At 47.3% G+C, this 70,831-nt stretch overlaps 3 protein-coding genes across 5 annotated transcripts in view; 2 read left to right on the forward strand and 1 right to left on the reverse strand.

Moving 5' to 3' along the window:
- Positions 1-28,905: 28,905 nt before the first annotated feature.
- On the reverse strand, positions 28,906-46,394 carry LOC120229313 (C-C chemokine receptor type 3-like). Of its 2 annotated transcripts, XM_039228240.1 has the most exons (3): positions 46,316-46,394; positions 41,527-41,567; positions 28,906-30,397 (listed from the first exon to the last, which is right to left on the reverse strand). In XM_039228240.1, the coding sequence occupies exons 2-3, from the start codon at positions 41,561-41,563 to the stop codon at positions 29,307-29,309; spliced, it is 1,128 nt and encodes a 375-aa protein (XP_039084171.1). In that variant the 5' UTR covers positions 41,564-41,567; positions 46,316-46,394; the 3' UTR covers positions 28,906-29,306. The 2 variants fall into 2 exon arrangements, with proteins under 2 accessions (XP_039084171.1, XP_039084172.1); XM_039228241.1 differs by lacking the exon at positions 41,527-41,567 and having other exon boundaries at positions 46,316-46,353.
- A 19,590-nt stretch (positions 46,395-65,984) lies between these two features.
- Positions 65,985-70,831, forward strand: part of LOC120229363 (C-C chemokine receptor type 1-like) — a 5,886-nt gene continuing 1,039 nt past the window's right edge. Inside the window, exons 1-3 of one of the 2 annotated variants that reach the window (XM_039228319.1) lie at positions 66,013-66,073; positions 68,605-68,710; positions 69,583-70,831. The exon at positions 69,583-70,831 is cut by the window's right edge and continues 1,039 nt beyond it. In XM_039228319.1, the coding sequence (XP_039084250.1) occupies positions 69,629-70,711 (1,083 nt within the window). In that variant the 5' untranslated portion in view covers positions 66,013-66,073; positions 68,605-68,710; positions 69,583-69,628 and the 3' untranslated portion in view covers positions 70,712-70,831. Of the gene's footprint in view, positions 66,074-68,604; positions 68,711-69,582 lie in introns of both variants that reach the window. The other variant, XM_039228320.1, reaches the window with a different exon arrangement.
- The window catches only part of XCR1 (X-C motif chemokine receptor 1), a 99,720-nt gene continuing 94,920 nt past the window's right edge, over positions 66,032-70,831 (forward strand). The window contains exon 1 of the mRNA XM_039228321.1: positions 66,032-66,073. The gene's annotated coding sequence lies outside the window, so the exon portion shown is untranslated. The remainder of the gene's footprint in view (positions 66,074-70,831) is intronic.

Genomic DNA, 70,831 nt, shown 5'->3' on the forward strand with positions numbered 1-70,831 from the left:
GATGGTTCTTGATTTTTGGCTCAGGTCATGAACTCACAGTTCATGAATTCAAGCCCCACATCGGGCTCTGTGCTGACAGCGCAGAGCAGCTTGGAATTCCTTCTCTCTCCCTCTGTCTCTCTGCCCCTCCTGCATTCTCTCTCTCTCTCTCAAATAAATAAACTCAAAAAAAATTTAAAAATCTTTATGTAAATTAAAGATGTCTTTAGAAACTAAAAAAAAAATGTTTCTAAGTGTACTAGGAGTTAAAACTAAAAGCAGAACAAAAATCACCAAGTAATGAGTTGCATGAAAATGAAAGCATAGATCTGTAATCCATGCAGTCTCTAATTCTGAAATCCAAAAGATTCTGAAAACCAAAACTTTAGTGCATAACTCACTCGGTGGCAAAATCTGACCTGAGGCTCTTCCCACTTCTAGCAGGACAATAAGGAGCAGAGGGGTGGGGAAGAAAAAGCACAATTAAGCAATATTAACAACCACCACAAAATATATAACTACATAGAACAAAGGAAAACCACCATAAGATGATAACCTTCAGTGACTTTATGCCAATACATTCAGAAATTTGGACAAAATGGGGGCGCCTGGGTGGCTCAGTCGGTTAAGCGTCCAACTTTGGCTCAGGTCATGATCTCACAGTTCACGGGTTCGAGTCCCGCATCGGGCTCTGTGCTGACTGTCAGCTCAGAGCCTGGAGCCTTTTTCAGATTCTGTATTTCCCTCTCTCTCTGACTCTCCTCTGCTCACGCTGTCTCTTTCTCTCAGAAATAAATAAAACATTTAAAAAATTAAAAAAAAGAAATTTGGACAAAACGGATAATTTGATAGAAAAATCATGCATTGCCAGAATTAACTCTTGATAAATATACCAACAGAATAAACTTTTTAACAAATTGAATTATTGGGGTGCCCGGGTGGCTCAGTTGATTAAGCATCCAACTTCAGCCCAGGTCATGATCCCGTAGTTTGTGGGTTCAAGCTCCGTGTCAGGCTCTGTCCTGACAGCTCAGAGCCTGGAGCCTGCTTCAGATTCTGTGTCTCCCTCTCTCTCTGCCCCTCCCCTACTTGCGCTCTGTCTCTCTGTCTCTCAAAAATAAATAAACATTAAAAATTTTTAAAAAAGAAATCGAATTATTAAATACCCTGTCTATCCCAGTGGATTTCCAGACAGATATAAATGGTCAATAAACACGCAACTATGCTGAATTTCCATCATAATCAACTTCATTTCCAACATAACCAAAATATAAACTGAAACAGTATTGGGCTAATATTTCCCACCCATCTGATTAGTAAAAATTACAAATCTTTCTAAAAAAATATTTTTTAGTTTATTTATTTTTTGAAGAGAGAAAGAGCGCAAGCGAGCAGGGAAGGGGGCAGAGAGAGGTAGAGAGAGAACGAACCCCAAGCAGGCTCTGCACCGTCAGTGCAGAGGCCCGGTGTGGGGGTCAAACCCACAAACTGGGAGATCATGACCTGAGCCGAAGTCACATGCCTAACTGACTGAGCCTCTCAGGCGCCCCAACAAGATGAAATTTTTAAAAATCATAATAATAGTCAGGAGAGTTTTGACTCCAGCCCCACAAGTCGAAAACATGCTGCTGTATAGTTGGTACCTCTTTCTCAGAGCAGATCTGGTCACTCACAATGTTCTATCACTGTCCCGGCAGCAAGATAGTGAGTCTAAATGGTTGGCTGTATCTCCTGAGTGAAGGACTTTATAAAGAAAATACAAGAATTATTTGAAGAGAACCAAGTCATTTTTTTTTAAAAAATAAATGGGTTGCCAAGTAGTTACATTGAACATACATACATCAAATTCCGGCAGTGTTCAGGGCACAACCTGTGCAACTGTCCTTGCCCACCCCTTTTACCATCTTCTGCCAAAGTCCAGAGCTGAGAGCAACCAAAGACGTCTTTGTTTTGGTTCAGTCTGCTTCCTCTTTCATCCTTGTCATTGTTTGTTTGTCTGTTCACCTCTTTCTACCCCCACACAGGCCACACTGAGCCACCCTAATTCAGGCTGGACTTGCTATCTCCTTTTATTGAGCCTCACACATTAATTGCCAACAATATTTTTCTTTCTGCAGTTTCACAAAGGTCGCCTTTAAAGCAGATCGTGTTCACATATCTCTCTCTGCAGTGTTTTAGCTGTTGTCCTCTGTTGGATATTTTACAGGTCCATTTAAAATCTAAAACCTTGGGGGCTGTGGTTTTCTTTGGCTGTGGCTCTGCAAAATACCTTCTTCTCTCCTTTCTCTCCTCTTCTCCTTCCCTTTCTTATAAAAGCCTTCTGAATATTCTAATCTTGAGGTCGCTGTGGGCTTAGGCTTGCCCTGTTGGTCTTGTGCACGAGTAGTTCATTATAATGGTGGGATCTGAGACTTGCTAGTAAATGTCAGTTGACGATTCTGGCCGGGGATTCCACACAATGACACTGGAGACTAAACCCTTAGGCTAACTCCGCTGGCTGGCGTTGCAGGGCTGGCTCGTTCTGATCTACCTTTTCAGTGACTTCTCTCTTTGACCGAGAAAAGTTCCACCTTTCACCACGACAGGTGGAAGCCTGGAGGCCTGAGCTTCGGTCCTGCCTCTGTCCATGAATGCGAGCCACGGGCCGTGGCATGTGACCACTGGGGAGCTAGGTTTCCCCGAAAGTGCGGAGGGAAGATGAGGCTCCATCCCAGCCCTGCTGATGGGAAGGCAAGATTGGGAAGTTGCCTCTTGTTTGCACACTGCCTTAAAGCGAGAAACGTAAAGGGGGAGCCAACCCCCTGTGTGCTTTTTCTTCTGGTTTCTCTTCTGCCTATTTCATTATGACTCTACAGAAGTGAGGTGAAAGGCAGACAAGGCTGGAGGAACAATTCGCCTCTCTCATCAATGGGGTTTTTTTTGCACCTTTTCTGAGCCCGCACTGACTGTGGTTCTCTGACTTGCCCTCGTTGTAAAGCACAGCCTGACAGGCCCACTGGAGAGTTTCCGGTTCCGTAGGTCTGGGCTGGGCGTCGCTGGGGGGAGGCCCAGGCTGGGTTTCTAACAGCATGTGGCCGGTACCCCTGCTCTGTAGGACTGGGCTCAAAGCCTGTAATGCCTCAATTTCCTTCCCTCACCTTGACCTCTTCCCCATGCACCTGCCTGGCATTCCTAGCACGGGAGACCCCTCTGGCCCACACTTGCTTCCATCCACTTGGGTGGGGGGTGAGGAGTGGGGAAGTGCCCTGTGCTCAGATCAAGTGCCTTAGTTTGCCTCTCGTGGGGCCAGTGAGCCGCTTCCAGGGTGACCTGGAGCCGGGGCTAAGAGCTGAGCCTCTTTCAGCCTGGCCTCTTTGTGTGGTAGAAACCCTCAGCCCGCAGAAGCAGACACAAAGGACGCCCCTTTGCAGCTACAGGGGGAGTGGGGCAGAGGCTCCTGTTGCCCTAGGCTCCCGCCTTGGTCACCCATTTTATTTTAAGTTTATTATTTATTTTGACAGAGACAGTGTGAGAGGGGAAGGAGCAGAGACAGAAGGAGAGATAGAATCCCAAGCTCGATGTGGGGCTCAAACCCACGAACCGTGAGGTCATGACCTGAGTGGAAATCAAGAGTCAGGTGCCCAACCGGCTGGGCCACCCATGCACCCCTTTGAGGTCCTGTTTTACCTCTGTTCTTGGATTCCGTGAAGACACCCCCCCACACCATATCCTTAAAATCTATTCCTCTGTTGGCTCAAACCAGCAGTTTTCAAGTTTTGAGCGCACCTCAGCTTCCCCGGAGAGCTGATTTGAATATACTATGGGGTGCTGCCTCTAAAATTTCTGATTCAGTAGGTCTGGGGTGGGACCCCGAGAATCTGCATCTCTAAACAAGCCCCCAGTTAACAGGGTGCTGCTGGTGTGGGAACCTAACTTTGAGAACCACTGGCTTCAATGGCCACATCCTCAGTATTTCTGCTTGTGTGTTCATTAGTGAGGCTAATGCTGTTCCAGGCATCTATGCACTGCATGTTATACCCACTCAATCCCCACCTGAACCTCTTGGGAAAAGGGGACACTTTAGGGCTATTTTACAGATGACAGTCTCCGTTGTGAGAAGTAAGTAACCCTCCCTCCCTCCCCCCGCCATGTCCCTGTCTCAGAGGCCACAGAGCTGGGAGGCGAGCCCCCACCATCTGACTCAGAAGTTCGAGTTCAGTTTAACTGGTGCTCAATTTCACTTCCCCCTCTGGCCAAACTGGGTCGGTTGCCACCTCCGGGCATGGCCCTGTATGGAGTGCTGTTCTGCCCTGTCATTCTCCGAGGCCATTTCCGAGGCTCCCTCTGCCGTGAAGCTCCTCCAGATTTCCTAACCTCTGTCCCCGCACAGTCCCAACTGTCGACAACACCTTCCTCAGAGCATCCGTTGGACCTTATGTTTGTCGTACGGTGTTGTGTGTGATCTTCCCCCCTGCTTGGTTTCGCAGCCCCGTTTGCACCAGCCTGAGCCCACCGGCTCCTTGAAAGGGCAGAGGGGGTGGTGACACTTCTTGGTGTTTGTATCCCCTGACCCCCTGCACTCCCAGCACCGGCTCCAGGGCTCAGGAACATACCCTGCTTTCAGCAGAGAGACCTGTTAGGTCGAACTGGAAAAGGAAAGAAGCTGTTTGTTCTTAGTGCAGGCTGTGCACCCCCAGGGCTAACCCGGGGGTGGGGGGCAGGAAGGGCAGGAAGCAGGACTGCGAGGGTCTCCCAGCAAACCTCAGCGACTCCGGAACAGTCCTGGAGGGCCAGGGCGGTGGCCGAGCTGTGTCCTGAGAAGGGGGCACGACTCCTTACAGCCAAGGAGACGCGCTGAGAAGTCCGAGGGCCGGCGCGGTACCGCTGCTCTCGTACGTGTGAACCTCTATGCTCACAGACAACACATTCCATTATCTAGAAACGCATGGCCTGGAGCTGTGAGTCACGGATTATGGGCCCCAGACTTGTGTTGCTGATGTCCTGTGACGCGTTTTTTTTTGTTTGGAAAAAGATTTACAGGGCTTTGCAGATCGCAGAGGGTAGTGCAGACCACGGCGGGGGGGTGGGGGGGTGGCGAGGGGGGTGCTCCCAGGCTCCCCACACTTGCTAGAGGCCCTCGGACAGTTTGGCTCTCAGTCCAGCAGCCAAGAAAAATGAGCGAAATGCATCCTCACAAAATCAGGCGAGGTCGTACTGGATTCAAGGGGAGCAAGGTCCCTACGGGTCTTCTTTGCCAAGACGCGGGCGCGGCGAAGCACGTTTTGAAGTACGTTACACAAGAGCGTCTTTCACAAAATGTGGCGAAGCGGGTTTGGGAAGGCCGGTCTATCAGACATCCTCCTCGGAGAGTCCCACATCAGCAGACCGCAGGCTCCGTAAATCTCACAGCAAACACGCTGGCCTCCAGAGCTTCTGGGGCACGGGGGGGGGGGGGGGGGGGGGGGGGTCCCTTGATTTTCCTCCTGTCCCTATTTTCCCGCAGCACCTGCTAACTAGTATGTCGTGGGGCCCGCCATCATCGCCACCAGGGCAATACCATCAACGTCCTCAGACATCTATGGAGTAGACACGGCCATTCTAGTGTGAAACACCTCTCCGTGTAGGTCGGCGGTGACACGCGGACGCAGAATTCTGGGCGCACGACTCGAGACCCGGAGTTCCGAGTCGGGGAGGTGGGGATGGAGAGCAGCACTGGCCTCACACCTGCCTCGTTAAATGTGTGCAGACGCGTCTCCCCGTTCTGGACCCAGAGGACGGTCCCCTGCTAAGGGATCAGGGCCGTTCTTAGTGTATGGGCTGTCCCCCTCTTTCTGAATTACGTGAGCTGAAATTTGTCTTTTAAGAGTTTTCTAAAAGCAAAAGTAACAGCCTGGGACACCTTTGAAGAGAGGAAGTATATGACTTACAGCCACACTCACAAATTTCCCCAACAGGAAGGTCATGGGAGCAGGAGAAAGAGAGGCCAGGTGCGGCGGGGTTGCTCTTGCGGAAACCCTGGGCGCGCTTCTGGAATGCAGCCGGCCAGCACAGCATGGCAGTCTGAGCCTTGACCTTGGCAGCCCAAGCCAGTTTCTGTGGCAGGGGGAGGGGGGGCTGCTCTCAGAGTTGTCCCCACTTTCCAGCTCATTGTCTTGCCAAGCTTGGACCTTGACTCTCCTTCCATCCCCAGAGTGTGAGGATGGGGTAGACGTCATGGGGCCCTCAGGTAGGGAGGAAGCTGGACAGGTGCCTCCTGGGGGCTCGAAGGCATGTCTCGTCCAAGGAATGAACGGAAGATCTAAAAGACAATAGTGCCCTCGGGTATGAAGTTCCCGGGGCTCCTGATCCAAACTCGATGTCCAGGCTGCACACCAAACCTCTCTGAATCTGAATTTTAAGCGGAAGATTATGGGAAGCTATCTTTTAATAAGTCTTGGGTGATTTCTTGTGATGGGGCAGGGCGGGGGGCTTGGTACCTTGTTCCTAATCTCTGCTGTGAAGAGGTCTCCCCATTATTGCTTCACAGGAGCCGTTTCCTGGTTTCAGACATCTCAGAGAAGTTTTCAGGGTGTGCGTGTGGGGAAGGGAGGAGGGCAGGCCGGAAGGAACTGTCTCTCCCTGCTCCCCCCCCAGGGTTCAAATGTGTGAAACGTTCAAATGGGCCTTGAGCTGCCTCCACTCTCTCATCCCAGAACTACTCAGTTTCTTTGACCTCCAGATCCAAGGTTGGCCTCCGCAGTGTGTCCACTGAGCTTTCTGTGAGACCTCAACCCTAGGCACTCTCTGCCTTAGTGCCCATCAGTGTTCTCCAACCTCAGAGCGCCTGCCTGCCGTCTGGGGATCTTGCTAAAATGCAGATTCTGATTCAGTGGGTCTGGGGTGGGACTTGATAGTCAACCTTTCTGATTAGCTCCCTAACGATGTGGATGGTGCTGGTCCCCAACCATCAGCACTGTTGTTTATTGCTTTCTGATGGATTCATGTGGGGGATTTCACTCTTCCGTTTCCCCGGTGCATCCCATAATGCTCAGCTCAGCACCACGCCCGTGCACCCTGCTTGCCAATGTTTGGTGGGCACCAGGCGAGCTCTCAGAAAACCGTAAAACCAGCTCAGTTGATCTTCAGGGTTTCATGGCCTGGAGCCAGGAGCATGGGCACTTAGAAGAAAGCATATTTGCCCCAGGCTGCCTCCATTTCAATTCTTGTGTCTAAATCCCCTCACCCTGCTTGGTCTTCGCCTTTCTGTCTTATCTTGCATAGAAGGATTGAAACTACCAACCTTCGGTTTTAAGTGTTAAAGTAATTTCCTTCTTGCCGGTTTTGAATTATCTCTGTGACTCATCTCCCTTTCTGCTCTTTGAAAGTCTACCTCTCCCTGTCACCTGTCAATCCCCACGCCCACTCATTCCCATGATGTGTCACCTGGCTTTATCAGTCTTCCCAAGAGACACCCCCCGACCTTCGTTCGTCATGGCACCCTCCTCTCTAAGGCACAGAGGCTGTTAGTGCATCCCTCCCCTCCCCCCTGCTCCCCCTCCTCCGTTCACCCTCTCTGTTGTTTCCACATCTGGCCTCTGTGGTCCCTCTTATCACTTGCTGGGCTTTCTGCAGAAGACCCACACAGCCTCCGGAGGGAAAGGGACAAATTCACGGATGACACAGGCTTCCCTCATGGGCTGGGACCAGGATGCACCTTAGAAACGCACAGATTCTTACTCTTTCATTGCCATTCACTTCACCCCATGCCACCAGGCAAAGTCCAGGTTGTGCCAATGGGCATCTGTGGATCAACCCATAATGGCAGGAAGTGGGGACTGGCCTGGAGCAGGGGCCTGGGAAGTAGCTGGGCTCCTGAACTGCGCCTGAAGGGATGTCATGTGGGGCATCCCACACAGTGGCCACGAGAATGTCCCGACCCAGGTTCCTGATTCCACCCTAGTGGCCAGTGGCTAAAGTTACAGACACCACCTAAATGTTAATCCCAAATCCAGATGATGTGTGCGTTGGGGGAGTTTCAAGAAGGCTGAGGACCTCCAGGACAAGGTGGGGGTGGGGGGTGGGGTGTCCTCCACGGCTCTGCAGGATTGCAGGGCCCAGGTGAACTGGAATTCTCAGGGGGTGTTATCAAGTCAGAACCAGAAAACACTGCTCCGGAGACCTAAAGGCTGGGCTCCAGAATTTCTTTTTTTCCTCTGCAGTGAAGACAGCCTGGTACAAGATAGGAGACTGGCATTTGAGCGCATCTCATTTCAGGCAGTGCGGGTGGGCTTTAAAGGAGGTACATATGCTTTCCCCTTTATGTTGTTATTTTGGGTATTATTTATTTACTATGTATCATTATATTACATTCACAGTTTTTAAAATGTGTTGAAAGCAGAGTTGTAATCTGAGTGATGATCTAGCCCAGTTTGCTTTGCTAGAAGCCACCATTTGGGTTAGGGCGGTGGGGAGGACCTGCTAGCTGTGGTATAAAGACTCATTCCTTATCTCATCAAGGTGTGACTTTCAACACACCGGGTTGTTTATCTTTCTCTTGAAAATTTTTTAGAACACTCTGCATTGTAGACTTCAATACTTTATTGGCCATATCAGTGCACACATAATTTTTTTCCAAACAATTATTTTTACATTGAGTTTTCTATGGCCTCTTTCATTCGACAAAAATTTGGAAGATTTATATAATCAAATAGGTTTATCTTTCTCTTAAAGCTTCTGAATTCCTGGGCCACGATGGCCAGCATAAGGAAAAGCTATCGATTTTTGTGTGTTCCGGAAGGGTTTTTTTGTCTCTCTTGGGAATATGGGAGTATCCCATTTCTGGGAATTTGGACATGCAAAGTGCCATCCGTGCTTTTTCTTGTTGTGCTCACTGTATTTGTTAGGCTCGCTAAGATAATACTAAATTATTTTATTTATTTATTAAAATGGTTTTCATTTTATTTATGAAATAAACGAAGCGATGCTCAGCATTACTCATCATCGGGGAAATATGAATCAATCTGACCTCACGTTGGTCAGAATGGCTAAAATTAACAACTCAGGCAATGACAGATGCTGGCGAGAATGCAGAGAAAGGGGAACCCTCTTGCACTGTTGGTGGGAATGCAAACTGGTGCAGCTGCTATGGAAAACAGTGTGGAGGTTCCTCAAAAAAATTAACAATAGACCTACCCTACGACCCAGCCATAGCACTACTAGGAATTTATCCAAAGGATACAGGAGTGCTGACTCATAGGGGCACGTGTACCCCCCACCATGTTTATAGCAGCACTTTCAACAAGAGCCAGATTATGGTAAGTTTTTATTTGTATATTCATTTAAGTAATCTCCATACCCAGTGTGGGGGCTTGAGCTCATGACCCTGAGAGCAAGAGCTACGCACACCTCCACTTGAGCCAGGCAGGTGCCCCTGGTTTTTGTTCTTTAATTTGTCAATCGAATGCATTAAGAAAAGAGGGCTCCTCATTTGGGCCACCTTTTCATGTTTACATAATATCACTTGACCGTAGGATATTTTTCTTTTGATGCATTGCTGAATTTTATTCAGTTTTGGACGTTTAGGAACTTCTAAGTGACACTCATATATAGTTGATTCTATCTATATCACAGGTGGACTTCACAAAATTAATTAGGAAGTTTTCCATCTTTTTCTATGAACTGCAAAAATTGAAGTATCATAAAAAAATCTATTCTTTAAAGGTTAGGCAGAACTTAGCTGTGCAAACATCAAGTTCTTTTTTTCTTTTTTAAGTAGATATTACTTTACCTTTCTAATTTCTATTATTAATTGATCTGTTCATATTTCCCTCTTCTTGGCTGAATTTTGATCACTTAAAACTTTCTAGGTTTATAATTTAAAACCTTTCCTACGTCCTCAAAGTTTTCAAATGAGTTGCCTTGGTGCTGCATGTAGAATTCACCTGTAACTGTGCAATCCCTTCCACATTTGAGAGTATGCCTCCTTTCTTACCCCTAATGAACAGGCAGTTCCCACAAGGGCAAATCCAAATGGCTAAAAAATACACAAACATGCACAGACACACACATGACATTAAAAGGGAAATACCACTTAATGCCCATCAGACTAACCACTTTGGGAAGGGTGGGGGTGCGTGGATAAGCAGCTGGTGAAGGGGAAGCAGACACAAGGGATTGCTGCTTACACAGTCTGTGGAAAAGTAAATTGTTCTCATGGTTTCAGAGAACAATGAGGCAGGGTCTTTTGAATTGGGAGCATATTTCCTGTGTTGTCTCCCACCCCAATCCCACTCCTGGGAATTGATGCCATAGAAATAAAAGTTCCAGTGACTAGTGTGTAAGGATGTTGAAGTAGGGGTGAAATGCCTGAAGGGGCACCTGGGTGGCTCAGTTGGTTAAAGTGTCTGACTCTTGATTCCAGCTCAGGTCATGATCTCATGGTTCGTTGAATTTGAGCCCCACACTGGGTTCTGTGCTGACAGTGTGGAGCCTGCTTGGGATTCTCTCTCCCTTTCTCTCTGCTCCTTCCCTAATTGTGCTCTCTATCTCTTTCTTTCTCAAAATGAATAAAAAAAAAAAAAAAGGCTGGAAAGTGATTAATTCTAAATACTAGAAAGGCTTAATAAATGATGGTCCACACCCTAGAATTACTAGGATGCCATTAAAAAGAGGGAACTGAAACCAAACCAGCTGAATTAAGAAAATTCAGGTATCGTTGGACAAGGAAGCCAATTGCAAGGAACTAGGCGTTATGTGTTGTAAACAATGACAAAAGCCAAACAAAAACAAAGCAACGAACCCTGTGCATGGATGTGGCACATGGGGATGGAGAACGTAGTCATCTGTGAGACCTGGGGACTATAGGTGGGAAGACCGGGGATGGAGAGAAAACTATATGAAAAAGAAAAACATACCCTCACCCATGCATGTATACTATGACCATAAATGTAAAATTACATGCGCAAATGTGTACATTTGCATAAAGAAACCAGAAGAAAGACAGAAGGAGCTAAATCGAATGGAGGGATGCTGGTAATTTGCAATAAAGTGCAAAATTAGCAAGTTGACGAGAAATGAGTGTTATCCGATGATATATCCGTGATAGCAGGCAAAGGAAACTCTGTGTGCAGATGTGCTCATGTTTCTTTTTGTGTGAGGAAGGGAAGGGCAGAAGGAGAGATGTCCACCTTGCTTTTACCTGTCTTTGTATATTAAGATTTCCCTCACTACAACACGTGTGTATTATTTTTGTAATCTGAAAACCAGCCAAAAATGGAAAAGAAAAGCACAAAAAAAAGAGAAAGAAACACTAATATGTAATCATTATTAGCCTTTTAAAAGATATGCTTCTGATCCTTACTCTATAAAAGGCTTTCAGATACTAATTTTTTAAATATTTATTTACTCTGAGAGAGAGAGAATCCCAAGCAGGCGCTGCCTGTCAGTGCAGAGCCCAAGGCAGGGCTCAGATCATGATGTGAACCGAAATCAAAAGTTGGATGTTTAACCACTTAACTGACTGAGCCACCCAGGCATCCCTCAGATACTTACCGATAGGAGTAGATAGTCCCTCTTGTGATGTTAGCAGCAACAGATTATCGTTGCCTGCATGTACCGATTCATTACAGATCACAGAGTGGAGATACTATCATTCTATTATTGCTTCTTTATTTATTAGGTGGACTACTTCTATAAAAAGAAATGTCCTCTCATCTACTAAGTAGAAATTTTAAGGACTCTGCTGGTTAGATAATCTTGCTGCAGCAGAAGTCAGTATTTACACACACACACACACACACACACACACACACACACACACACACATCATTCAACACTTGTTCCTCAGAACATATACATCCTGAAATCGCTCCTGTCTGAGCACCATGTTTGTTTCTTATCCCACAATAATTCTTCACACTCTCTCTGAATCCAATGTCTCCAGTCCAACCTGGTGTCCCCTGCTACCAGATCAATCTTCCTAAAATAACCCATGTCTCGTGTCCACATCAGTTACGTTTCTTCAGAAAACTACCGAAACTGACCCTTCCCTTCCCAAAGGATTTGTTGGAAGGGCTCATGGGAAGTGTACGGAATGGGCGTATGAGCTGGGCGGCCTCCACAGCAGGAGTTCATGGACATGCCTTGAGATAACTCGGTTCTACTCACCATCAGCCCCAGAATGGTTTCATTCACATGTTCAAAATTATTTTGTTTGAAATTTTCCAAATGTGGTCATGCAGCGTGGGTCAGCATCACAGCCAGGAGGGGAGTGGGTGGCACAGCCATGGTCACTGTGGGAATTTCCGTGAGTTCACCGACACCCTTCTGGGAGTTTCCAAGGGTCCACCCATAGGCCACATGCAAACACACACCTGACTTTTCTTCCTGATTATCCAAAGGTGACCTTGGATGTAATCAGTCAACTGCAAAAGCACTCAGCCCCTCCATGGAGATGACGGGGAACAGCACAAAGGTGTTACCCACTGCTGCTCTTGGAAACATGTTCTTGAGCTCACTGTCCGTGCTCTCCCAGAGATGTTCACTTCTATTGGGTTTTAATTGTGAGCCTGTTGATAATCTGCAGCCTGGGAACCAAATGTTAGATTTAACCATAACCAACCTATCTGATACACAATACAATGAGAAGTAAAGAGGGAAAAGAAGTATAGGCAGAAACAAGACTTAATTTTGCAAATGGTATTTAAGACCCTCCTCCATGACTGTTTCATGTTCCCCTTTCCTTTGACCACCATTTCCATGGGTGGAGTCCTTTGGAGTGGCCCAATCTGTCATTCCTCAGCTATCTGAGACATCTGTAGACCTGTCTGTATATGACTTTTGGGAGTATAATATTACAAGATGCATAAAATATTCCTCCAGATTTCATATATATTATTTTCCAGAATACATACCTTCGGCAGGGAGGGGCATTTCTCTTATTGTGCAAGGAAATGACAACAAGGTCAGGTGGCATTCTCGGTTTCCAATGAGGGGAACTTTTTTGGGTCACTTGAGCACTAACACCCTGAGCCATCATACCTGGAGGTATGGGGACAGGAAGTCCCATTTATGAGTGGATCATTAGGTAAAAACATGAGCTGTGTCACTATCTCCTGCCTGTTTCTACCTGTCACCATCTTGCGGTTCCTGGGCCTGGTCTGGCTCTGGTTCAGAAGCTAGATCATCTCAGTCTTTGAGATGTTGTCTCAGCTGCTACTTTAGCTGAATGTTTACAGAAGTTTTTTTTTTTTTTTTTTTTAATCTGATTTTTCAGGCACAGTAAGAAAAAGAAAAGCATTCTGCCAATGCATCTTTAGGCTTCTTTTAAGACTTCCCGATACATTTAGGGCACCTGGGTGGCTCAGTTGGATAAGCATCCGACTTGGGTTTGGGCCATGATCTCATGGTTTGTGAGTTTGAGCCCCACATTGTGCTCTGTGCTGACAGAGCACCTGGAGCCTGCTTCGGATTCTGTGTCTCCCTCTCTCTCTGTCTCTTTCCTGCTCATGCTCTCTTTTTCTAAAAAATAAATAAACATTAAAAAAGAAAGACTTCCCGATACAACTATAGTTCTTGAAATAACCACACAGATGTTGCTCTCCTTTTTTCTATTTTAACTCCTTATGAGTCACAAGAAACAAAACATCACACAGAGATTTTGACAAGCCCCCGGTATGGATATAGTGTATTCGAGAATTCAGTGCCATTCAAAAATGTTGACGTAATATGGAACAGGTAAAGAGCATGGTTAAAAGAATCTAATTTTGGCCTGACCTTTGACCTTAGTCACTAGAAGGGCAAAATCTAAATGCCTTCATCAGTGTCATTTGAGGATTTCTGAACTTATGGTCACTCAGTAGTCATGTGATCATGCCAGCCCCCTTCGGAGAAATGCACGCAACGGAAACCCACAAATTCATTGTAAATAATCGGATATTCGCTTCCAATGTAAGGAAGCATTTTAGGGTCACTGAAAGTGAAAACACTCCTTACCTGCTTCATGTGCTGAAGTCCTATCAACCAATTGAACTATAAATGAATGTCGACTGGGGCACCTGGGTGGCTCAGTCAGTTGAGCATCCGATTTTGGCTCAGATCATGATCTCACAGCTTGTGAGTTCAAGCCCCATGTCGGGCTCTGTGCTGACAGCTCAGAGCCTGGAGCCTGCTTCAGATTCTCTGTCTCCCTCTCTCTCTGCCCCTCCTCCACTCATGCTCTGTCTCTCTCTCTCTCTGAAAAGTAAATAAATATTTTAAAAATTATAAATGTACGTGTGCTCCTATGCATCAGCATTCCTATATCCCTTGGGTAAATTCCTAGCAGTGCTATTGCTGGGTCATAGGGAGTTCTATTATTAATTTTTTGAGGAACCTCCACAGTGTTTTCCAGAGGGGCTGCACCAGTTTACATTCCCACCAACAGTGTAGGAGGGTGCCCGTTTCTCCACATCCTCGCCAGCATCTCGAGTTCTCTGATTTGCTCATTTTAGCCACTCTGACTGGTGTGAGGTGGCATCTCAGTGTGGTTTTGATTTGTATTTCCCTGATGAGGAGGGATGCTGAGCATCATTTCATGTGTCTGTTGGCCATCTGGATGTCCTCTTTGGAGAAGTGTCTGTTCATATCTTCTGCCCATTTCTTCACTGGGTTGTTTGTTTTTCGGGTGTGGAGTTTGGGGAGTTCCTTATAGATTTTGGATATTAACCCTTTATCTGATATGTCACTTGCAACTATCTTTTCCCATTCCGTCGGTTGCCTATTAGTTTTATGGAGTATTTCCTTTGCCGTGCAGAAGCTTTTAATCTTGATGAGGAGCACACGTACCCCAGTGTTCATAGCAGCACTCTCAACAATAGCCAAAACATGGAAAGAGCCTGGGTGCCCATCAACGGACGAATGGATCAAGAAGATGTGGTTTATCTATACGATGGAATACTACATGGCAATGAGAAACAATGAAATCTGGCCATGTGTAGCAACATGGATGGACCTTGAGGGTGTTATGCTGAGCGAAATAAGTCAGGCAGAGAAGGACAAATACCATATGTTTGCACGTAAAGGAGGATTAGGAGGAACTTAATGGAGGACTGGGGGGGAGAAGAAGAGGGGAAATAGTGGGGGAGGGGGAGAGGGTAAACCATGAGAGATTCTTGAATGCTGAGAACAAACTGAGGACTGATGGGTGTGGGGGGGAGGGGGGAGATGTGCATGGAGGAGGGCACTTGTGGGGATGAGCACTGGGTGTTATATGGAAACCAACGTGACAATAAACTATTTGTAAAAAAAAAAAAAAAAAAAGAAATAAAACTCCAATCTAAAAAATAAATTATAAATGTATGTTCACTATTACAAGAGAAAAATGTGGGAAATCTAAAGATAATACCAGTCGCCAACTTTAGGTGGGAAAAGTAAGATGTTTCAAATAGTTAAACAGATAGCACAAATAAAAAGAAGTTAAAACAAGTAATAAGAGAGAGTGCATGCTATCTGGATAATATGAGAAGCACACTGTGTCAGCGCTGGGCAGAGAGATGTTTTTAAGCATAGAAATAACATTAAAAGGCAGACGAGAAAGAAGGGAGATCATGGAGATTCAGTGGGATAACACAGAATTCCATTATGCTTTTACTTCACTTGCTTGCCAAGAGATCTGTCTTGTATACAGATCACAAAAAGTGAATCTAAAGGGAAAAAATGTGTATTTAATGGAAAACCTTTCTTGGTGCCAAGGTTGTGTAACTGTCATTGAAAACAGAAAACATGTGGTAGGGCTCTGAGTGATTTAGGGACCACAGACAAGCAAAGTTCTGTTCACACCTTTCAGAAAGTACCTACAACAGCATAATGCAGCAGAATTGCTGGCCATAAGCAGAAAGGTAGACGGCCACTCGGATTATTCAGTTCTTAGCAGGAGGTAAATGGTACGGCATCTCTAACACAGGGGAGCCGCTTTGGTACACGTTTATTCCAAATGCTCAAACAAACGCCATAAACTCCATGATGTGTTAAGAAGACTGATTGACCAGAAGAAAGTGCAATCATACACTTTATAGATAAGGATACTGGCAGAGTAAAACTTGTTAACAACCGACAGCTGCTTATAGAAAAATAGCTTATTTACTGGAAGCCAACGAAAAATTCATCTTGAAGGCACAAGTATTTAGGACTCAATTTGCTTATAAGGTCCTGCTATCCCTTTGGCTCTAGAGCTGCATGCACAATGAGAGCTGAGATATGGATGGAATCTGAGACTGATCTTTATAAAACATTGAATGCCAGCCACATTGCTTTGTGGCATTTTATTAGACTCATGGGTTAAGTACAGAGTTTTCTCAAGTGCTTGTAGGGTACCCCAAGTGCATAGGAAAATGTTATAAATGTAAAGATGAAAGTGAAGGTGATAATCATAATGCTGTGTCTTTGCCTGGATTCCCCGGAAGGCAGAGCCCGTGGCCCAGGCTTTCATGCTGGAATGTCAGCAGGGTATGTGACCTTGGGTTGTAGAAGCGAGGGATGGTGTGGAGTGATTTGTACAAAGGTGCCCTTGTGACCAATACCACTCGGCTAGAAGCTGAGATATTTCTTAGGACTGGGGAAGAGAGGCAGACACTTTTCTCCACCAGCTCCTCTCTCTCCCTGGTCAAAGCTCTACTCCCTTAGACCTTGAGCCTCATGCACTTCCGGCTGGCCTTGTGGGCGCCTTGTGTGATGGACGCATCTTGGGACAGGTGGTAAGAGGCACTGCCCTGGACTGGACCACGTGCCACCAGGCCATAGCTGTTGTGAGACAGCCCGGAGCCCCTAGCAGAAAAAAACTTAGAAGATTGGATTTGACCCTTCAGGGGGTTTTCAGCTTCTGAGAAGACTGTTCTGAAGTCTTCTTCAAATTGAGTGACGAAATTGCTTTATCATCAGCGATGGTATTGTTAATTCCAGGAGTTGAGGAAGAGGCAAACCTTGGTTGATGACCACGGGAGATAAAGAAGGGAAAGCTTAGTAATTTGGTGATGATAACACGTCCACAAGCCCTCCCTCAGATTGGCAAGCAGAGAACCTCACTCCTCCACCAACCTCAGTTGGAAGCCTTAAGTGTGTAGTGTTTTACAGCTGCCACGTTAGTGACCACAGGAGCCACTGAATGCTGATGGGGCAGAGGAGTGATCGATTATCTCTGCGCCATGATGTCAAATGTTAAGATTTAGAGCACTCACTCTGAAGAATACAACTGCAGGTATAATTACACATTTCAGTTTGTTATTAAATCCCAGCATTTTTTTCCCCCAGGGCTGTAATTGGGCCAGTGATTGAGTCCTAGTTAACCCTGGACTGTTCATCATTTCCCTAAAATGTGTAATTGGGGGGCACCTGGGTGGTTCAGTCAGTTAAGTGCCAAACTTTGGCTCAGGTCATGATTTCACAGTTCGTGGGTTTGAGCCCTGTGTCAGGCTCTGAGCTGTCAGCACAGAGGCTGCTTCCAATTTTGTGTCTCCCTCTCTCTCTGCCCCTCCTCGCTTCGAGCTGTGTCTCAAAAAAATAAATTAACGTTAAAAATAAAATAAAATAAAATAAAATGTGTAATTGGTCGGTCTCTATTTTCATATTATTCTGATAATCTCTTCGTATTTTAGTGACCGTATCAGGCACTGTGTGCTCTGTGTTTGGGCTGCCAAGAAGCCCATGGTCAAGTTTGTGTTCACCTCTTTAAACGGTCATGGCCTTGGAGTGTGCAATCAGAAATTCTGTCACGGTTTACTCTCACCTTTATATTTTTATTTTCTTTTTGCTCTTCTTTCCTCATCTGAGAACAGCAGATGTTTTCAAGATATACTTCGTGGAAGTTATGACAGCCATAGTTAAGAAATCCCTCTCTGGACCCCTGCACACCTGTCCGAGGCAGCCACCACCATTCCTACTAGCCATTTCTCCTGGTGCTTCTCTACTGGTTGTATCATAGTGTATTGATTTTAGACATTTTTGATGGATTTCCTGTTCTTGTAGGTGAAGGTTTCGCTCCCTCACACTTCCTTCCCTTCCCTACATCTTCTCAGTGGTGTTATTGGTGTTATTTTCCAGTTTCTAGTTGAGTCGATGCTTTGCGTTCACGTTATTATGACAACAGTAGCATTGTTCACTGTGGAACCACTGTGTTGTGTTCCTGGAATTGATAGCAAACTCTTCCCCATGCCCTCCCCTATCTGTTTAGGGTTTTTAAAATATCTATCACCAATTTTCCAAAATGCTCCAACCTGACCTGTCAATAGTTGCCTAGAAATAATTTTTCAAAAGGCTCAGACCCCACAAATTCTACCTTCTTTCTCAAGACTGGTCTGGACTGACCGCTCTGGGGGGAGGGGGCCCTGAACTTCCCTTTGCTGCTCCTCACCCCGTTTTCAGGATCCTGGGAACCCCTCTTCCTTCCTTACTCCCCCACTTCGTGGAAGTACAAATGTCGTCTTTTCTTGAGAAGGGTTGGAGGCAAATGTTAAAGTTCTTACATGTCTAAAATTATCCATACTCTCCCTGCACACATGGTCCAGACTTTGTCTCCAAATATATTTCCAGGTTGTGTCTTTCATCAGTCAGTGTTGTTGAGGGTCTGATGCCAGGTTCATTTTGGTTCCTTTTTACTGCCCATTTTTTTCTCCTTAAGAACTCTCAATAGACGTGTCTATCCCTGCTGTTCTAGAAGTTTGCTAAGAGTGTGTTTTGGAGAGAGTCTGTGTCCATTTACTGAGCTGAGCACCTGGTGCCCCTTCATGTGTGAGAGTGGTGTGCTTCTGTTTTGAGAAGTTCTGGATCACTACTGCTGCTACTACGTGATGCTATCCTTTCCGACATTTTTTTTCCCCTAGTCTATTCCAAACTCCTTTGGTCAAATTTTGGATGCTATCCTACACACCACCCCCTTTCTTTCCTATGACCAGACTCTGATTTTTCTCTTTTCTCTCCCATTGCACAGTGATTAAGCATGTGGTTTCTAAAGCCGGGTCCTGGTTTTGATGATTACTATTGTCTGTTGACAATTCGTTTTTCTACTCAGCGTCATCTTTCAAGCCTTTTGTTAACTTTTCTTATATAGTTTCTGATATCATATTTTTAATTTGCAAGAATATTTTCCAATTGCCACCTATGTGCCCACCTATTTGTTCCCCTCTCTCTCTCTCTCCCCCTTTTCTCTTCGCTGCAGAGATCCACGCCCTTCTTCTGTTTTTCTGAGAATCTATATGTGGTTTTTTGTTTTTGCTTTTAGTTTTTTTATGCCCTCATCTCTCTCTCCTCTGAGTTCCTTTTCTCCTAGATGTTATTCTAGCTGTTGCCACAACCTTCCACAGAGATATGTGTCCTCAAATGTCTGGCAATCCTTGACATTCCATTTATATTTAATAGAACACACCACAGCTGATTGGAAGCCCTGAGTGGGTGGGGCTTGTCCCCATGATGGTCTTTGCCATAGGTGATAGGCTGCTGGTCTTTATGCTGAGGGACCCCTTGAACATCCCTCACTCCTTGAAAATACCTATAGATGTTTTTCTTCTTCCTTCCTTCTTCTCTTCCTTCCTTCCTTCCTTCCTTCCTTCTTTCCTTCCTTCCTTCCCTTTCTTTCTTTTTCTTTCTTTCTTTCTTTCTTTCTTTCTTTCTTTCTTTCTTTCTTTCTTTCTTTCTTTCTTTCTTTCTTTCTTTCTTTCTTTCTTTCTTTCTTTCTTTCTTTCTTTCTTTCTTTCTTTCTTTCTTTCTTTCTTTCTTTCTTTCTTTCTTTCCTTCTTCCTAAATCCAAGTTGGTTAACATATAGTGTAATAATTATTTCAGGAGTAAAATTTAGTGATTCATCACTTACATATAACACCTGGTAGTAATCCCAACAAGTGCCCTCTTTAATGCCCTTCACTCCCTTAGCCCCTCTCCCCACCCAACACCCCGCCAGCAACCCGCAGTTTGTTCTCTGTATTTAAGAGTCTTGTGGTTCGCCTGCCTCTCTGTTTTTATCTTATTTGTGCTTCCCTTCCTCTATGTTCATCTGTTTTGTTTCTTAAATTGCACATATGGGTGAAATCATGATGTTTATCTTTGACTGACTTATTTCACTTGGCATAAAATAGTCCAGTTCCATCCACATTGTTGCTGAACATGTTTTTCTCTGGGGTCACCTGTTTCTGTAGAAAAGAATCCTTCGATCTCCTGCCTGGAGGACTATTGCCTGACTGCAGAGCGTTTGAAGGTGGGGCTGAGGAAGGGCACTGACACTCTCACTATTCGGCGCAAGGTCCGTTTGGGAAAGCCTGGGCTGAGTGGCAGTTATCGTGAAGCTTCTCCTAAAAGGTGTGTGGTTTCAAGAGGCCTTGGTTTTATGGAATGACTCACTTCTGAGACTTTGGGGAGAGGCCATATTCTCTCCTAAAGCAACTCAAGATTGGTCTGGTTGGGTTTTTTGTTGTTGTTTTTGTTTTGTTTTGTTTACCAGACCTGAAAATTTCCTGAGTAAGACATGATTTACTTTCTGGAGTTCACATAATGAATGAACATAAAGGTTTCTAGATGTCAGATCACTCCTTGAGTTCCGATTACCATCCTTCTTCAAAAGGCTTTTATATTGGCCACACCTACGTTTTTCTGACAAGTAACAATGCACGCTTAGTGAGCCCTCTGCCTCATCAGGGTCAAAGGTCATATTTCAATTACAGCCCCTCCCACTACCATCCCAGATGCATTCCTTCTCTCATCTTATAATCCTTGCTCCGGAGAGAGAGTGAAGAAGATTGGCCAGAACCCAGATGGCCGAGGTAATATGGAGTTCCAGCCTCCCTGTAGGTTATTCTGATGCATCCCTGACCTTCCACAGTCATCTAACGTAGACCAGCATTAGGTCCACGTCTGTCTTACGCTCAGAGAATCTTTGCCATTGAGTTCAATATTTCTGACGAGCGTACATATGCGCAAATTCAGCCTAAGCCAGGATTCTGTTCTGCCTACTTGTATCAAGCACTGTCAAAATCCAAACCTAGATTTTTGATAATTACACAGTTAAATCAAGCCATTTCTAGAATTTCCTCTGGAATTTTCCTCCCTCCTCTGATTCTGCATTTTATCTTCTGGCCCACGTGAAATTAAAATCCTACTGACTAGGTGCACAGCTGTGAGAAGTGGGCCGTGAGGCGAACTGTTAACTTTATCACGTTAAGGAAAAACGGCTCCCAGCGGAGAGAGAGGTGCAGGAGGCTGTGTGCCAGAAGGCGATGGAAGACCAGGGCTCCCGGGTCCTCTGCATCATACCAGATATTCCTATTCCCACAAGTCTTCAGTTTGTCCCAATTCATGCTCTAATATTCACACATGCTTTTGGGCAAGTGTGTGCATTCAACCCATAATATAATTAAGACACCTGCCGATTTAGGCTCTGGTCTCCAATAGTCTTGGTAGCTGAAAGTAACGAAGAATTTTGTTTTGTTTTGTTTCCCAGCATGGTCACAGAAAGTTCTAAGTCTTACTCTAACCTGAAGATGAAAATTTCAGTATTTGTTTTTTTCTATTCCCCTCTCCCCCTGCCTTGATTCAAGTAGCTTGGTGCCTTCAGAAGCATCAGTCTTACCCTCTGGTTCTGCCAGGCTTCATCCTCTTTAGACGGGTGAATAACAGCATCTTCCTGCCCCCCACCGTCCACGGCTGGCCAGGCTCTGTCATCAGGGGACGACTGATTGCTTCATTGCCGGATCACCTGGGCTGCCACCTTCCCACTCCAGAACAGAAGGTGTGCCTCACCTCCGTGGAAGTCCGAGGTCCGATCTGCTGTCTAGCATCACCTCCACATCAGTTAATCTTGGTTTATAAACAGAAAGCCCAGCTCTAGCTAATGACTGTGTGGGCATAGGCCGGACAGCTCCCGGAACGGGAGAAGGAAGGGCCGCTTGAGCTCAGGAGGAGGTCCTGCCGCCCCTCTCTCGGCCACGGCCATTACAGGATCCACACCTTACACCCGTCTCTGCATGTCTTCATTTAAGTTTTCAAACGCCAAGTGGCCTAGCTCTTGTCAGACTAAGGTCAGTCGCCCTTGGATCAAACAAGTCAAAGGGACCTGGGAGGGGCCGGGTGATGGTCACTGGTGGAAATCATCAGCCAGGCAACCTTCCCTACCCTGCATTGAGTCTGGAGCAGTGTCACTCCCCACTGCTGTCAGGACATGTTCAAACCTATGGCTTTAGGGTTCTTAATTCAGGTGCTGGCCTTGCTTCCAGACCCTTCACTTCTAATCTTCCCAGTTTCTCTGTTCCACATCTACCGCTCGCCTCTGCTCCCCAAACATTCCCCTCCATCCCAAGGTTGCCCTGCTTAGCCCCTTTCCACAGCTCTCCTCAGAGGGATAGCTGCCCGCTTTTAAGATCCGGCCTCCTGCCTCCTTCTCCAGGAAGGCTTCCTGGAATGCTTACTTGACATCCTATTTTTTTTCTTTTTTTTTTGCCAGCTTCTTCTCCTATGCTATGTATCATCTCCTTGTGTCACTCAGGGTCCCTATAGGAAATGACCGACACACTCAAACTGGGCAATTTGAGGAGAGTTTAATAAAGGGACTATTTACAAAGGTGAGAGCAGGGTGAAGGGAGACTGCAGCACCCTGAGGAGTAGCAGCCAGGTTTGTTAGCAGCCCTGAAGGGGTGAAGGGTGGGTGAAGCCAAGAGGAAAGGCCCACGAGAGTTGGGGTGCACAGGCCCTCAGTGCTTCCTCAGGAAGGGCTGGGGGAGTCAACTCTGATCTCACTCTCCCCCTTTCTTCCAACCTCCTACAAGAGCTTCCAGTGGGCTCAACTCCGAGAGTAAGAGAGTCGTGACCAGCAACCAAGGTTTGGTTTTATCTTTCCTTTCACTGTCCCCCCCCACTCCCCCGAGACTAGGACAATTGTAGATTCTCAGTAAGTGTGACCAGCTGGGGGTTGACAGATGAACAGCCTCTCGGTTACACAACAATCTCACTTACTCTGGGTTAGAGGAGTTTTCGTTCTGATTGTCAGGTTTCCGAGTACGGATGGGGTCCCCCACACGGGCCGCCAGGGCGTCTGTATATTAAATGGTCCCACACGGGCACGAGCAAGGCTGTCCGTTTCCACCCCCCCGCCCCCCGAGCAGCTATGTTGAATCAAGGTGTGCCTCACACAGGCCGGGCCCTGCTGTCTGGTTTTCTCTGTTCTCTTGTATTCACATGTATTTTCAGCCTACCCATTGCTTTAGGCTTGGGCATGGCCCTCTGGAATAAGATGTGAATTTTGGTTTAGGACAAGGCAGTGGAGTTTTATAGGTCTTGAGGTATATAACCAGTTTACCAAAATCCTACATCACTGAACTAGGAATTAGCCCAGATAATAATAAATCCAACCTGTGTTCCCTATCTTCTATTGCTCCCTCTTGGGCACTCCGTTGCACAATTCCTGGGGATATAAATGGCTTCCCCTAAAGTTCTGCAACACAGTAGGACAAGGTCAGGTCCAGGCATGCTGTAATCTCAAAACCTCACCTCCCTCATAGCGTGGGGACTGACTGAACGAATGACCCTCTGGTCTCTGTCGGGGGCGAGTGCCCTCTAGCGTCCACATTTCACATTGCAGCTGTGGCCGAAGCTGCTGTTAGGTAAAGCCAGAGCTTCCGCTTGTTGGGGTCAATTTTCCGGGACCTCAAACTAAGTCAGGGAAAGTCTTGTCCTGTCTGAAAATGGAGACGCTTTCCTCAGTTCCAAAAGTCTAGAGTGCAGGAGGCAGCCCTTCTGATGACATAAGACAGTGGCCAGCGGACTAGCTTCCCCCTAGCCGATCAGATCCTGTGCACAATGCCTCTTTAACCAGGGCGACTCATGTTGAGCTCCCAGGTGGTGCCATTGGCATCGTTCTTGCCAGACGCCCACCTGCCACCCTTCCTTCCCACCCAGGGAAGGTGGCATCAGCAGCTTTCTACAAAGGACTCCTTTTCAAATACCTCCTTGTTTTCATCAATACAATCTCTTTGTTCCCAATATAGATGAGGCGGTCTGAAGAGTCATAAAGCCTGTTTTGACAGTTCCTGTGTAAGTTTTGCTTACAGTCTACTTTGGAATACAGAATCTATGGGATTTTGCTGCCTCAGGAAGCTTCTGGGGTGCTGTCTCGGTACCTACTGTTAGTGTTTTGCAGTAGAGACCAGCATTTGGTTGCTGTACCTCATCCTACTTTGTTCGTTTTGAACTCCTTTCAGGGTCAAGGTAGGACCAGCCTGGGGATTTAAGCAGCTTATCTTCAGACCTCACATCCCAAGTTCTCCCTCACCGTCCGGTCTCCCTTGTTGTGATTATGCAGAGCCCCAGGTCCTGTGGGTGATGGATGGATGATCAGGAATCAAGAAGCTTCTTCCATAAAGGATGAGAATGTAAATTATTTTAGGGTCTGTGGGCAATATGGCCTCTGCCACAGTTATTCAACTCTGTCGCGGTAGTGCGAAAGCAGCCAGCCACGGACAGTTCACAAACGAAAGCGCACCGCTGTGTTCCAGGGAAACTTTATTTGTTGCGTGGGCAGGGGGCCGTTTAGGCTTCTGGGTCATAATTCACAGACCCCTAGAAGAGGTCAGTGGATGGATAAAGATGACCATAACTATATTGGGGATTTACCTGGGCAGAAATGGAAGAAAACCCGAATGGGTTTGAAAGCCCACAGCTATGAAGGACAGGAACCTGCTTTGTTAAGAACCAGACTTTAGAATTTTCATTCTGGAATTTGAAGAAACACTCAGAAACTCAAGTTGGGAAGGGATCATCTTTTTTTTTTTTTATGTTTTTATTTATTATTGAGAGAGAAAGAGAGAGAGAGAGCGAGAGAGAGCATGAGCTGGGGAGGGACAGAAAGAGTGGGAGGCACAGAATCTGAAGCAAAGGTGTCAGCACAGAGCCCAACGTGGACCTCGAATCCGTGAACTGCGAGATCATGACCTGGGCTGAAGTTGGATGCTCAACTGATTGAGCCACCCAGATGCTCCAACGATCATCTTTTTTAAACTAGCTGAGTGTGAGGGGCGCCTGGGTGGCTTAGTCAGTTAAGCGTCCGACTTTCGCTTAGGTCATGATCTCGCGGTTCATGGGTTCGAGCCCCGCGTCGGGCTCTGTGCTGACTGCCAGCTCGGAGCTTGAAGCCTGTTTCAGAGTCTGTATCTCCCTCTCTCTCTGACCCCCCCTGCTCATGCCGTCTCTCTCTCTCTCTCTCCTAGAAATAAATAAAAAATATTAAAAATAAATAAATAAATAAATAAATAAATAAACTAGCTGAGTGTGGAGTGCCTGGGTGGCTCTGTCGGTTAAGCGTCCGACTCTTGGTTTCGGCTCAGGTCATGATCTCACGGGTTTGTGGGATCTAGCCCCGTGTTGGGCACCACGCTGAAACTGAGGAGACTGCTTGGGATTCTTTCTCTCTCTGCCCCTCCCCTGCTCCTGCTTTCTCTCTCTCTCAAAATATATAAATAAACTTAAAAAAAAAAAACTAGCAGAATGTGATGCTCAACAGAGAGGAGGGAGAGCAGGGAGTCAATGCTGATGTGTGTTCAAGGCCACTTGCCATTGTCTGGGTGACTCTTAGGCTTGCCACAGTGGGCTCTTTTGTGCTTTTGTGCCTTCTAACACATTGACCCACCTGCCTGGACACCACTCTCACGTCCACCCTTGGCTTCACTGGAAAGTTGTTCACAAACCTGTTCGAATATGCAGCCGATGTGCTATCCCTCAAGCCTTAGCTGAGTGTGCCCGGCTGGCTCCAACACCCAGCATCTACATAGTGTCACCTGGGAGCTTCCCCCAAAGCTGAAGAAAAGCCTCTCTGGCCAGAGTCAGTCAGACCGGAAGTGCTGGGGAATCACCATCCCCAGGAGCGGCCATCAGCCAATGACTGGCAGGGACAGAATATACATATCCCGACTCCCCCCTCCAGCCGGTAGCTGAGTAGGAGTTAACATGTGGCCACTGGTCTTCCAGTGGTTTGGAGCTCCAGTCCCCCCAGCAGAAGGTACTTCAAAATGAACTCTTTGCCAGCACCTCCCCCTTCCTGGCTTCCTTACCTGCTCCCCCCTGAAGTTCCCAGCACTTCCCAAATGAACTTTTTGCTCTCAATTCCTCACTCAGGCAGTGCTCTTGGAGGAACCCCACCTAAGCAGCCTGTGACTTTCCCCGCATACTTCCTTCACGTGTCCCTTCTACTTTCTGCTGCAGGAGAAAGACCCACCGTGTTCCATTATCGCCATTGGACTCAGATGGGTCTTTTCCCCTGAACAGTGAGTGGATTTCCTAGAAGCGGGTCTTACTCATCTTTACAGTCCCTGGTATTTTCCCTGGCCAGTCACACAGTGTGCAAGAGGGGTGTTTGTGAGCTCCCGGAAGCCTGCTGTGTAGGTAGAATCGATACAAAGAGAAAAGGCAGACAGGGTCAGTGCTGCACTCCTGATCACATGTAGCTGCTACCAGCCCCACGTGCATGGCTATTTAAATTAAAATGGAATAAAAATTAAAAATTCAGGGACACCTGAGTGTCTCCATCAATTAAGCGCCTGACTTCGGCTCAGGTCATGATCTCACAGTTTGTGAGTTCGAGCCCAGCATCAGGCTGTCCACACAGAGCCTGCTTCGGATCTTCTGTGTCCCTCTCTTTCTGCCCCTCCCCCCTCCCACTCTTTCTCTCTCTCTCAAAAAGAAATAAGACTTAAAAAAATTAAGAATTCCGTTGCTCCATCACAGGGGCCATATTTCAAAGGCTGCATGTGGCTAGTGGTGTCCTACTGGGTAATGCGGTTGAGAACATTTCTATCACCGTAGTTAGTTCTGTTGGACAGTGTTGGGGATGGGGAGCCAAATGGAGCACCCCGAGCCCATGGTTTGCTTCTATGCAGTCCTGTGTAGGTCACAGGGTTCCTAAAAGCTTTCAGGGACCTGAACAAGTAGCTATACCCCGCACGTGTGCTCACCTAAGGATAGACACCACTTCACAAAGCAAGAGAAAACCAGTGATATGTAGGTAAGTCTTCACATGATCGCTCTCCACGCATATTCTGACTGAACCACAAAAGAGATGAAAGGTACTTCAAAGTTTCCAGTGCCCTCAGGGCTGGTAGAATGGATACCACATCTGAAGAACAGCCTAGGTCGTCGTCGTCATCGTCGTCGTCGTCGTCGTCTTCTTCTTCTTCTTCTTCTTCTTCTTCTTCTTCTTCTTCTTCTTCCTCCTCCTCCTCTTCTCTTCCTCTTCCTCTTCTTCTTCCTCTTCCTCTTCTTCTTCCTCTTCTCTTCCTCCTTCTCCACCTCTTCCTCCTCCTTCTTCTGCTTCTTCTTTTTAATATATATAATTCTAAAGTTTTGTTTATATTTTTCATTGCTAATGTGGTTCCACAGTCTAAAAGCCCAAAGGCACAAGGGGATTCAGAGAAAAGCCACACTTCTGTTCTGCACTCACATCCTTTCCTAAAGATCCCCAAGGCTACCCCTGCTTTCTTTCCAATCCTTTGAGAAATGCACAGCGCACCTAAGCACAGCAAATGATCTGCGTGAGTCTCTCTTTTTTTGTTTATTTATTTTTGAACATATGATACACTCTGTTTGGTCTTTGCTTTCTTGTTTTCCATCCGTTGTCTCTCGCTCTTGGTGCTTTGACGCTTCTGTCACACTGCCTCTTGGCCAAATTCCTCTCTGGGTCCTTCTGGCCCCTCTCTTATTAGGCATTGATCTCTCCTTGCCTCACACATACTCTTGTCTTCTAACAGCCCCCCACCCCCGCATGGTTCTGGGGTTCCCTACTCCATCCTGTGTTACTGGATTTATCTTCCTAATGCACCATGAGGATTGCTCTTCTCCCCTGCTCTAAACCCTTCAGTAGCTCCTTTTGTCTTCCCAGCAAAGCCCAAGGTGCCCTGCCTGAAACCCATGGCCCATTGCAACCTTCCCACCCCACCCTACTGTCCACATGTGTTTGTGCCCTCCACCCCCACCCCGCCCTTTGTATTGGGCATTCTGTCGGCCTCAGCTATCTCCCCCAAATCCCCTCCCTTTCCAAATCCTGTCCTTTTTTCAAAGATCTGCTCAAAAGCCACTTCCTCCATGAAGTCCTCCTCCTTCAGATTCCAGCTAGAAATGGTCTCTCCCTCCCTGGCCCAGGCAGAGCCTTGGGTGTGTTCTTCTTTGTTCTGGAGTCATTTGTCTGTGTCTCAGCCCCCCTACCAGATGGAAGGGTTCACAGGGCAAAGACTATGTTTGTCTCACATACTTTTTGTATCTTTCACTTAACCTAAAGCAATGTTAGTGCATCCTGTCCATATCACCTAAAGTACAATTGTTGGATGAAGAGTGAGCCCGGTGTTTAAGAGGACAGTGTCTGTGCATTTCAGGGCTCTGAGAGGTTTCTATCAGCAGGGCCTTTATTCTCTATACCGAAAATATCAAATCACTCTTCTTCTGCTGAGTCACTCATGGGAAAATTGGTCATTCGGTGTAAACAGGAAATCCATTCACTATTAAGAATACTCAGGGCAGGAGTGGAGGGCTGCTTGGCTGGCTCAGTTGGTAGAGTTTGTGACTCCATCTCAGGGTTGTGAGTTTAAGTCCCACATTGGGTGTGGAGATTACTTAAAATCTTAAAAAAAAAAAAAAAAAAAAGAGAAAGAGAGAGAAGATGGTTACCTGGATGACTCAGTCAGTTAAGTTTCTGACTCTTGCTTTTGGCTCAGGCCATGATCTCATGGTTTGTGAATATGAGCCCCGTGTCAGGCTCTCTTCTGCCCGTGTGGAGCCTATGTCTGATTCTCTCTCTCTCTCTCTCTCTCCCTCTCTCTCTCTTAAAGTAAATAAATAAACTTAAAAAAAAAGAATACTCGGAACAAAGGTGGCATGCTAGTATGCTGCACACGTACATAGGGAGGGTACATATACATAAACTAACAAAGAAAAGAAAAGAAAAGCCTTTTCATCAAACAAGGAGAGAGGCACATTAAAAGTATTGCAACTGATTTATTGTATTTTGTGAAATATGTTTCATTTATGCAACAGCTGGCTGAAGTTAAGGTTTAAACTATAGAATGATTTACTTGTTTGTAGCTGCATAGAGTGACTAGCTGACACTCGGGTACATGACACTGTATGTAACTCTTCTGAGAACCAAGCAAAGTTGTGCTTTCTGGCATGGACAGCAAGTGAACAGACTCACCAGTGGCCCCTGTCAATGCCTGGGACACACAGGTCTGCCGATCCTATTGTGTATACACTTTAATGCCTTTACAAGTGTCAGCATTGAGCTGGAAGTTCAAAGGGCTGGCATTAAGGTTAATGCCACGGACCTAGCACGTTTCCTTCGTCCGTCCGGCGCGTCTGCTTTAGGTAACTTTCCGCATCTGGCCTAAAAGACAAACGAGAGCTCCTGCTCCCCCGTTGATGGGGAGCCAGAGCTGGCTCTGTCTGACTTCTCACTGGGAAGGAACGAGATGTATTTGCCCAGGTTGGTGGCCACGTGCCTGCGGAAGAAGTGGCCGAGGTGCTCCCGGAACCTCTCCCCGACGAAAGCGTAGATGATGGGGTTGACACAGCAGTGTGTGTAGGCAATCACCTCCGTCACCTGCATGGCCACGTCCAGCCGTTTGCTCTGCTCACAACTGAACTCAAAGAAGATTGCTTGGAAAGCAGAGAGAAGAAGAACCAGGTTGAAGGGAGTCCAGAACATGAAGAAGACCACCATGATGACAAAAATGAGCCGGATGGCCTTGTACTTGGTTTTATTGGGGCATCTCAGCAGTGTCCTAATAATTCCTGAGTAGCAGATGACCATGATGAGCAGGGGCAGGGCCAGACCGAGGATGTTCATGCTCAGAGCATGGAAACGCTTCCAGCTGTCTTCTTGGCCTCTTGGGTAGAGAGGCAAGCAGATGTACTGCTCCCCTTCGTTTAGGGAGTGATGGAAGACAAACTCAGGAAGGGCTGCTACCCCTGCCAGGACCCAGGTGAAGATGCTCATGATGATACCAAAACTGACAGTCCGGGTCCGGAGAGCAAACACAGCATGGACGATGGCCAGATACCGGTCTATGGTCAGCAGGATGATGAAGAAGATCTCACCATACAAGCCCATGTAATAAAGCCCAGAGAGGAGCTTACACATGAAGGGGCCAAACACCCACTCATTCCACCTGCTGTAGTGAATCCAGAACAGCAGAGTGAACAAGAAGAGCAAGTCAGAAATGGCCAGATTGAGCAGGAAGATGTTGGTCATGATCCGGAGCCTCTTGTATTTTGTGAGGATCACGACCACCATCACATTGCCCAGCAGACCAACCACAAACACCACGGAATACAGTGGGGGCAGGAAACGGGTGCCCAGCTCCTTGACCTTGGTTTTTTCACATGGCAGAGAGAATTCATAGTCAAACAGGGTGGTCCTGACAGACTCATCCACTGTCACTACCTCAGTCCCGGCCGTCAAAGCCTCCATTGTCCCTATGATAGAAAAACAACAACAACAATAAACCAAAGCAAAACCAAAAAAACAAAAAGCAACCCCACAATTAGGTATGATCACTCTTGGTGAGCCACACCTGTTGATTTATCCATTTACCCACAAAACCATATGTGATTAAACAGCCTGTTTAAAGGATCTTCAGTGCATATTTAAAAGTATGCCTGGGATGCTATGGGGGGAGGTGTCAGCCATGAAAGATATGAGGTTTTGAAAGTCAGCACAATTCACAATGGGAAAAGAAACAGAAATGTTGTGGATGGAGGTGAAAGAAGAGGACATTGGTTCCTGCAGGCATTTGAAGGAAGAAATACAAAACAGGATAAAGTAGGCTGGAGAGTGATAATAATAATATTATACTGATTATTATTGCTGTATCTTTTCAGTCATTTTGAATTTTAGGTTTTATAGTTTATACATGACTTTTAAAATCATCTAACCTGTTTCAAAACCAAGTGGTTACAGTCATAGTGACTGTTATTATTACAAATAACTACCCCTCTCTGTGGCTGCTTATCAATGTGCTGTTCATCAGAGATGATGGGGAAATTGAGCCTTGAAGAAATTTGGTAATTTACCCCAAATCCTCTAACAAATAAATAAATATAAAAGTTCAGGCTACAACTTCAGGATCATTGTCCAGTTTTCTCCTCACTAGATTCAAATGCAGTGATTTTTAAGTTTAACTTTTGTGGCACCTGGGTGACTCCATTGATTGGGGATCCAACTTTGGCTTAGGTCATGATCTCATGGTTCACAAGTTCAAGCCCCGCATTGGACTCTTTGCCATCAGCCCAGATCCTCTGTTTCCTATTTCCCTCTCTGCCCCTCCCCCATTCGTGCTCTGTCTCTCTCTCAAAAATAAACCTTAAAGGGGCACCTTGGTGGCTCAGTCAGTTGAGCGTCCAATTTTGGCTTAGGTCACTATCTCATGGTTTGTGGGTTCGAGCCCCACATCGGGCTCTGTGCTGACAGCTCAGAGCCTGGAGCCTGCTTCCGAATCTGTGTCTCCCCCTCTCTCTGCCCCTCTCATGCTCATGCTCTGTCTCTCTGTATCTCAATAATAAAAAAAGTTAAAAAAAATTTTTAAGAAAAAAATAAAATAAATATTTAAAAAAACAGTTTAACTTTTAAAGAATTCACCATTATGGTTATTGTCAACTATTATAACAATTACAGTTATAAGCAAGAAACAAAGACTGCTTCCTTTTTCCTGATCCTGATAATGCTGAGATAATTCAGTCATAGCCAACAGCAGACCCCTTAGAATCCCTGCTTCATAAAGGGGCTGAGCGGGGGGGGGGGGGGGGGGGGGAGGGAAGGCTAACGGAATTTCTTAGCAGACTTGATATTTTAAGGACTAGGATCCCTAAAGCCAATACCTGCTTTTCTTAAGATTGCAGACTTGACTGGAGAAGAAGGAAAAACAGACAAGGAAGGATTTCCCGTTAATCTCTGCACTGTGTCCTTGGAAGAAGTCCTACTGACTTTCTCTGAGGAAGCGACAAGTGTAAGGACGTGAAGGTAGGTCAGTGGCATTTCTCAAGGTAAATCCCAGAAGTGCCGTAATTGGAGACAATGACAAGGCACTGTCTTTGCTTCTTAATAAAATACTGGGACCCCAAAGGTCAGCCCGCGTCAGGGTCCTGGGTAGTCAAAGCGACATTGGACATGGGCAGGAGGCATTCCTGGCCGTGCCTCTCACCAGCTGTAGGAAATGAAAGCTTAACTTTGAGCCTCATTTCCTCATCCCCAAAATAAGGATCACAGTGCCACTTGAAGTTATGTTCAGGGTCAAGTAAGATAAAAAAAAAAAAGCTGTAAAATTGGTAGAAGCGGAGCCAAAAGAAAGGCAATGAGAAGCTGCTCCATATAAAAACGAGAAGGAAAGGAGGGTGTCTTAGGTAGAACTTAATCTGTTTTCAGGGCCCCATTCTAGTGCATCACACAAAGTAACACATTCAGGCTTTTAGGTGGAAAAGGCACCTGAAAAACAGCTGATTGTACGATCTTTTCAGCATTCTTACTTCTAATGGCATAATCCTCAGCTGCTGAGAAAAACAAAATACCCAATATCTTGTCTGTTACACATTTACAGTCACAGAGAGTGCGCCTCTAAACTTGAATGCCTAAAGCAAAAAAAGGAACAAAGTTTCTTGCTCCAGAGAGCAAGCATATTGTAGCATCTGCTTAGTTATTTCTATTATCTTTCCTTTTCTCCAAGGCTGATCTAGAAACCAGTGAAATTTAAAAAAAATCACTAAGGTTTGGTTCAACTTGATGATCATGTCTTTCATTCATGAGTCGCTTTCAACATGACCGCGATCAAATTGTAGAATCTTTCGGGAGTTCTGGAGTGCAAGGCACAGGGTTGAATTCAGGTTCTCTGGAGTCAGAAGCCATGACCTTGACTACTCGTGACATGACAGAAATGTTTTCATCTGTCTGTATAATCCAGATCAAAATGAATAATTAGGTCTGAAATCATCAAGAGGTTTGAATTAGGCTTTTAAAAATGTCTTTTTGGGGGCGCCTGGGCGGCTCAGTTAGTTGAGCGTCGGACTCTTGATTTCAGCTCAGGTCACGATCCCAGGGTCCTGGGATCCAGCCCCATGTCAGGCTCAATGCTGGGCATGGAAGCTACTTAAGATTCTCTCTCTTCCTCTCTCTCTGCCCCTCCCCTGCTTGTGCTCTCTTTATCTCTCAAAATAAATACATAAACATTTTAAAGAAGGTCTTGTTTGCATTTCTGGAAGAGTAGCACAGTAACAGTAAATAGACAAACAGCAACAGTAAAGAAAAGCAAAAATACGAAAGTAAAAAGCACCCCAGACTTCACTATTAGCAATGCTAATTAGTACCATGCTTGCATGGGTACAAGTTTTACCCAAAACTGCATTCATACACTACTTTAGCTGGTTCTCTAAAACTGCTCACAGGACAACTCAGCTATGCAACGCAAACGAAGTTCCTTCAGTCTCCAAAACGGTTTGGACCTTACCAGCTTTCCACCGAGCAGCGGGAAAAAGGACTCACAAATTGCAGTCGGAGTGGTTTAACCTGAGCCTGACCCATTCATTTGGAGGACGGCTCTAGTTTCACTCATCCTGTTTAGGCTGCCAGCTTATTAATTTTGGTTTCTCATCTTCTCTCATTGGTCCTTTCAAAGATGGCAGTGGAGATATGGGGGAGGGACCCACATGGGCAGAGTGGAAAGGAGGTGCCCTGGTCTCCTGCTGATCCTCGTCATGTGGCTGATGCCTACCGAGAAAGGGCCACCTGGTCCCAACCCTGAACTTCCTGCGGGCACCTGCTGCTTTGTGGCTCATGGCCTCACGATCCCTCTATTCTCAATCGTCCCTGGGCATAGTGACCTCTCCAGCCCTGGTGGGAATGGAGGACCCTCTGTGTTACCTCCCCATCATGATGCTTCTGGTACCTTCTCCTGAACCGACAGGCAGCTGGCAGACCCGCTGCTCCTTGACACCATGTCCATGCCATGGACAAACGAAGGGACGCTCAAGGGTACCAATGAAATTATTTTTCTCCCTGACCACCAGCTTAACTGTCCCGGCCACCCATGTGGGTAAGGAAGTGGCTCACAGAGAGACGTCTTCTTGGAAGGTCCCCTCCACAATTCATCAAACAGCCCTTCACGCCCTCTAACTCTGGTCAAAGCCTGGATGGGGAAGATAAGAACCCCCAAGCATGACTGCTTTCTTCTGTGACCTGGGACTCTTTTCTCACAATTCCTGGAGTCAGAAGGAGAGGAGCCCTCCCCATACTCCCCATGGCTAGAATTAGAGACTTCTCTTTAGAAAATATATTGAAGTTTGGAATGTCATTTAATTATTAAAAAAAAAAAAAAGTAGGGGCGCCTGGGAGGCTCAGTCAGTTAAGCATCTGACTTTGGCTCAGGTCATGGTCTTGCAGTTTATGAGTTTGAGCCCCTCATTGGGCTCTGAACTCATGGCGCAGAGCTTGCTTAGGAGTTTCTCTCTCTCCCTCCCTCTTCCTCTGCTCCTCCCTCACTTGCGCGTGCTCTCTCTCTCTCTCTCTCACAAAATAAATAAATAAACTTTAAAAAAGTAGATGCACCTTGGTGGCTCAGTCAGTTGAGCCTCCGACTTCAGCCCAAGTCATGATCTCGCAATTTGTGAGTTCAAGCCCCACGTAGGGCTCTCTGCTGTCAGCACGAAGCCTGCTCTGGATTCTCTATTCCCCTCTCTCTCTGCCTTTCCCTCTCTTGCCCTATCTCTCAAAAACAAATAAACATTTTTAAGAATGTAAATTATGTCACTTAATCAATGCTGGTGAGGTTGGGAAGACCCTGGAACAATAATTGCATAATTGCATCAGCAATGTAACTTGGTTCAATAAGTTTTGGAAATGTTGTATGTAACCAGGAATCAACAAGATACACATGGCTTTGGGCCAGTGCTTCTACTCTGAGGAATTTACCCCGAGGGGAGGAAGTCTGCCAAACCAAAACACATGGTACAGATGTTCATTGCGGCTTCATTTTCATAACAGAAAGAAACAGAGAAATGGAAACTGTTGAAAAGTTTGACACATGAAGGAGGCTTTGAACAAATTGTAGTCTGCTGATGCAATAGATTAGTATATAGTCATTAAAACTAGTTTTGGAAACCAGATGGAATCACGAACAAATGGTTGTGGGAAATGAAGAGAATATAAACTGCGTATAGTAAGACAGTGACACCGTGAAACTATATGCATATAAAGAGCAATGAGCAAATAATGAAAATAGTTGTAGAAGGGGGTGGATGGTAAATTTTTAATTTTTTTAAATGTTTTTTATTTATTTCAAGGAGAGAGAGAGAGACAGCGTGAGCACTGTCAGAGAAAGAGGGAGTCACAGACTCTGAAACAGGCTCCAGGCTCTGAGCTGGCAGTCAGCACAAAGCCCGACGCGGGGCTCGAACCCACAAACCGCGAGATCATGACCTAAGCAAAAGTCGGACGCTTAACCGACTAAGCCACCCAGACGCCCCAAATTTTTAAATTTTTTAAATGTTTATTTACTTTTGAGAGAGAGAGACAGAGCATGAACAGGGGGAGGAGCAGAGAGAGAGGGAGACACAGAATCCAAAGCAGGCTCCAGGCTCTGAGCTGCCAGCACAGAGCCCAACCAGGGGCTTGAACTCAACTCAAGATCATGACCTGAGCTGAAGTCAAATGCTTACCCGACTGAGCCTTAAGTATTTCTTAAATTTGTAAGATGTAGAATCTTTGTATATTCCCTTATCAATTAAACTGTCACTAACAGAAAGCACCTTCTTCCAGCAGGGACAGCTCGATGATTTGGCAAACACGTTTTCTCAAAGTAAGTGGGTTGAAAAAATGGGCAAATTACAAGATGAAGTATTTACTTATCAGCACCTGAAACCACAAACTGAGCTCTAAGAAACGACGTGTAAGTCACACGAGGTAGAGCATTTGAATTTTGTTTTAAAGATCTTGATGTTTGGTTTTCCTCTTCGATCTTGGGAGGAGTTAATATACAACAATCAGACTGGGGGAAGGGAGATTTTTCTCAGAAATTTCTCTTTAGGGGGCGCCTGAGTGACTCAGTCAGTTGGGCAACTGAATCTTGATTTCAGATCTGGTCATGGTCTCATGGTCTGTGAGTTGGAACCCTGAGTCAGGCTCTCTGCTGTCAGCCAGGAGCCTGCTTTGGATCCTCTCTCTCTCTCCCCCCCCCCCCCCCATCTATCTCTATCTCTATGCTCCTCCTCTACTCTCTCTCTCAAAAATAAATAAACATTTTTAAAAAGTCAGTGATAATTGAGCCTTCCTTAGGTCAAGCGTTTTACATATTTTGCTTGATCTCACAACTTTGCAAGGTAGGTTTTTACATCCGCATTTTATAGATGAGCACACAGAGGCTTGGCAAAGCTCAGTCAGTTGCCTGAGGCTATTCAGTGCACGGCAGAACTGGGACTTGATCCTGTGCCCTTTTGCTCTAAAACCCATGCTATTATTACCTTAGGGTTCCATTTACTGAGGACGTCCACATCCCAGATGACACAGATGTTTGTACCTTAGCATCTTTGCGGTCCAACATTTTATACATATAAATCCACTTTTAATTTAGTTTGATATGCAGCACGTCTATTCTCCTTCTCCGTAAAGGGGTGAATAACCACCCTCTCCTCCTCAGGCTACAAACATCCCCTTTGTCATATATTCTTTAACATTCCTGACTCCACTTGCATACATTCCATTCCACTGATATCTTATTTTGGTGCCAGAAGCACTCTTTCACGTATGTAGATTTATTAGCTTGTTTATGTAGACTGTCTAATGATGCAACGCTCCTTAGTTATCCATTTCCAAATGTGTCTTGTCTGTTAGACAGTTTTGTCCAATTAGATAAACTTGAGGATCATTTGGCTGATTACTTTTTTTTAAATTTTTAATGTTTATTTATATCTGAGAGAGAGAGATAGAGCACAAGCAACAGAAGGGCAAAGAGAGGGGAAGACAGAACAGAAGCACAGAGCCGGATGTGAGGCTCGAACTCACGAGCCATGAGATCATGACCTGAGCCAAAGTCAGATGCTTAACCGACTGAACTACCCAGCACCCTTTGGCCAATTACTTATAAAGATATAGTTTTGAGTGGGATTATACTACATTCATATATTTAGGAACGTCTGGTCTTGTTTTACTTATTATAGTTCTTTTACTTAGTGGTCTTGTACATTACATATTGTTTTTATCTATCTGATTTTGTTGTTTTTCTGAGGTAACTGTGAATGGGATATTTTTTCCCCGAATGAATTTTCTGATCAATGGTTGGTATGTAGGAGAGAAAATTACTTTAAAAAATAATAATTTTTTAAATAATTAAAATAATTATGTAAATATTATTTAAATAATAATCAATTAAAAAAACCTGACCACCTTACTGATTTTTAAAATAATTTCCTTTAGGACTTTTAGGTAGATAATCATATTAGCTGTGAAATAGGGATGATATTATAACTTCCTTGTTCATAGTCCTTATTTGTTTTTCCTACCTTGCTGCTTTGGCTAGAATTTCCACAGTGGTGTTAAGTAACAGTGCTTCCTGATTTTAACAGGACATGCTCCCCCAGCCTTTCAAAGGCTCCAAAGCACAGACTGATTAACAGGCCCTTCATTGTCCTCTGAGATGGTCTAAAGTTGATAAAAGCTCTTAAGAATTTTAGTAAGACTCTCCAAGAACGGATGACAATCTAAAAACTAAATCATTGGACACAAGCCTGAAAAAAATAAAAACAGGAGGCTTTTTCAGAATTCTTGTGGTCTTTAGGGGATAAGAAAGTTAACATTTTGGGGCACCCAGGTGGTTCAGTCAGTTAAGCGTCAGACTTTGGCTCAGGGTCATGATTTCATGGGTTCGAGCCCTACTTTGGGCTCTGTGCGGACAGCTCAGAGCCTGGAGCCTGCTTTGGATTCTGTGTCTCCCTCTCTCTCTGCTCCTCTCCTCCATGTGCTCTGTCTCTCAAAAATAAATAAACATTTTTTAAAAATTTAAGAAAATTAACATTTTTAGGCTTATACCTGTTTGATGTTCTTCTCTAGGTGTTTCCTATGATTTATTTACCACGACAGCAATAGGAGGTAGATATTTTTATAGTTCTTATTTTACAGCTTAAAAAATATCTGAGCTCAGAGCACCTCCATAACTTATGATCACACAGAGAGCAAATGGGGACTTGACCCCAGGTGTTCCTGACTCAAAGAAACCTAGGCTCTCTATAGCCTCACCTGCCCCTCAGCATCTGCCCACTGGATGGGGACCTTTGGTGTGATGGCGGACATCTTCCTCTGTTACGGCATCATCTCCTCACTGTGGGTGTCTCCTGTACTTGGAAGTCATGACCCCCACTGTGTTAGTGCTGCAGCCTGTGGTCTGTCTGTGGCAGCCAAAGCCAGAGACACCCAAGCTAATCATTTGCAGTGCTTCTCGGACTTATCTGAAAGTTGTTGTTGTTTTTTTTTTTAAGATTTATTTAGTTTTGAGAAAAACAAGTGCAAGCAGGGAAGGGGCAGAGAGAGAAGGGGACAGAAGATCCAAAGCAGGCTTTGCATTGACAGCAGAGAGCCTGACATGGGGCTTGAACTCACAAGCTGTGAGATCATGACCTGAGCCCAAGTCAAGACGCTCAACCAATGAGCCACCCAGGTGCCCCTGAATGCTTTCAGAAGTAAAGGTCAACAAGCTCTTGTCAGATGGGTGAAAAAGGATACTGCTAATTTAAGATCCATTTTATAGGGACGCCTGGGCAGCTCAGTTGGTTAAACATCTGACTCTTGATTTTGGCTCAGGTGAGATCAAACCCGCATCGGGCTCTGCACTGGCAGTGTGGAGCCTGCTGGGGATTCTCTCTCTCTCTCTTTCTCTCTCCCTGCCCCTCCACCACATGCGTACACGTGATCCTCTCTATCAAAATAAATAAACATTTTTTAAAGAAGATCCACTTTATAATAAAACTTCGCTGAAGTGGATATCTGCTGTGCTTACTAATGAAGAGTGCTGATCCTAGACAGTAGGGGGAGTTTGGTTAAAGCCAGGAACATCTGGTAGAAGACCGTATGCTGAATGATGTGTGTGTGTGTGTGTAAGTGCTTTGTCTCTTTCTCTCTAAAAAACAAAAAACAAAAAAACCAGAGTTCAGAGGAACAAGGAGGACACAGCAAGAGAGACAAAGAAGGCATGGACGGTGAGGTATGAGCAAAGCCAGGAGAGCTGGTATCCCGGAAACCAAGCAAAGACGGTATTCCACGGGCCGAGGAGTGAGGTGAGGATTACCTGAACTGACATGTTCAAGAGCATCTAGAACACCTACCCAGTGTGTATATTAATATACATCTAGAGGTATATATTAACTCTTCCCCCTCCCCAGTGACTGTTATTTTTCAAGTTCTCAGGCCTTTTCCAAAATGTCTAATATCTTGTCCAAGGTAGTAAAATATGACTTAAGAAGAGCAGTATCTCTTCCATTTATTTTTTTCTTTTTATTAACATTTATTTATTTTTGAGGGACAGAGAGAGACAAAGCACAAGCAGAGGAGGGACAGAGAGAAAGGAAGACACAGAATTCAAACAGGCTCTAGGCTCTGAGCTATCAGCACAGAGCCTGACACAGGGCTCAGACTAGCGAACTGCGAGATCATGACCCGAGCTGAAGTCAGACACTTAACTGACTGAGCCATCCAGATGCCCTGTATCTCTTCCATTTAAACAGAAATGCTTCTCTTTCCACAAATCTCCACTCTGTAGTCCATTACCCAAGGCTCTAGAAAACTTACAATGATTGGTATCCAATAGTGTAGTTTTAACCAGACATTTCAGCCTTCATTAAAAGCTTCAGTTATACGAAATGAGGAGTCTGAATTTCTATCAATAAGTTTGGACCTCAGCCAAAGTATATAACCTAATGGGAACCCCAGATTATATTAATCCATTTACTTACTGGCCAATGGAGAGATATCAGAGGTCAGATTATCTTTTTAAAAAAATTTTTTAAATGTTTATTTTTGAGAGAGAGACAGAGCATGCGTGTACATGAATGGCGGGGGCAGGGGGGTGGTATGCAGAGACAGAGGGAGACACAGAATCCAAAGCAGGCTCCAGGCTCTGAGCTGTCAGCACAGAGCCCCAGGGCTGGAACCCACAGACTGCAAAATCATGACTTGAGCCGAAGTCGGACACTTAACTGACTGAACCACCCAGGCGCCCCTCAGATTACCTTTCACAAAGATGACAGGTAGGTGATAGAGGCAGAGACAGATGATAGATGGATAAATTCCTGGCAAATTATGGACAACCAGGAATCAGGGAGAGTTCTGCTGGGCACTTAATTCTTCCTACCTTGGAGATGCCAAGAAATGCTCACTTCCCATAATCCAAAGACAACGTCCATTAGTTTAATCTAAATTTACATGAAGAAAGCTGATTTTTTTTTACAAGAGTAACATTTTTATTTCAAATCACATGTTGTTTATGATTGAGTAGGTAATAGACACAATCATATGGTTCAAAACCTAATACTGGGAGAAGATCTGCAATAAAAAGTCTGATCTCACTGCATACCCCCCGCACGTCTCTTCCCCACCAAGAACTGTGAAGGGTCTAAGGTCTTACCCTACCTGCAAACCAACAAACAAGCCTGCCACTCCCTCGTGGACACCCGCAGAAGGCACGTGCCAGTTAGGTAAAGGACAATGGATTTATCACTCGCGGTGCAGCAGACCCGTGAGCTTGGGGATCGTGTGGCTTCTCCCTGTCCCCGAGCAGCACAGGGACCATGTGGAGTGGCCCCAGAGCCCACTGCACACACAGCAGGGCTGTCTCACAGGCGAGGGATCTGAGTTCGGGAACCTCCGATCATTCATCCTGGGCTGACAACAAACCTGCCCAGTCTTTGCCCAGGAGGGAAACATTACTTCAATTTCACAGGACAACAATCAAAACTCTTTGTCTGCCCCGGAGAGGGACGCTCTCTTTATCTTCTGAGACTGTTTCTACAAAATGTCCTGGAGAAGGTAATCTGCAACAAACACCTCTGGGCCTCAGCTCAGAAGACACACAGAAAATTGCCCCCAACACCCTCACTCAACCATGTGGGTAACTGCTTTCCCGAGTTTCCCGAGTTATCTTCCCAGGGCAGCCACACGTAAGTGTAAGCAAGTACGTATTTTCCAATCTTCCCTTGTTGGTTGCATAAAAGCAGAACACTACATTCATCATCATGCACCTTGCATTTTCCACTTAACAATGGAAGTTTTTCTTTGTTTCCGCTGCAGAGAATCCACTGTGTGGCTGTACCAGTTTACTTAGCCAGTCTCCTATAAACAAATACGCTTTGCTCTTTCAAACAATGCTGCCGTTGATGAGCTTATGCAGAAAGTTTGTGGTTTTGTTTTTTTTTTAATCCCATCACATTCTAACTTTATGGTCAACTAGAATTACAGGTTAGCATGTGATGGGATTTTAATGTGGTCTGAGACCAGTCCAGAACACTGGGCTAGGTCCCAGGCAAGACACAGAATGTGAACATTGCCCAAATCAAATGTAGCGGAGAAGAAAACCTACCTGGCAAAGAAGAGTTGAAGGAGTCAGAGGTATCCATCCACCTAGGAGAGAAGACATTTTGGGTAGGAAAGAGAGCAAGATACTGGTGTATAGATGAGAATCCGAACGTGACTCACAGTGGTGGCCTCCAGAACCCGCAGGAGGTCATTCCGAGGGGCAAATTCAAACACCACATAAGAAGGAGCCTGAGGCTGGGCTCCTGGGTGGCTCAGTCGGTTAAGCATCTGACTTTGGCTCAGGTCATGATCTCACAGTTTGTGAGTTCAAGCCCCGCATCGGATTCTGTGCTGACAGCTCAGAGCCTGGAGCCTGTTTCAGATTCTGTGTCTCCCTCTCTCTCTGACCCTCCCCTGCTCTCGCTGTCTCTCTGTCTCTCAGAAATAAATAAAACACTTAAAAAATTTTTTTTTAAAAGAAGAAGGTTGAGGGGCACCCAGGTGGCTCAGTAGGTTAAGCGTCCAACTTTAGCTCAGGTCATGATCTCACGGTCCATGAGTTCGAGCCCTGCTTCAGGCTCTGTGCTGACAGCTCAGAGTCTGGAGGCTGCTTTGGATTCTGTGTCTCCCTCTCTCTCTGCCCCTCCTCTGCTCACACTCTGTCTCTCTCAAAAAATAAATAAACATGAAAAAAAAAAGAAAGAAAGAGCTTGAGTGGGATTATCCAAAATGAAATGTGAGGTGCTGAGCAAACTGTAACTCGAGGCATCCAAGCAGCAGGTGGGTGGCTGCCTGGCAGGGACATTGTGGGAAGGGATTTCCACAATGACAGGTCTGACTACAGCAAGTGTTCTCAGTCCTGGCTGCTCATGGAAAACGTTGGGGAGCTTTTGCGATCCCAATGCCAGGCTGGACCCCTGAATAGTTCCATCAGAATCTCTGCAGGTAGGATCCAGGCGACAGTGATTCCTTTTTTTATTTTTTTATTTTTTTTAGTAGGCTTCACGCTCAGTGTGGAGCCCAAGACAGGACTTGAACTCGAGGACCCTGAGATCAAGACCTGAGCTGAGATCAAGAGTCAGATGCTTAACTGACTGAGCCACCCAGATGCCCCTAGGCCACCCTGATTCTTAAAGCTCCCCTATCCTTGGATTAGACGACATGAAATCTCTCCTAAATTTTATGAATCTGTTTTCTGTCTCTGAGTTACATACCCTCCAACCTCCTCAAGCTTAGATGAGCAGAAAAATAAAGACTGCCAACACTGTGACACAGCAACCTTGAGAGCTCATTCCATTTTAGTCTGTATTAATAGATCATCCAGGAGAAAGGAAATCCATGGGCCTGATTCTCCATCTACCATTCTACCCAGCTGCCCCTTCATTTATTCATTCAATTACCTATCTGACTAGCTACTCAAATTGCTTTCCGCTATACAGGGAAGCCAGACCTCCCCAACGTTTCACTTTTTTTTTTTTTTTTTTAAACAAGGAACCTGGAATAGAAAAAATAACGATCTGGTGCAGCACTACCCAACAGAACTTTTCCGCAACGATGGAAATGTTCTGTGTCTGTGTTGTCCAATGAGGCACCACTCACCAAATGGCTTTTGAGCGCTTGAAATGTGGCTGAGCTTTTCACTGCATTTAAATTTAGTGAATTTACATTGAAGTAGTCACATGTGGTAAGTCGTCACCATAGTGGACAGTGTGGAACTAGTGACGGGTCCCTGTGCCCGTATAATGCCTGATGAGTAATAGCTGCTTAATAAATGCTCCTGGACTGAATTGAATACTTTTCACTTTGCTTTTCACTGTGCAGACTACACATTTGAAGTACTACGTTTTGTCCCAGGTAGTCCACATTACGGGGGTTAATGTCAATCTGGGGCACAGGACAGGCTAGGATGATAAAGATCCAGAAACATCAACTGTAGATGACAGAACTCAGAATGTTTTGTATGAAAAATTAAAGCCTTCGAATTCTCAGACTAATTTCAGTTCCTTTTTTGAGGGGGGCAGTATTTGTATGTCACTGGTCTGGACCCAAGTTTTTGAATCTTTTTTTTTTTAAGATTTTTTTCAAGTTTATTTATTTGTTTTGAGAGAGAGAGAGAGAGAGAGAGAGAGAGAAAATCCCAAGTAGGCTCCGCACTGTCAGCGCAGAGCCCAGTGTGGATTTGAACTCACAAACCATGAGATCATGACCTGAGCCATAACCAAGAGTTAGAAGCTCAACTGACTGAGCCACCCAGGTGCCTCTCTAATCTTTTTATGAAAGGTTTAGATTAGGCAATGTTTTAGGTCCCTTTGAGATCGACTGATATGTTAGCTTTTCCTGCGGAAGAGGGAGTAGACACCCAGAGCACAGAGACTTGACGGCATTGGAGGAGACTATTTTCAGTCCCACAAGGGGAAGGACTTGGTGGGAACTACCAGGTTATGTGAGAACAGAAGGGGCTGCCTGGTGAGCCAGGAAGCTACCTCTCCGGAAACACACGTCTCGGCACCGTGTTTTAGGGCAACACATGGACTTCCACATCTACTGATCATTATCATTAGCAAAAGCTACGCTCCATGCTGGGAGTGTGGTCAGTTCATTTTAAGCGACTTGGTTTTATCCACCTGCCAAGTGATTTTGAATATTTTCACCAACATTCTTACCCAAAGATTAGATTACTCTTTATACTCCAATATGGGGTGTTTCAAATGTGGTTGAATTTTAATTGTATTGCAGGCCAATCTGTTATTTAGTGGAAAGAGATGATTGTGAGGAATATGTTTTCATAGGGAAGGCGTGAGTGTATAGTCAAAAGAGCACAGTTGGGGGTATGTTCTACATGACTGATTTCCTGGCTGCTGAAATTTCCACCTCCGCCTGTAAAACGGGGAAAGAACCACTGTCCCAGATCTCTATTCTAGGTGCCATGTCACATTTTTATATCATTTCTGTATTCTGATATTTTTTTAACGTTTATTCAATTTTGAGAGACAGGGAGAGACAGAGCATGAGTGGGGGAGGGGCAGAGAGAGAAGGAGACACAGAATCCGAAGCAGGCTCTGGGCTCTGAGCTGTCAGCACAGAGCCCAACACAGGGCTTAAACCCACAAACCACGAAATCGTGACCTGAGCTAAAGTTGGATGCTCAACTGACTGAGCCACCCAGGCAACCCTCTGTATTTTAAATTTTATATCCTGTACCTTGTTCCATGTGGTTAGTAATTATTTGAAAATATAATTTGTAGGGGCACCTGGGTGGCTGAGTTGGTTAAGTGTCCGACTTGAGCTCAGGTCATGATGTCGTGGTTCGCAAGTTTGAGCCCCACATCAGGATCTCTGCCATCAACGTGGAGCCAGCTTCAGATCCTCTGTCTCCCTCTCTCTCTGCCCCTCACCCACTTGTGCTGTCTCTCTCTCTTTCTCTCTCAAAAATAAATAAATATTAAACATTTTTTTAAATAAAGGAAATATAACTTGAAAAGACTCCAACATATTGTATAGATATTCATGGCTATTTCATCATTGCCTTACTGGTGTGGGATTATGTTGTTTACACAGACATTACACTTTTATAAATACTGTAATAAACATCTTTGTGTATTTTAAAAGTATTTCCTTCAAGTAGGTTTCCCAAAGCACAATTTCTGCCTCTTTTCTAAGTCTCTTGATGCGTTTTGTCAGATTGCTTCCAGAAAGTGTGTAGTGATGTATATATTCTGGGCACTAGTCGGTGATGGTGCCCGTCTCAGCAAGGATCCGTCAACACCAAGAAGACAGAAAAAAAAATATTGGCCAATTACATGGGCAAAAGAGGTGTCATTATTGTGTAACTAATATTTATTTAATTACTGAGCATTTTTTAAAACTTTAATTGGTAGTCATTCAAATTTCCTTTTCTGTGAATTATATGGTGGTGCCCTTGACCCCTTTTATGCTGGGTACATCTGCTTTTTTTCTTGTTGAGTCATACAATTCTTCCCCCAAGAGAAATAACAGCCTGTATGGTTCAATATAATCATCACCACCTTCTGAAAAGAGCTACAAATACCCCCATCACTTCCATGTACCAAAGTCCCCATACTTCCCCCGCCTTCCCTCTAAACAGTGGCCAAACAACTGTTAACCTCCACCTCCATCGATCCAAGGCTTCCCAAAAGATTAGGAAGGATTTCTATCCCTATCGTCAAGTGCAGGTCTAGAAAAACAATCAGCCTTATAGATCCAGACACAAAGCCCAAATCAGTTGATTAACTGATTCATCATAATATCCTGACTTAGCGTGGATTTTCAATGAACACTTAAAATATATATGTCTATATACAACTGTAATACATAAACGTATGCACACATATATATGTAAGTTCTGTTTTCACTGACTGTTTCTTAGGAGTCAATATCAACAAACAGAATGGCTAATTTAGGACGGTCATGTCCTCAGCAGTTGAGAATTTATGAAGGCACCGAGAACACACCATGGGCCCAGCCATGGTCATGTTGACTGATGGTATAAAAGGCCAAGTTTGGATGACTGGGAGAGGCAAGCAGATCACAGTATGGGTGGGAGAAAGAGAAAGAAAATGGGAGAAAGCAAGAAGAAAATGGACGTATATCGCAGTAAACTATCCTACTTTGGCCCCATACTACCTTCTAAATCGCAATGGGACCCTCTCCTCTGCCTCTTCCATCCAAGAGCACTCATGAGAGGTACTGCTTCCACCTGCCTGGACCCCTCTCTCCATCTCCCTGTTCCTAGAAACCTGATGGTCTAGCCGGAAATCACTTCTAAGCAAACAACTTCTATTGTAATTTAGTAAGTTCTTGCCCAGATGAGAACAGAAAGAAGACAGTGGTACCTGCTACTTTAGCAAAGTCCTTTATGCATCCAGGGACAGCTTAGGTCTCGCCTCTCATGAAATGGAGATGCCATCTGATCAGAGGCATTATAAGGTAGGAAACAATACAGATTCCTCTTTTAAATAGGCTCGCTGCTCAAGTTTTGCAAGTTTTCAGAAAGATATCAAGTTTGGTACAGTTCTTCTTTTCTATACTGAAATTACATACTGAACACTCAGTTGAGTAATCTTTGAGATGAGCATTGCTGATGGTCAGTAGCTATTTCAGGGGTTCTGCATTCTCTTGGCATTGTTCTCTCTCTCTCTCTTTTTTATTTCAGAAGGAGGAGATAATTCTTGAATAAGCATTGCTTTGACCCAGGGGGAGGCAGGGCAAGAAGTAAAATCAAGCAACAGATCATAACTACGCGTATCGTGGTGAACATTACATTACATAATGTATGGACTTGTTGAGTCACTAGGCTGTGCGCCTGAAACCAATATAACATATATGTCAATTATACTTCAATACCAAAGAGAGTTTTTTAATGAAATCAGAATTTTCCCATGAAGGGAAACTGAGGACTGCAGGATAGCCTAATTATCCTCCAGAGCCCTAGAGGAGACTTTGATGAGTCAAGGTGGAGCACAGGGGTAGACGTCCCAAGAAGAGCCAAGAAGTGTCTTTCAGTTGTGACCATCCTGAGAGCCCCCTGATGGAACTGGGGACGCTTAGCCTGAGCAACCCTCGTACTCACCCCTGCGAGGGCAGCTCCCAGAGGCGAGAGGCCAGCCCCCTCCTCTCCTTGCTGCTGCCTCCCCAAGCCTGCACACCAGTAGCGCTGGGTAAGTACATACTGAATTGGTGAAAGCATGAAGGGAGGACCCCATTTTTGTGAGATAAATTTTATTCGAGGATAAGAAAAACTCTCTCCACAGGTGAGAGGCCGGGATTAGAAAATCCCAGAGGCCTTGGCCAACTCTGAGGCTTCTGGATGCCTTTCTGGGGACCCTCTTTCTGCCCCAAATCTCCCATGCAAGCCCCACGGGGGACTCACTGGTCCAGACACGCCCCCAGCAGTCTCACCCTCTCCCCTCTCTGCTGGGCTGGGCCCCGTCCGCAGTGAAGGCCAAGCTTCCCCGGGAGGCCATCCCTTTCTCCTTAGAAAGACTGGACTCCGGGGTCCAGGTGGTTAGAAGGGCGCTTGGTTTCCTCATCTGCAAGCGGAGGTGAGAACAACACCTACATCGAGAGGAGGGCCAGGCGAGGTGGCCCGTGAAACCCGTCTGCTTGTGGGAAGGGCCCAACCAGTCCTGACCATGATGACGGTGTGTTAAGGCAGTAGGTAATTGGGCCTCCCCGCCCCTCCTCTAAACTTGCGTGGCATTGATGGCCGACCTCAGTCATCTGGTGCTCAGCATCATTGGAAGAAAAATAAGCACCCTGCCCTCCCCACTTCTCCCCTTTACTCTCTGGTTTGGAGCCATTTGAGAAATTAAGGGGCTACACATGACCCTGTTTGCTAAACTGTAGAAACTATGCTAAACTATGGAGACAAAGGCCACACCAAGGGCCAGGAGCAGCTCTCTTTCCTAGGGAAAGAGGACAGAACTGAACCAAGCCCTCCCCGCAAAACTTCCCAAGTTCAAAAGTCACTGCACCTCCAGCAGCAGGGAGGATGGAAGCCGGGTGTAGACACTGAGTGTCCTTCCTGAGAAGGAGGGTGGTGAGCAGGGACGGGGCTGGGCCTTCCATCCAGTAAGTGGTCACCCACCCCTCAGTTTTCACCCCTCACTGTGGAGTTAGAATTCTCCCGGAGTGATTTAAGCAACCGAAGAACTTCATTACCTTGTAGAACGAGCCAGCTGTTGGCAAAGGCGGTAGCGGGAAGTCAACACGGAGAGGTCTAAAAAGGTGATGGATCTGGGGCAGAAAACAGCAGTTTTTAGCACATTGGAGGGGAATGTGGAATTTGGCAAAGGCTTGGATCTTCCAGGGAGGGACCCCCAGCAGGCTCCATGTGCAAGCAATGAACCATGGGAGCCCTTCCTGGGTGCTCGGATCAAGGCAACGTTTTCCTATTGATTGAGAGATTAGGCTTTAGAGAAAGTTACAATGGGGGCCACTTTATGTGAGGATAAACACAACCACCTATGACTCTTTTATTTTTAATTTTTTTAATGTTTATTTATTTTTGATACAGAGAGAGACAGAGCATGAGCAGGGGAGGGACAGAGAGAGGGAGACACAGAATCAGAAGCAGAATCCAGGCTCCGAGCTGTCAGCACAGAGCCCGACGCGGGGCTCAAACCCATGAACCGTGAGATCATGGCCTGAGCCGAGGTCAGACGCTCGACCGACCGAGCTACCCAGGCGCCCCACACCACCTATGATTCTTGAAGAAAACAGGACTTGGGATCCTGTGTGGGCTCTGGAAGAGCACATGTTGACTCTGGGAGATCTTGGTCAGATTCTTCACAAGTCAAGGATTCTCCTGGGGTTGTTTTGGTGTCAGGAACCTCAGGTCCTTCGGGTTGCAGCCCCTCATTGCCCGTCTGTTGGTTAAATGAACTAATCCGTCCCAATGTGTAAGATGTTTCTTATGACCCAGCATCAGCTTGAGAGCTGGGCCAGGTCTGACACCTAGATCCTCCAGGGTGGCTCTCATTTGAGAGAAAAAAAACAAACAAAGAAAACATTGCTCAAGCCCAGGATTCCTTTTTTTTTTTTTTTTTAATTTATTTCTGAGAGAGAGAGAGACAGTGTGAGCAGGGGAGGGCCAGAGAGAAAGGGAGATACAGAATCTGAAGCAGGATCCAGGCTCTGAGCTGGCAGTCAGCACAGAGCCCGACGCGGGGCTCGAACCCACAAACCGTGAGATCATGACCTGAGCCGAAGTCGGACACCCAACCGACTGAGCCACCCAGGCGCCCCATCAAGCCCAGGATTCCTTAGAACTCTGGGAGATGCCGGTCTGAGGACTGCAGTTGCAAACTGCTTTCTGGCCTCTTCTATCATTTTGACGGGATTTCTCCAAGTAGCCCGCGAGGTCAGCAGGGATGCTCACATCGTTGACGAGAAAGTGGAGAGTCAGCAAGGGACTTGGCAAAAGCCACAGAGAGGGTGAAGGGCAGAGCTGGGCTCTACCACTGAGTGTAGACTATCCGCTGAATCCTCTTTTCTCCTGCCCTATCACACCAGCTGAAGGACCCCCGTGCCTGCTGAGCCTCAGCTGCTGATGAGGACCCCCTTGTGACCAAATGTACAGGCAGAGTCCACAGAGGGTTCCCTGAGGTCCAGAGGGGCTTGCTCAGTCTTGGCTCTTCTCAGGAGCAGCAGGAGATTCGGGGTGCTTCTTCCAGGCTCCTCGAGGCGCTAAACCCACAGGAAAACCTGACCCCCAACGCCAATAGCCTGTGATCTTCCAGCTTCTCAGTGTCACGTACGCAAACGCAGATGTGCTTCAGGGAGAAAACAACAATAGCAACAAACCACACGAAACAGAAGGCAGCTTAGGGGCATCGGCAGGAGAAACAAACACAGAACCTTCAGAAGCTCCGGGAGGGGGATGGGGCAGAATGTTCTTGCAGGAGAGCTCAGGTTAGCCTCAGCCTTGAGCGTGTGAAAGGAAGCGATTGCAGAACAGCAGAGTGTCTGAGCTTCCTTGAGTTTCACCCGTCTTCCGGTCACCAGCTCCTGGGCACCGGGTCTCCGGGCCCAACTAGGGCACAGAGACTGAGCTCCGACCACACACCTCTGCTCACCGGCATTTTCCCAGGGGGAGTCGTGGAAGGGCTTCTGTAGCCGGCACGTCCTGCCTCTGGCTCGCCGGGGCTCCAGGGTATTTCTGGGGTCCCTCCATCATCTGCACACTGCCCTTCTGTGAGGCTCAAATGGGGCGCCTGGCGGGCTCAGTCGGTGAAACGTCCGACTTCAGCTCAGGTCATGATCTCCCAGTTGTGGGTTTGAGCCCCACGTCAGGCTCTGTGCTGACAGCTCAGAGCCTGGAGCTGCTTCAGATTCTGTCTCCCTCTCTCTCTGCCCCTCCCTCACTCGTGCACTGTCTCTCTCAAAAATAAATAAACATTAAAAAAATTGGGCAAGAGAAACATGAGGTAGAAGGGATGGCAGATAACAGATCTTTAAGTTCATTTCTTCTTTCTCCAAATAGTAACCAAAAATGTTTCTCCTCTTCGAGAAAAGTTTGTTCCTGTTTTATTTACAACTCAGATGACCCCCAGTGGCGAGAAGGACACCCAGAGGTGTGACATCCGTGAGGATAGGCCTGGGAGTTCATTGTCACAGAGCAAGATTAATCTGGATACGTTAGTCTGCTGTTTTTAAGTTTAGTTATTTATTTTGAGAGAGAGAGCGCAAGTGCAGGAGGGGCAGAGAGAGAGAGTCCTGAGCAGGTTCTGCACTGTCAGCGCAGAACCCAACACGGGGCTCGAACTCACAAACCATGAAATCATGATCTGAGCCAAAACCAAGAGCCGGAGGCTTAACCGACTGAGCCTCCCAGGAGCCCCAATTCTGAAGGCTTTTTTAACACGTCAAGCCTCTGTTGGTCTCGCACAGCACGAATCCTGAATGAATTACAAAACGTGCCTAAGTCTCTGCTGTGGAAAAGACCAAAGAGCCAGTGCGGGGCTGGAGGGAGGGCCCGTCAGTCCCCATCACGAGGGGACAGAAAGGACTTGGACAGCGCCCAGGAGTGGCAGGGGGTGGGGGCTGCCGTGCACGGTGGGGAAGTTGCAGGAGGAGAGGAGAGTTAGAGAAATGACTGTTTAATGATCAAAACAGCTTTTCCTGAGCACTTTTCTCACCCCAGGGCCTCTGCTAAGGGCTTTCCGTGCTTCGTGCGGAACAAACCTCTCTCTGTGAGTCTGTGAGGTGAGTGCGCTTGTTTTTATCATTTCTCAGAGGAGGAACGGAGCGAGTTGTTTAAGCAATGAGCCCAAGACCACAGCACCAGAACAAGGCGGAGCTGGGCGCGGATCCCTTCCACCTGATCCTGGCCGCCCAGAGGTCTGGGTGTGGCTCCCCGCTGGGCTGGGGGGCCCCTGGTCCCTCTCCAGCCTGAGCCCCAGCAGGACACCTGTGCTTTGACGCTACATTTCCTAATCCCCTAAAACAACAACTGAAAGAAAATGTGCACATTATGCCTCCTTAGAACAGCAGAGAGTCGGGGCGGAGGGGGGACTTGGCCTGAGCTCACAGCCCTGCTGGGTCCCTCCCTGTCCTGCGGACTCACCCCCTGCCTGCTGGGTTCTCCTGAGAGAACTCCGTGAATCCTCACCTCAGAGTCTGGGAACCTGAGAGCAGAGAGAGAGTTTACGTAGATGAGAGTTGCTTTTTCCCATCGGCTTATAAAGAACCAAGTTCTGGACAATAAACTGCATCCGTTTCATGTCTACAATGTGACAGATTTCGGCACTCGTGTGTATCTGGGAAACAAAGGCCCCAGTCAGGGCATGAGACATTTCCATCACCCCCAAGAGATTCCTGCGCCCCTTTGCTGGCCTCCCTCCCACTGCCCCAGCTCCAGACAAGCACGTCATCCCGGTTCTTCAGATCGGTTTCTTTGCCCACCGCCTGAACATTGAGCCGATACTACGTATTTCAGGGTTTCGTGTGGCACCACTTCAAGGTAGCAGCTTCTACATCAGTTAAGAAGATGCTAGCATTTTCTACTGGGGCATCTGGGTGGCTCAGTCAGCTAAGCGGTGGACTCTTGATTTTGGCTCAGGTCATGGTCTCACGGTTTGTGAGGTGGAGCCCCGCTTCAGGCTCCCCATAACAGTGCCCGGAGCCTGCTTCTGATTCTCTCCCTCCCTCTGTCTCTCTGCCCCTCCCCTGCTCGCATTTGCTCTCTCTCAAAATAAATAAATAAACTTTTAAAAAAGTTTTTTTAAAAGAAAATGCTAGCTACCAATCAACAAATTTCAAAATGCATAATGAACTTAAACATGCATTTCTGGATCATGCATAGCTAATCAGGATCACTAATTAGTGACGGTCTGACTTCAATCATCAATTTAGGGAGCAAGGTGCCCTACATATCGTGAGTCTGATATCACTAAAGTTGGCACCGTGATCAAAATAGATACAGCCACAGAGACCAAGAGGTAGGGCAAGGGGTATGGAAGGGTTTTGTGAGCAGGCCTACAGATTGCTCACATCATGTTTGGCCAATTCCACGGGCTAGAACTCAGTGACACAACCACACGTAAAGGCAAGAGAGGCTCATCAGGTAGCCTGTCAGTGTGCCCAGGAGTTACTAGTGCTCTCAGGTACGCATGCAGCTCTCTGAATGGAAGAGGAAAGCCAGGAAGATGGAAAAGCAAGAGATACCGACATCTGATGTCACAGCAACAATATAACAACAAAATAACACACGATGAGAATACCTACCATCCTCATACTCAGTGTTCATCATGCTGTATCAGGTCATCATCGTGATTGTGTAGGCGTCCAAGTTACAGGGGAGGATTAAAGCAGTGTGACATTACATGACACACCGTGGCCGCACAGCCATCAAATGGCAGAGAATAGATTCTGTGCCCTGACCCTTCTTGACTCCGTCATCTTTGCAATTAGCATCGGGAAGGACAAATCAACAACAGCATGTTCCCTGCTCCCATGAGAAAGTTATTAAATATCAGCAGAAGATTTCAAAATAACACAGGGCATCAAGAATACCAAGATTCTGTTGTTGTTGTTCAAGGAGTCTAGAAGGATTGTAGACTCTAGAATAAGCTTCCTGCAACTTAGATCTCAGAGAAGATGCTGAAGAAGACACGCGCACCATGGATCCAGGTGGGGTCAGCTCAGCCCCAGGAGGTAGAGAGAGTTATTTGCTACTTTGCCTCTGCCTTCTAAGGAAGATGGATCACAAAGAAGGTTCTTAATGAGATGATGGGGGCAAGGAGGAGGACACACATTTTTTAACTTGAGAGGGGAAAATTTTCCGTAGTCAGAAATGAATTGATTGGCATGGGGAGTGGGTGTGATGTGAGGTCTGGGAACAAAGATGAGGCAGGCATCGGAGGGACTGACAAGGTCAGATGAGGCCAAAAGGGAACACACTCAGCAATGGGGCAGCCGATGAGAAAGAATTTGGGAAAAGAAGTGCAGAAGGGATTTCAGGGTGGATTGCTGTGCAGTATGGAATATACCCAACCTGTACCATGCAGGGTTTGGTTGTGAAAAAGGCTTCTCCAGGTACCTTTGGCCAGGAAGGGAATTCATATAGGATTTCAATGCCTTCACAACTAGTAAATATTTTGGAGTGCTCACGGAACTTTCACCAAGATGCAGCACATCCAGGGCTTCAAAATTATTTTTAAAAAATTAAAATGACACAGAATATGTTCCCAGACCAAAATGGGATCAACTAAAAATGAACCACAGAGAGACAACAGGAACATTTCCGAACACTTGAAGATGTAAAAACATACTTCTAAATCATCCATGGGTCAAAGAGGAAGTCTCCAAGGAAATAGAAAATACATAGAACTAGATGAAAACAAAAATGTAACGAGTCAAGGTCTGTGGGGTGCAGCTAAGGAGGGTATAACAGGACAACACGCAGCATTAAATGCTTAAGTTAGAAGGGAATAGGTTCACATAAGTAATCTATGTTTCCAAAAAAATTGATATAAAAGTGGTAAACTTCTAGCAAGACATGAGAAAGAAAGAGAGAGAGGCAGAAAAAACACTAATCAATGTCAGGATTGAAACAGGGGGCATCACTGCAGACTCTTCAGTCAAAAAAAAAGGATACCAAGAGAAAACTAGGAACATATGCTCATAAATGCAAAATCGTACAAGAAATGGAGCCGTTTGTTGAATAGTAACAGAGAAAGTATTTGACAAAATAGTTCATCCATTCATAATAAATATTTTCGTTGAACTATGAATATAAGCTTCCTCAAAGTGATAAAAAACTACAGGAGGCCATTGACCACATCACACTGATGAGAGTTGGGGCTTTCCTCTATGATCAGGAACGAGGCACAATTTCCATTATTTCTTCCTTACCACTCTTTACCCAACCACAGATCTTAACCGGTGACGAGGAAGAAAAAGAAACAAAAGGCATACTAATTGGAACAGAGGAAATAAAATGTAGTACCTATTTGGGGAAGACATGGTCATCTGCAGAGAAAATCCCAAGGAATCTACTAAAGAACTCAGAACTAATAACTGAGTTAGCTACGTTGCAGGGGAAAAAAATCAAACAAACAGCAGTCAATCACATTTTTATATATTAATGAACACTTGGAAACCAAAACTGAAAACACGATGCCGTTTACAATGCTCCAAAAAGCTTTTATTTATTTTTAATTTATTATTCTTTTAATGTTTATTTTTTTTTGAGAGAGAGCGACAGAGAGACACAGCACAAGCCCGGGCAGGGCAGAGAGAGAGGGAGACACAGAATCTGAAGCAGGCTCCAGGCTCCGAGCTGTCACCACAGAGCCCAAAGCGGGGCTCGAGCCCACAAACTGCGAGACCATGACCTGAGCCAAAGTCAGCCGCTTATCAACTGAGGCACCCAAGTGCCCCTGCTAAAGCAATTTTGAAAATGAGGAATAAAGCCAGAGAGATCACTTCATCTGATTTCAGGACATCGTCTACTGCTATCCAGGCAGTGTGGTTTTGGCAGAGTGATAGACAGATCAATGGGACAAAATGGAAAATGTAGAACCAGTCTCTCAAAGATGCCCACCTTTTTTTGATGAAGAGGCCAAGACAGCCTTTTCAACAAACGGTGCCGAAGCAAGTAGATATCCACGGGCAGGAAGAAAATAATAGCCCTCAGCCTTGCCCTCACATCTCACACAAAAATTAACTCAAATCGATCACAGCCTTCATTGTAAAATGTAAAATACAAGACCCCAGAAGATGCCAAAGAAGAGATCTTTGGTCTATGGGCCAAGGTTGCATGTTCCTAGACTTGAGGCCAAAAGCACCATGCAGAAAAAGAAAAATTGACAAATTAGCCTTCATTAAAATATAAACCTTTCTTTCCTCTTTGAAATCCTCTATTCAGCAGATGAAAATACAAGCTACAGACTAAGAGCAAATGTTTGTAAGGACCATACCCAGCAAAATATTTGTATCTAAAATGCACAACACTCTTAAAACTCAAAAGCAAAAAAAATCCAGAAAATGGATTCGAAAATGGGCAAAGACATGGGGTGCCTGGGGTGCTTAGTCTGTGAAGCGTCCGACTTTGGCTCAGGTCCGGATCTCACGGTTTGTGAGTTTGAGCCCCGCGTCGGTCTCTGTGCTGACAGCTGGCAGCCTGGAGCCTGCTTCGGATTCTGTGTCTCCCTCTCTCTCTCTCTGCCCCTCCCTCGCTCATGCTCTGTCTCTGTCTCTCTCTCAAAAATAAATAAATATTTTTTAAAAATTAGAAAAATAAACAAAATGAGCAAAGACATATACGGACATCTCCCTGAAGGAGACGTACTGATGGGAACTAACCGCATGAACACGTCTTCAATATCATTTATTAACTGTTAGCAGAATGTAAGTGGAAACTACCATGACGTACTACCACATGCCCGTCCGAATGCCTGAAATATAAAACATGGTGACAAAACCAAATACTGGCAAGGATGGGAAGAAACTGGCCCTCGCACATTGCTGTTGTGGTTATAAAATAACACAGCTACTCTAGAAACAGCTATGGTTGTTTCTTCCAAAACTAAAACATGCCCTTACAGTACAACTCAACAGTCACATTCTGGGTGTTTTATCTTAAAATTAAGAATTTTTAAAGATTTTTAAATTGAAATGCAGCATGCATCTCGTAAAATGCCTGACGTACACTCATCTTAAGTTTTTGAATATGTGTACACCCATGTGACTGTTAGTCGGGACATTGCCAGAAGCTAGAACATTCCTTGACCAGGTACTTCCCAGTCAATACCCATGGAGATATTACTATTTTGTTTCAATTTCCATGCATTAATTTTGACTGTCCTTGAACTCAGTAGAAATGGAGTAATATAGGGGCACCTGGGTGGCTTAGTCGGTTAAGCATCCGACTTTCGCTTAGGTCATGATCTCGTGATTCATGGGTTCAAGCCCCGCGTCGGGCTCTGTGCTGACTGCCAGCTCAGAGCCTGGAGCCTGTTTCAGTCTGTGACTCCCTCTCTCTCTGACCCTCCCCTGCTCACACTGTCTCTCTCTCTCTCTCTCTCTCTCTCTCTCCTAGAAATAAATAAAACATTAAAAAAAAAAGAAATGGAGTAATATAGTATACAGTATATAGTATACAGTAGTCCATTATTCTCTTAAGTGGTTGTGTAGGATTTCATCATCTGGATATACCACAATTTACCCATCTTATTGTTGATAGGAATTTGGGATTTTCAGCTGGGGACTATTCTGAGTAAAGTTACTAGCAACACTCTAATGCATGTCTTTTGGGCTCATATGCACTTCTTTGTCTTGAGTGTGCAGCTTGCAGTAGTATTTCCAGGTCAAAAAGAAGGCATATGTTTCCCTTTACATTTTGCTTAACAGTCTCCTAAGTGGTCACACCAATTTATACTTTCTAGCGGTGCGTGAGAGTTTTTATTGGTTCACATTTTCACCAACACTTGGTATTGACTATTGTTAGGAATCTTTCTTCCTCCCTCCCTCCATCTATTCGTCCTTCCTTTCTTCCTTCTTTCCTCCCTCCCTCCCTTCCTTCCTTTCTTTTCTTTCTTTGTCTTTTCTTTTTCCTTCCTTTCTTCCTCCCTTCCTTCCATCCTTTCTCTTTCTTTCTTTATTCTTTCTTTCTCTCTATGTATGTGTCTTTTTTCCTTCCTTCCTTCTTTCCTTCCTTCCTTCCTTCCTTCTTTCCTTCCTTCCTTCCTTCTTTCCTTCCTTCCTTCCTTCCTTTCTCCCTTCCTTCCTCCCTTAGCCATACTAGTGGGTATGTGCTGCTATCTCTAAACTACCTATCTAAAACTGTGGTTCTAATTTGCACTCTCAAATGATTAGTGATGTTGAGTACTTTTTCATGCATGTGTTGGTTCTTGGATATCTTTTTCTATGAAGTCTTCCTACCTAAAAGAAAATTCGGTTGTCATTTCCATATTGACTCCTGGGAATTTTTAATCTATTCTGTATAGAAGCTCTTCATTCAAGAGAGGTATCTCGACCTGATTCTGGCTATGGGCACTCTTGCCCTTTCCTACTCAGCTCCCGGAATCTACGGTCACACCTGACATCAACTCTAGTTGCAATGATGCCCAGGCTGAAGCTTCTGGACCCTGATGGAGAGAGCAGCCATTCTCCAATACCTCTGCCAGGACCTCAGCCTTGTGACTGTCCCTGCCCGGCCAGCCATGGGCCACACGTCTCTCCCATTTGTCCCTTCTCTCCTCACCTCTTTCTCAGGAGCAGGAATATTTCGCACTCCCTGCACTAAGGAAGGATGAAAAGGAAAAATGAGTTTATTCAAGCAGGTGCCTGACAATGTCACTCTGAATAAAAGATGTCACACTGCACCCTCACCTATGGTCACCTCAGTCCTCAGGCGTGGACCCCCAGCACCTCTTGTTCATGCAGCTCAGAGCTGGGCGCTGTGGAAACCCGCAGAGGGTGGGGCCCGGGGCCAGCTGCTGAGAAGCTCACAATCTAGTTGGAGAGAAAAGATGTAACACAGGGTCCATGGTATACTAGAGCAGCATGTAGTGGTCAGCACGTAAATACGTTCAGAATCCGAGTTTTAAAACCAGGTGTACACAGCCCGAAGTGCTCATTTGGGCTGAGCTCAGAGGGGAAGTTTTTAGGGCACCTCCTTGAGATAGTCCCTCCTTCCCCTTTTCAGCATGGAGGTGGGGGGAGCGAGTTCTTGAATAGCTTTTTTTTTTTTTGCACTCCACTCACATCTGCCACTTTGAGGCTTGAGTGGAAGAAGTAGCTACATGGCCCCCGTCAGCTGACTCCTGCTGAGTGCCAGCCACGTGGGAAATCACATTTAACTCTTGCAGCAATCCAGAGAAAGAGAGATTATTATCCCCGTTTTACAGGTGGGGAAACTGAAGCTGAGGCAGGTGGTAAAGAAAATTGTCCAAAATCGCATGGCGCACGGTGGGCATCTGGGGGAGCCGTAATTCAAACCCCAGTGTGATGTGCTGGGGGCCCTATTCTTTGTCGGGAGACATGCGGAAAATGAGGGGAGGAGGGGACCGTTCACCTGGCCACTCACAGATGTTGGAGGGTGAAGCCAGGGCCCTGGGGAGCCAGTTCTGCGAGGCAGGGCTCAGGTGCGGGGGGACCCTGAGCTCTCTGCCCGCCTGGCGGTACCTTGGAGTGGGAGCCTGGGGCCGCCTGGCTGGTGCAAAGGAATAAGAGAGACACGCAGCCAGGCTGCCGGCCCCTCTCCCTGTAACGGCCCAGCCTGCGGAGCCGGATCCCTGCGTGCTGGAAGGCCGTCTGTCCCCGAGAAGCCTCCATCTGTCCCCTCTACCTTGCTCACCCAGGAATGCCCGGGCCACACCCCTCCCCCTGGGGCTGTGGGGAGGGGCCCGGGCTGCTTTGTTGAGGGGGAGCCGTGGTGGCGGGCGGTAGCCTGGCCCGTGGTCCTGCCTCCTTTGGCCTCTCCGTGCTGAAACGGGAATTTTACCGCCCAGACAGCAGGAGGACCTTCAACGGCTTTGCCACGGTCCAAGAGTGCCCTCTAAAGGACCAGGTCACAGTGAGCACGGAGGTCACGGCCTAGCCCTTCGAGCCGGAGCCATTGTCCTCTCTACTCTTGGGAGGGGACTCTGGGAGGGGCAGCCCAGGACTCTGTCACTGTCCCCCGCAGGGGGCCGTACCGGCAGACCTCCCTCCTTGAGTGTCAGGGAAAAGGATGGGCGGTCTTTGTCTCTTCTCCCAGGGAGAGTCCCTCCCCGGTGCTCTGTGTGACTAGGGCCACTGGAAATGGAAGCCCAGGGTAGGAAGGCCCAGCTGGCCTCAAGTTCCCTCGAGCCGGGGAGGACCCCCAACAACCTTCTGTGTAAAGACCTTTGAAGGGACTCTGGGTCGTCTTTACAGAGACATCACGAATCAGGCCTGATTGGAAGCATCAGAAACAGGATAGGATGCTCACGGTGGGAACCGCAGATGAGAAATTAGCACTGCGAGGACAGCCCTGAAGAGGGGCGGGGGGGGGGGGGGGGCTGGAGAAGGGGGAGGGGACTTGCTGGGGGCAGGGGGAGGCCCTGGAGAAGGGGGAGGCCTTGGGGAAGGAGGGGGGCTTGCTGGGGGAATGGGGAGGCCCTGGAGAAGGGGGATGGGGCGGCCCCGGAGAAGGGGAAAGGGGGCTTGCTGGGGGGACAGGGAGGCAAAAGATCCCCATCAGTTCTCTGGGAGGAAAGAATGAAAAAGGCATCAACGTGTGGCATCTGCTGACTGCCCTGTGTGTGAAGGCTCTTCCTGTGGGCACGTTCCAGCCACAAGTTCATGTCGCTGAAGGTGCAGGTGGGTAGCCTGAGTTTGCTGCAGGGGTTCGGAGCAGTAACAGCTGTGTCTATCGAGTAAACATTATGTGTTGAGCACCTTATGCACATCCTTTCATTAAGGCTCACAGAGGGGGAAAGTGGGGCTCAGAGAAATAGTGAACTTTCCCTGGGTCACCAACTACTACTCGGTGGAACCGGGCGTTTGGAAGAACATAGCTGTATCTGCCTGTCCAGAAGCGTGGTTCTCGGGATTCAGTGTCGGGAATGGGCATGCTCTACTGTGCGGCTCAGACACAAACGAGCTTTTGTCTATGTGGATTATTAGTGTTTACCGCGGCAGAGGGGGCACCTGGGGGGCTCAGTGGGTTAAGCGTCTGACTTAAGCTCAGGTCATGATCTCACGGTTCGTGGGTTTGAGCCCCGTGTCAGGCTCTGTGCTGACAGTTCAGAGCCCGGAGCCTGCATCAGATTCTGTGTCTCCCTCTCTGTGTCCCTCCCTCACTAGCATTCTCTATGTCTCTCTCTCTCTCCCTCTCTCTCAAAAATAAACATTAAAACAACTTTAATTAAAAAAAATATTTACTCTAGCAGAAATCGAAATTGAGAACTTAGAACAAATTCAGTAATTCACTTAGAATAACAATAATAACACTGTTACATAATAATGTAAAATCACACTTGCAGGAAAATAATTCTGTCTTCCCAGACACACAAAAAAAAGGTCAGTGGGAAGAGTGGCTGGATCCCCAAAGCTGCTTCTGCCCCTGATCTGCTGTGATTATTTTGACTGAAGTCTGTGAAGGAAAGCCAGCAGCTCACGGATACAAAGCTGGAAAAGGGAAGACATTAGGGACCCCTGGCACGGGTGTGGGAGACCCTTAGGGGTCCCGAGGCCCCATTTTGAGAACTGCGGATAACAGTTGTACTTAGTGCAAAAGCTGAGCGGTACAAAAGAACAGACGGTGAAAACTCAGGCTTTGTCTCTCCCCCAGGCACCTGTTTCCCTCACGAGAGACCAGGAATATCAGCGGCTCATCATGCTTCCTCCACAGGTACAGAACCTTCACCACCAGCGCCTCCCTGCTGGCTGCATCCGGGGCACACGGCCTTCGCTGGGTCCCTCCAGCCTGGGGGTGTTTTGTACCAACACAGAAGGTGGTGCCGAATCCCAGTCCTCACAACCCAGGGGGCGTCCTCCTAACCTGCATCTCCCGCCCCGTGTGTAAACATTTGTAAGATACATTCCTACAAGTGGCATTAGAACGAAAGACGCGCACATTTCAATTCTGATAGACGTGGCCAAAGAGCTCTCCGGAGAGGGGACCAGATTTCTACCCCGTCCAGTGACGACGCGGAGGCACACGACTGTTCCTCAGCCTCGCTAATACAGCATGGGGACCAGATGTGACGTCAGGCCCCAGGGCGGCCCCGCTGAGCCCCAGCGTGGGTCTGGGCAGCCGGGCGAGGGTGTTCCTTATGTGCGACAACCAGTCACAGAGACTTCCTGAGCGTCTACACCCTGAGAGGCAGCTTTCAGCCAGCCCCAGCCCCTGGTCCTGTGACAGACCCCAGCTCATCTCTCTCTTCCCATCAAGTGTAAGCATCTCTGCAGGGTGCTTTTGACTCCACCCCCCTTCCTCCGAGCTTCTCTTGAACCCTACACAGATGTCCCACTAGACCGTGACCTTCTAGACCAGGGCGTCTTGCACAGTAATGTGTGAACAGATCCCTTGGGGACCCGGTGGAAACGCAAGTTTCCTTGCAGGGGGCCTGTTGTGAGGTCTGGGGGACTGCATTTTTGGGTAAGCGCTCGGCCCTTGCCATGACACATTACGTAGCAAGTGTCCAGCGACTATCTTCAAACTGCAGCATAACTACGAGGCACCGGAGGGCTTGCTCAAACGCAGCTTCCTGGGTCCAACACTTGCTCCTGGGGTTCTGATTCTGCAGGTCTGGGGTGAGGCCCTGAGAATCTTCATTCTCAACAAGCTCCCGCGCGATGCCGACGCCGCCAGCCCACAGACCGCGCCTGCCGTTAGCGCTGCCTGCCTGCCTGCCTCCTCTGCGCCCTGTAACTGCCCGGTGCGTGACAGAGGCAGGGGCCACTTCATGGATGTGTGGTGAATGAGGTGGAAGGGAAGAGCCAGGGCCAGCAGGAAGCAACCGTCCGAGTCAGCTCTCAGACTAGGCGGGGGAGGTAAGAAGGGCACACGCCCAGCTGTCCGCAGCTCAGCCCTGAAGTCCGAAGGGTTATTATAAACCTCCTCTTCATTTCTCCCTGCCTTCCGACAGTGAGTTACAACTCAGTTCTCGCTGGACGCCTGCGCGGTTCCCTCCAGCCGCGTTCAACTTCGTGGGTGCAGGGGTGGGGCTGACTGTAGCTAAGACTGGATTCTGCTGGGTGGACACCACAAGGATCAGAAGAGAGCCTGAGAGCCGAGGGTGTAGATAAGGGGGTAACAATGGTCTGTGGAGTTTGGAAGGTGAACAGCAAGGCTGTGAGGAGGCTGACGGTCCATGGAAAGTTGACAAAACCATAGCCCCACTGGGGTCAAGGACGTGCTGGTGCCGAATGGCAGGAGGGAGGGAAGGTGGAAGTGGGGTCAGAGGCTGGGGTGCTGGGGGCCAAGGTGTGAGGGGCTGTGGATGCTGTGACGGCGAAATCTGGGAGTTAGAGTCACTGGCGTGATTGGCTGAGGAACAAGGAAGACGTAGCCATGGGGGGGAGGGTTCAAGGAAGCCCTTGGCCTGAGAGCTGGAAGAAACCTCTGCTTCGGTAGAGGGTAAAATACGGTTTCAAGGCCCCCCCTCCTGCATCCTGGGGCGCACAGCCTTCTAGAGCGTGACTCCACTGCTCCATCTAAAACAGTGTATCCTATCTCCCGACTCCTTGGCTGTGGTTGGGCTTGGTGACTTGCTTAGATGGACACGATGCCCAGAGGGGACACGAGGCGGCTTCTAAGGCCAGGCCTTAAGATGCTGTGCAGCCTTTGCTTACGCCCAAGCCCCCCGTGCAATGCAGTGTGGCCTGGCTGAAGGCTGGGAGGCCGGGGAAAACAGAGGCACCCCAGTCCACCATCAGCACTCGCTGTGCTGCCGGACGTGGCCCCGCGGCAACGCCCACCCAACCGGCCATTTCACGCATTGGCGCCATTACGATATTGAGCCCCACGTTTGAGGCTGCAAAGACTGGCGCGTGTGTGGATCGTGAAACCATCAAGAATGAGTACGAGAGAATGTTAGAGACTAAGATCAGACCGGGGCTAAGATCTAGGTTTGTGGGAAAAGAGTAGTTTCTATTCTTTTTAATTTTTGTTTGGAGCTACTTTGAGTGAATTGCCTTGCTGTTTATTGTCAAAAGTCTCCACCGTATACTATTAGGTGTGAATAAAGGGACCTCTAACCCCACCCTCATCCCCTCCCTGCCCCTGCCCCTATCCCTGCCAGACCAAACCAAACCAAACAACGTCAAACTCTCAGAGCTCTGCATCTGCCTTTCCTGGATGGCTTCTGTCTGCAGAGAGTAGAGTGGGAAGGGCTGCAGGGAGGAGGTGGCCTCTTGGATGATCCAGGAAGGATGGTTTCTCACCCATCCTGGGTCGTGTTCATGCCCAGCACCCTCATTCACACCGGGACACGACCCAGCACAAGAGGCCAGCTGGGCAGAACGAAGGGGACAGAAGGTTACCGGACCTGCTTCCTCTGGTCTGCCGGGCTGGGTTTGCAGCACGCTGTGGGGCAAGACACGGCCTGGGAGCCGCCAGGCGGGAGAGGAGAGGCGGAGATTAAGGAGGAGAAAAGACTGCCTGGAAGAAGCAACGTAGAGGGAGAGGGGTGGTGGAGAGAGAGGCGAGAAAAGGGAATCAGACAAGGTGGGGATAAAATATGGTGGTGTGGAGGGGGCAAGGGTAGGCTACCACCTAGGAGCCACCAGCGTCTCCCAAAGGCCCTCTCGCCCATCTGTGGGATACCTGTCAATCCGTCTTTGGTGTCCCGAGAGGGGCCCAGGGTCAGAAGCAACCCCTTTTGCCCGCAGGCAGACAGCGTGGCCCGGGACTGGGTGGCAGGAGAGCTCCATGGTCATGGCACTGCCAGCCCCTTGTGGAAATTTATCTACAGGTGTGGCACTTGCACCTGAAAGGTTTACCTCGGTGACAGGCAGAGGCTCCATGCAGTCAAGGAGCCTGGCCTTGCCTCATCTCAGTTGAACAGACCATGAGGTTTCTGGGATGTCGAGATTGGGACAGGAAAGGGGAAGTGGAAACAGCTGCGTCAGCATCCGATGTCGTGGATGAGACACAGAAGGGAAGTATGGGAGATGGAAGAGGAGGGTCAGCAGGACCCATCAGGGGCTGACACTGCAGAGGGTGCTCCATTGAGGAACCAGAGGCCTAGGCAAAGTCAAGGTTAGAAGACTGTGGTGTGCATCGTACTGACACTTTTATTTGTTCCCACTACATCTAGGGCCACGGCCACTGCCTAAATGCCCAGCCCTGTGCGCTGGGGGAGAAGAATCTCCTAGGGTGATATCTAGTGACAAAAGCCAGAGAGAAGCAGCCCTCAACCAGTGGCGGGCAGGCAGAGATGTAATCGACGTGTGCCTGGTTTCCTCAACCCTCTGGCCCCACAGTCAGGGTGACTCTGAGGAGCTCCCGATGTCCCCAGGGGCCTGGGTGCCACTTACCTTCTGCAGGAGTGGCTCTATAATGCTCCCTTTCCTGGCCCCCTTTCCCCTTCCCTGCAATGTCTCCTGGGAACCCCTGCAAGTATACTACTTGCATCTGCATTCTGCTGCAGGGTTTGCACCTAAAAGGGAAACCCAAACTAAGCCAGGCATTGGTAACGCTTGTCAAGTTCAGCCCCAAACCATTCATCCATATGCATGTCTATATCTTCATTTAACCCTCTATAAAGTAGGCATTACTAGCCTCATTTTACAGAAGAGGAAAGAGACCATCAAATGCATAAATAACACACCCAGTTACCTCTTTGTCAGCTTAGTTGTCCTTTGCCTCCCTCTTCCCCCATCTGTCTGTGGACAGGCTGCCAAAGAGGGGAGACCTGACCCCAGAAGGCTCACGCAGTGTTCCTTTGAAGGGGACACGAGGCACCTTGTCTAAAGTCGTCACTATACGGATGAAGAAACTAAGCCCTGAGGGGACAAGTGGCATTTGCAAAGCACATTCGCATTCATTTCTGAAATGGTGCTTGCAGCAATTCTGTAAAGGCCACTAGAGTCCCATTTCACAGAAAAGGAGTGGAGCCCGAGGGGGACACTGGCATGGTGGCAGAGCAGGCGCTGGTGGCTATGGGGAGAGCTTGTGGGAAGCATCCTTCATCACTTTGCCTTGGGCCAGGTGCTCTGTGACACTTTCACCTCCAAGCTGTCCTGTGCATGCTGCTGCAAGCAAGAGTGCTCGGCCAGCTCATTTGATGGAGCGGGAGCCAAGACCTGTCAAGGCGTAGTTTCTGGCCCCTGTGTCAAGGGAGAGCTGGGATTTGGCCACAGCCTCGGTCGGACCATCGCATTAAACAGGAGCCCGGGATCAGAGGGGAATGACTGAAACTCAGCCTACAGACCTGTACTCACTTCATGCTGAAGGTTCCTTGAGATGTAATTGTTCCGTGGGGTTTAGTGGGGTCACCACCACCAGAGCAGAGAGGGACAGCAAACGGTCAGAGGTGGAGGACATAGGGGGCGCCAAAGAGAACCTGTGCATCTCTCAGGCTATCAGCCGGTTTATTTTAAGAAACAGGATCCAGCATTCTGGTTTAAATCCTTCCATTTGCAAGCTTTTTTTTTTTTTTTTAAAGGCTGCTCACTGACCACAAACCTTCTATGCCCCGCCCTCCCTCACCACCACTCCCCACCCCCCCGACACACAAACACACACACACACACACACACACACACACATACACACACACTGTCTCAGTCTTTGATTGCTTCACAAATTCTGGGAACACCTCACACCACCTCGCCCTGCTCAACTCCACCCCACCCCATACCCAATCCCCTTAAGGCACAGCTCCCCAGGGAGAAGCACAGCTGAGTGAGCACAGAAAATCCTTCGAGTGAGCCCAGCCTTGAGGAACTGACCACTGGTGGGTGTCGTGGCCATTCATGGACACCCGGCCACATAAAAAGAAGAACCTTGCCCCCTTTTCATCATTCTGAAAGACTGTGAGCCCTGGAGTCCTAAATCATCACACAGGAAGCTGAGGGCTTCCTGTTCAATCAAGGCGTTGAGCCTCGAATTCATGAAAATTCTAAAAGCTCCATAAACAAAGACTTCGTGGACAAAACCCCTGGAGACCAGAGTAAGTGGTATTTGTCTCTTCTGTCTTGTTGGTCACCATGGAGGGCAGTCTTGTTTGAAGACATGCATGTAGCCAGGACTGTGGTCCTCACACCGCAGGACATTCCTCAAAGGTGAGGGATTCTTTGAGGGCCATGCAAATGTCTAATTAGCCCATCAATGCATCTGTAAGGCACTTAATTATAGAGCAATCCTGACAGTGGGTGAATTTCTGAGTCTGTGCACTCAGATATAAAATAGGGGTTTTCTTGCTAAAAAGGGAAGCCTTCTTGAGTGATTGGTTGTTGGTGACTGGTTGAGAAAATCAGCCTTTCTCAAGTCTGTTAAGAAACAAGAGCCTCCCTATTCAAGAGGAAATCACTTGCCAAATTTCCCTGTGTAAACAAAACCCAAACATGGTGTGTGAAGAAATTGTAGCAAAAGGGAAATGTTAATTAAGAAAAACGTTACAGATGCCAGGGTGATTTGATACTGGACCAGTTTCTTGAGAAGACTAGAACTAAGGAAACTCACAATCAGGACTGCTGATTTGTCTTTGGAGGAGGTAGGATTTTATCCTCCCAAAGATGGGGAGATGTCCTCTTGGGATGCATCCATTCTGTTCTACTAACAAAGAGGCAGGTCAGAATTGGTTCTGAAGATAGAGGGGCACGGGGGCTACTTGGAGGTATCTACATCAATTCTTCCTCCATAAAATCTGGAGTGCCCCAGATTTTCCGAGTTAGAAGCTGTCAGAGGTTTACATAGCTTGTCTCGAGGCTGTGCACCACTCGCTGACGCTCGAGTCCTCACTCTGACTAGGGGGAGAGCTCTAGGCTACTCAGACTGTGGGCAGTGAAGGGCCGGTAAATAAATGTTTAACCCCTGGCTCTCCCTGGGGAAAAAAAAAGAGCCCTGACTTCTAGTATTTGTGGATTTCTATGGCGTCGATATTCCCACTATGGTTGATTTCAAGCTACAAACCCCTGAGTGCAGCTTTCAGGAGAGATGTACGTGACTGCTTTTTACGAACCAGTATAAGCCAGCCACGGCACGCCACGGGGCTTGGGTGTCTTCTCCCCACAGACAGCCCTTTTCTCACCTGCTCCCAGGCCAGATGATCCGGGCACTGCGAGGTTCCCCGTTCCAGGGCTCCAGCTGATCACCGTGCAGTGACCTTGGGACCAACTTTGCAGCAGACTCAGGACTCGGGCTTTGCAGGGCTCGATTGCAACATGGTCCTTCTGTTTCCCTGCAGGACCCCTCTCCCCCCGACCCCCACCCCATCTCTCCCCCGGAGTTGTGGGGTTGTTGCTTGGTGCCTGGCAAGCTGGGAAAATTGTAAATGAAGCTGGACGTGGTGTAGGGGGTAGGGTGGTGAAGGTGATTCTCTGTTCAAACGGCACGGGCAATGCTGACTCAATCTTTGCCAAAATTCCCCCAGAAGCTAGGCTCCTGGGCTCGGTCTTGCAGCAGTGGCTCTCTGTGCTCCCAGGCTTCTGCTAGCTTTCACCGTAAACCTGCCAGCCCATCCAAAAGCTCTGTCTGCCAAGCCGGCCTGTCATACTGGCAGTGACAGCGGAAGTCAGAAATTGCCCACCCAGGCTGGTTAGCGACTGCCGGCCTCAGTTTCCCCAGAAGGACAGCTGGGCAGGTGTAGGCAAGTCCAGAGCCGGACGAGTGAGCCACAGGGATGGATTTGACAGGAAATGACGGTGTCCCGGCCAGGATGCCCGACCCCACTCTGCCGCCCTGTCCTGTCTGCCATATTTTCCAATGGCCACTGCAGAAATGTGAATTTTGTAAGCTGGAAACCTCCACTAAGCAATTTAGAAGACTCCAGACTCCAGATTCGGGATGGGAGTTATGATGGGGGCACCAGCTCCTTTAATGATCGGTGTTTATGTCAAATGGATTCAGACTGCTGGTCACCTACTGTAAATTTCAAAGCGTGGTTCGGACAGAAGGGACTGCCACCGTCCACCCCCTGTCACGCAGAACTCATTTTCCAAATTGACTACAGAGAGAGCTGATGGGGGGGGGGGGGACTTGGGGAGTGGGATGCATCAGCCAGAATAGGATCGAAGCCTGAGACTGGACTCATCATATTTACTGATGGCCTGATAAATACCAAGGTGTGGCTTTTCTCGTACATGCATCACCTTACAGCAGCCCTGCGAGGTAAGGGTTACTTCCCCACAATACAGATGAGAACCTGAGGCTCAGAGAGGTAGATTAACTTATCCAAAGTCACACAGGTGGTAGGTTACACCGAAGCCCATCCATGCTCCCTTGGGGGAGGTGTCTTCAGTAAGTGATTGGAACAGATTGGAATAGCGTGCCAAACGTCTGGGGCTAGGGGAAGTCCTACAAAGGCAGGCGATCTAGTGGCTCTTCTGTGTATTTGTTTGTTTCAAGGCAACCTTGGGTAAAAATATCTAAGAGCCTAGTTCAGCAGCACTCCAGCTACCATCTGGTCGCTGCATGACACTTCATGGCTGGAAGCTGTTGTGAGTTCTTCCCCTGCCCCCCACCCCTTCTTCTTCCCACCAGGTCACCCCACTCTTCCCAGATTGTACTTTCCTCGGAATCCTCCTCACGCCGATCACAAGCTGTCTACTGAGTCACCTGTAGACCCACCTGTGCCACATCTGGGCTGGTATGACATGAGCCAGGCTGCCCCACTCTTGTGTCCTCACTGCCCTCATCTGCTAAGAGATGGGCTGGCCTTCTAGAACTTCATTACGGGTCTTGTGGGCAGGACAATTTTCACGTTGCAGGACATCCATGATGATCATCATCCTGCCTGATGAACGGCCAGACAGTAGCATCCCTTAGTCTCTGGGGCAACCCCCCCCCCGCCGGCAAAAAAGCCCACACATTTTCATGTGCCCCCAGGGCGCTATGTCATCCCCAGCTAAGAACCTCTTAAGCCCCTGTGGCCATGAAGATCCCTCTGTAAGTTTTGGACTCTCAGCATCCTTCTGAGATCCCGCGGTGCAAAATCATGGCTCTGTGATTGGAGGCAGAAGTGCCAATGGTTTCAGGAATGTGCCTGAGAGCAACTCACGCCTGAGTTTGAACTCCACCCGCTTGTTCCCATAAATATTGTCCTTACCACTTTGAACATCTGCATCATCACCTCTAAACGGGGGGACAATAGTGGCACCTGCTTGGGAGTGAGGGGTTGTCTAGCTCAGTCCAATGCCAAGACCGTGGGAAGCACTGGTTAGGAGCAGTGTGGAGAGACCCCCCCACCCCCATCTTCGTACTCTCTCCAGCCGCCAGGCTTCCGCATGATGCTTACCGCCAAAGGGATGGAATGAACCACTCGGGTGCTCATTAGTTTACCTCCTGCATGTTCCCCCCCCACCCCCCCGTGAGGCTCCCGGCTCCATGAGGGCAGAGACGACCCAGGTCCCCCTTACTCAGCATCACATCCCAGGGTCTGGTACACAGTAGGCACTCAGTAAAACAGCTGTCAGGTGGGGGAAGGCTTCTAATCATCACTGCATTGTCTTTGCTGCCCAGAGCCCACTGCCCTTTCACAGCAAAGGAAACAGAGACTCGCGCCAGGATGACAGAAGCCAGCACGGAAATCACTGTCTCTACAGAGAGCTATGACACGACGACAGAATATGACTATGGAGGCATCACCCCATGCCAGAAGGGGGCAGAGAGGGCCTTCGGGGCCCAGCTGCTGCCCCCACTGTACTCGCTGGTGTTTATCATTGGCCTGGTGGGCAATGTCCTGGTGCTCTTGGTCCTGATGCAGTACAAGAGGCTCAAGAGTATGACCAGCATCTACCTCCTCAACCTGGCCATTTCTGACCTGCTCTTCCTCTTCACGCTGCCCTTCTGGATTGACTACAAGCTGAAGGATGACTGGATTTTCAGCGACGGCACCTGTAAGTTGCTCTCGGGGCTTTATTACATAGGCTTGTACAGCGAGATCTTCTTCATCATCCTGATGACGGTGGACAGGTACCTGGCCATCGTCCACGCCGTGTTCGCCCTGCAGGTCCGCACTGTCCTCTTCGGCATCCTCAGCAGCGCTCTGGCCTGGGTCCTGGCCATCTTGGCTGCCGTCCCGGGCTTTTACTTTTCCAGGATCCAGTGGGAGTTCTTCCATACCACCTGCAGCCTTCACTTCCCTCCTGAAAACCTAAAGGCCTGGAAACGGTTTCAGGCTCTGAAGCTGAACATGCTGGGGCTGGTGTTGCCCCTGTTGGTCATGATCATCTGCTACACGGAGATTATAAGGATTCTGCTCAGACGGCCAAATGAGAAGAAGGCCAAAGCTGTCCGTCTGATTTTCGTCATCATGATCGTCTTCTTTCTCTTTTGGACCCCCTACAACCTGGCCATGTTGGTCTCTGCTTTCCAAGACACCTTTTTCACCGATGAGTGCCGGCAGAGCAAACAGCTGGACTTGGCCATACAGGTGACAGAGGTGATTGCCTACACGCACTGCTGCGTCAACCCCGTCATTTACGCCTTCGTGGGGGAGAGGTTCCGCAAGTACCTGCGCCAGCTCTTCCACAGGGTCCTGGCCGTGCACCTGGCTAAATGGCTCCCCTTCCTCTCCACGGAGAGGCTGGAGAGGACCAGCTCCATGTCCCCCTCCACAGCAGACCATGAGCTCTCTGCAGGGTTCTGACTCGGGGCCCTGGAGGCTGATGCAGGACCCAGCCAGGGTGACCTGCCAGGCACGCTGACCCGAGCTGAGGTGGCTTGGGCCTCCTGGCCAGATTCGGACACCTGACATACCACGGAATTG

The sequence above is a fragment of the Hyaena hyaena genome, unplaced genomic scaffold, assembly GCF_003009895.1.
Source record: "Hyaena hyaena isolate Hyena2069 unplaced genomic scaffold, ASM300989v1 scaffold_30, whole genome shotgun sequence".
Taxonomy (NCBI): domain Eukaryota; kingdom Metazoa; phylum Chordata; class Mammalia; order Carnivora; family Hyaenidae; genus Hyaena; species Hyaena hyaena.

Excerpts from the sequence above, each read along its gene's own strand:
- LOC120229313 (XM_039228240.1), bottom strand. The coding sequence starts at position 41,563 with ATGGATACCTCTGACTCCTTCAACTCTTCTTTGCCAG. Across the intron at positions 30,398-41,526 it reads CTTCAACTCTTCTTTGCCAG|GGACAATGGAGGCTTTGACG; the intron begins GTAGGTTTTCTT and ends TTTCTATCATAG.